Source organism: Aegilops tauschii, chromosome 3 (genome assembly GCF_002575655.3).
Source record: "Aegilops tauschii subsp. strangulata cultivar AL8/78 chromosome 3, Aet v6.0, whole genome shotgun sequence".
NCBI lineage: Eukaryota > Viridiplantae > Streptophyta > Magnoliopsida > Poales > Poaceae > Aegilops > Aegilops tauschii.
The window spans coordinates 573,904,518-573,976,606 of NC_053037.3; the positions used below are offsets into that span (position 1 = coordinate 573,904,518).

General features: G+C 46.7%; 1 protein-coding gene and 1 pseudogene across 1 annotated transcript; both read left to right on the plus strand.

Moving 5' to 3' along the window:
- Positions 1 to 27,304: 27,304 nt before the first annotated feature.
- LOC109763953 (uncharacterized) lies at positions 27,305 to 29,354 on the plus strand. The gene is made up of 2 exons (XM_073495639.1): positions 27,305 to 27,476; positions 28,047 to 29,354. The coding sequence occupies exons 1-2, from the start codon at positions 27,305 to 27,307 to the stop codon at positions 29,207 to 29,209; spliced, it is 1,335 nt and encodes a 444-aa protein (XP_073351740.1). The 3' UTR covers positions 29,210 to 29,354.
- Positions 29,355 to 43,944: 14,590 nt separating this feature from the next.
- LOC109763952 (uncharacterized) lies at positions 43,945 to 45,460 on the plus strand (annotated as a pseudogene).
- The last annotated feature ends 26,629 nt before the right edge of the window (positions 45,461 to 72,089 follow it).

Genomic DNA, 72,089 nt, shown 5'->3' on the forward strand with positions numbered 1-72,089 from the left:
AGAGTCCCGGCCGGCTCATAAGAGCATCCGGCTCGGACTCTAAGCAATACCTGCCTTACACTACAAGTCTACTATAACAATGATTGTAACTACAGGCTTTAAGCCATATCCGGGTCTCAGCCCATCTCTGGCCCATCATCTTGAAACTTGGCTCCGGGCTTCTGGCAATGATCATCCGAAGAGTAACCCGGCCCCTCCTGGCGGGTGACTCTAAGGTCTATATCCTCAACATTAGGCCCCAGATTGACTTGAGCCGGCTCAGGTCAATCTTCAACTCTGCCGACAGAGAAAAATCTCCGGCTCACCATTCATGTGAAGACCATAACCCGGAGTGACGTCATCCTCTGGACTCCGGATAATCCGCCGTGACGTCATCCTCCATTAAGTCCGTTTTTTACTCCGCCAGATCCGCAACGGATCTTTGCTTTTACTGTCCTCACAAAAATCGAGGCGTCGTAAGGGGGAGATAACCACGCCGTGGTCTCCTTGAATCTCGCACCCACTTATGACCCTGCCTTATAAATAGGCCGGCCCAACACTTCTCTTCTCACGCTCTCCTTCTTCCTCCTCGCGCCGTCGCTTCTCTGCCTGAGCTCCGCCGCCATCGCGCCCCTGGTCTTCATCAACCCGGCCGCTGCATCACCCTGATTCGGACCAGATTCACGGCAGCGACCTCCGCCCTTTCCAACTCCAGTGAGTCTCCTTTGCCCTGTCAGATAGATCTGCTGTAGGGTTCATCTTGTGTTCTTCGCGTTCATCACCATTGCCGCAAACCTCAGTAGCTCTTGTAGTCACCGTAGTTGGTTGATCTTTAACCTTGCGTAGAACCACTGCGGTAGATGTTTGAGACCCATTTCATCTGCAAGAAACCCTCTTTTTACTGCATAAGGACTGTGTTCAACCTCAAGAACTTCTCCTGCCTCTGTTTTTTAGGTCTAGAAAATTTTCTCTGCTCCGACCATTTTGATCCAAAAAAGTTACGGTAGTATGTGAAACCTGTTTTACCACACTTAGTAAAAACTGCAACCATTGAATCTCGGCGGCTTACATGTCCGGCTTAAAGAAAACACGCGCCGTAGAACTTTCCGGTTTAAGGAGAACCATGCTCTGTAGATTCTTCCGGCTTAACTGTAGTAAACCGTAGATGACCAACTTATTCTGAATGCTCCTACGGCTTAGATAACCCACCATATCTGAATACATATCATTAGTCCCCTTCATAAGCCGCCACCTTAGTTTGGAACAATAGATTTCCGGCTTATAATTGACCCGGATACTTTTCTCTTTATTATAGACCACCAACCTTCACCATGCCTCCCAAGGCTCCCATCACTTGCAACTGGATGAGATCCAACGTCACTGACGAGACCCTGGCCAACTTCGTTTAGTCCGGATATCTGCCCAAGAAGGAAGTGATGTCCTACCGTGCCCATGATCCGTCAGAAGAAAGACCACAGCCGAGGGACGGGGAGGTAGTGATCTTTGCGGACCATATGAGCCGGGGCTTCGCACCGCCCGGCTCAAAATTCTTCCGGGACGTGCTCAACTTCTTTGACCTTCGGCCTCAGGATATAGGACCCAACTCCATATCCAACATCTGCAACTTCCAAGTCTTTTGTGAAGTATATCTTGGAGAAGAGCCGAGTCTGCTGCTCTTCAGAGAGCTGTTTTATTTGGACCGCCAAAATGAGTGTGCCAACGGGCCAAGTCTAGAGTTAGGCGGCATCTCCATCCAGCGACGTAGGGACTGTTTGTTCCCTTACGCAGAGCCGCCGAGCCACCCTAAGGACTGGAATATGACTTGGTTCTACTGCCAAGACACGTCCCCGGCTGACGAGAATCCACTGCCCGGCTTTCGCCCAACACGCCTGGAACCGACTCACCCGTTATCCGACAAACTTACTGCCGCGGAACGCCAGCCTCTACTTCCAACGATCAACAAGATCAAGGCCCTGCTAGGCAACGGTCTGAACGGAATTGATCTGGTCCGGGTCTGGATCTCATGGCGGGTGATCCCATTGAGCCGCCGCCCCGGCTTAATGTGTGAGTACACCGGGCGAAAGGATGACCCGCAGAGGCACAGTCGCAATGATCTTCCAGAAGACGTTGCTGAAGAAGAGACCAAGGCTCTGTTAAACAAGAGCCTGGCAGACTGTGGAAGGACCGGGCTAGCCCCGTTCTGCAAGACCAATCCAGCCCCAGCGGTAAGCCGCTGACTTTAATCTTTCAACTTCTTTTGCATGTCACCTTGATCTTGACCGTTTTAAAAATTCATTACTGTACTTCTCAGGTTGATGACAAATTCTGGCGGGTCAAATATGACCATGAGGCGGCCAAGAAGGCCAGGAAGGCGAAGAAAGCCGCCCCTCGCAAAAAGGGAAGCAGACCCACTGCTTCGGAGCTGCTGCAATTAAGCGACAGCTCCGAGTCAGAGGTAACCCTTAAACCTTTAAACTCTTGCCATATTTATTGTTTGCTGTTGTCCGCCTTATCAACATTTTGCTTATTGACAGGATGACACCGGCGCCAGTAACCCGGTGATTGAAGAGGTAACATCACTTTCCTCCGACTCGGAGCCTTTGCCACAGCTGAAAGTCCGAAGAGTAACCCGGAAAGTAAGCTTTTCTCATCCGTTAGCTCATCAAGACCCTCAATTTCTTTTGAAGCAGCAGGTTCACGAAAGCCGGCGTCACACCCGGGCCCGCAAGGACACCGACCTCTCCGCCGGGTTACCCGACGCAACAAGGAAACGTCGTACTGAGGTTTTTTCTCACCTGTACCCTTTTCATCCGTTGGCGGGTGTCATCCGTCAGCCACTCAACTCTTCTGATTCCAATTACCAGGAGACCTCCCCCTCTTCGGGTGACTCCATGCAGTCAAGTCTGCCGGCCTTCAAAACTGCACCCGGGTAATAACAATCTCCTTACATTATCTGTCTGTACTTACTCTTTGTATGCCTAACACTTCTGTCTTTTCAGTGCCCAGGCAAAGCTCACCAAAAGAACAAAGAAGACCAGGTCAGCCGGAGTGCCAGACTTGCCTGAGCCGGAGACGACGGCTCAAGAGCCGCCAGCTGCCGCCGCCCCCGAAGCCACCATTCCTATGGACACGGCACCTGAAGCCCCTGCCCCAACTACCAAGACAACAACCGAAGCGTCGGTTAACCCGGAGGCCTCCGGCTCCGCCCCATCAACTGACGACCCGGACGTGGTAATTACCCGGACGGAGTATGTTGAGCCGGGGAGACCGATCGTGCTGGCCAAATGCTCCACGAAGGGGGAGTTGCTGCAGCCCCACCGGGTGAATCTGGACCTCTCCAGCTACACCGATTTGAGCATTGGAGAGCTCGTCTCTGGCTACATCAGCCAAGTTCACAAGAGCCGGGACGCCGAAATCGCCATGGTCAACCAGATCCAACAAAAATCTGAGGTAACCTTCTGCTGTCTTCTTATTTTCTGCATAGTGATCCTTGTCATGCTAGCCCCCAAGTCTATAACTTATACTTGAATATGTTGTAGACTTAGATTCCGGCTTACTTAAATGAACCGGTAGTACGTAGATAGATACGTTCAATATGCATTAGCCCCCAAGTGCCAAGTGTCTTTGCTTGGAAAGTGCTTGGGACTTATATAATGACTGTTAACAACCCGGAAATATATGCAGGCTGTTGGCAAAAAATTAGAGTCAGACCTTGCAGATCTTAAGAGCCGGCTAAAGACACAAGAGATGGAGACCCGGAAGGCAAACGCCAAGTTTGTCTCCAGCATCGCCGCTCAAGAGAAGCTGAAGACTGAATTCGATGCTGAGCGGAAGGCCTGGGCTGAGGAGAAAACCGCACTGGTGACCCGGGCCGAACAGGCGGAGAAGGCCCTCACCGAGAAGACCGCTGAGCTCTCCGGCCTAAAGCGCCAGGTTTCCCAAATGGTGGCTGCTATCTTCGGTAAGTCGCCTCGCCGGCTTTCATCAAGTCTGTATATGTTATGATTCATCCTTGTCACCGGCTTATCTGATCTTTATTAAACAGGTCCTAGGAGTGCCAACCTCAACCAGAGCGTGGTCACCAAGCTAAAGGCCGTGTACACCCTGGTGGAACATCTCTACACCGGGTCACAGCGTGCCTTAGCTGTGGTGGCCCTATCCAACGAGGTGCCAACTCATCTGGCCGAAGTCCTGCGCCGGCTCGCTGTTCTGCCACAACGGATCCAGGAGCTACAACGGGCCTCCGCGAGAGCCGGAGCAATCGCCGCGCTGAGCCGGGCCAAAGCATTCCTGCTGGAGCTAGACCCGGCAGACATCGCCCTGGGTTACCCAAGCCTGAAGGAAGACGGCTCAGCCTTCGACCAAAAGGACTTCGCGACATGTGTGAAGGCTGTACGCCCGGTGGCTACCCTCATCGGGAACGACACCGACTTGACCAAGTACCAGCCGGGTTTTGACGCGGAGAATTGGAGGATTCCAACCCCACGCTATGAAGCCCTCAACCTGATCCCTCCGGCTCGTCAGCACACCTTCGCCCCGGAGATTGACCCGGCCGGGTTAATCGACGAAGAAGCCCAGTTCGAAGCTCTCAGCGGCATCGACTGGAAAACGTCAACCTTCGAGGTCTTGGGATCAGCCGGAGCAGAAGACGAGCCGGGGACTTCAACTCAGCAGGCGTCATAAAGCGGCCGGCGGTTCTCCGAGCAACGCTCCACCCTTGAGACTTTGAAGGATTTTTGTAATAGAATAAGTGCAACAATTTATCTCTGCCGTGCCATCGTGCACGTAATGAATGCTGAAACCCCTTGAAGTTATTCTTTTGGTGTTCCTCCGGGTCATAATTATCCCTTTGTCCTTCTCAACCTTAAAAAGTACCTTCAAGTATCTGCATAGAAAGGCAAATCACAAGTCTCAAGGCGGCTTACCGCCCTGAGAATCAGGTGTTTAAAATGGATAACCCGGCATACGAACCAAAAAAGACTGGTTGTTAACTATACTCTGAACATAGCCGTGATAACACACTTAACGGCCTGTAAGCATACTTCCGGTTTAAATAACCCGGGTAGCTTGGTTGGTACCTTAACTCGAATTTACCTGTCTTGATGACATCCCTGATGTTCAACTAACAAGATAAACCAAAATTAAGCCGGCAAGTGAGACCCGGCAGTACATACTTTGACATGATCAGAGTAGACTTGTGATAAAATATAAAAACTTAGGGGCTTCCGGTTCGAATACGACCAGAAACCCGGTCCAAAGGGGTTAAGCTAAGATTCGGATGCGATCATATAGCCCCCAGTGGGTGTGGCGATGCCAATCAAGAGGGTATCGACAGCTATGTTCTCTTTGGTTCGAATACGACCTATGTTTGAACAGGAAGCCCCCAAGTGATTCTGAAAATTGTTTAACGACGCCGATTCGAATACGATCCACGTCGGCTCTCAGAGGGGTTAAACTATGATTCAAATATGACCAAAGGAAACCTCCCAATGAGCTCGGCACTTTGCCAATCAAATGGGTATCGACAGCTATGCTCTCTTTGGTTCGAATACGACCCATGTTTGAACAGGAAGCCCCCAAGTGACCTTACTGCTTACGGCTAGACTCGAATACGATCATAAGCCGGATCCTCCTTTCAAATTAGCATGTAAAAAATGACACACACATAATTGGAGGAGAAAAAGGACAGAGGTCCTGCTTTATTGCTTATCATAATATATACATGTCTGAGATAAATATGTACACCACGAGAGCCGGCAGCTCAAGTGTAGTAAGGCCGAAGCTGAGCTATATTCCATGGCCGACGGGTCTCCTCCTCAGATTTACGCGAATCCTTATGTTCCCGAATATCAATGAGATAATATGACCCGTTGTGCAAGTTCTTACTGACCACAAAGGGCCCTTCCCAAGGTGGGGATAACTTGTGTGCATCAGTTTGATCCTGGATGAGCTGGAGCACAAGGTCGCCTTCCTGGAAGACCCGGGATTTGACCCGGCGGCTATGATAACGGCGCAGGTCTTGTTGGTAAATCGCTGAACGGGCTGCCGCCACATCACGTTGTTCGTCCAACAAGTCCAGAGCATCTTGGCGCGCCTGTTCATTATCCGTCTCAACATAAGCCGCCACACGAGGCGAATCGTGACGGATGTCGCTGGGGAGGACTGCTTCTGCTCCATAAACCATGAAGAAAGGCGTGAAGCCAGTAGACCTGTTAGGAGTAGTGTTGATGCTCCATAAGACGGAGGGCAGCTCCTCCACCCAACAACCCGGCGTCCGTTGCAAAGGGACCAAAAGCCGGGGTTTGATGCCCTTCAGAATCTCCTGGTTAGCTCTCTCAGCTTGACCATTGGATTGGGGATGAGCCACTGAGGAAACATCAAGTCGGATATGCTCCCGTTGACAAAATTCTTCCATAGCACCCTTGGATAAATTGGTGCCATTGTCAGTTATGATGCTGTGCGGAAAGCCGAAGCGGAAAATCACCTTTTTCATAAATTGAACCGCCGTGGCTGCATCGCACTTGCTAACTGGCTCAACCTCCACCCACTTCGTGAATTTGTCAACGGCCACCAAGAGGTGGGTCTTCTTATCCTTGGATCGTTTAAAAGGCCCAACCATATCAAGCCCCCAGACCGCAAAGGGCCAAGTGATTGGGATCATCCTCAACTCCTGAGCCGGCACATGAGCCCGTCGTGAGAACCTTTGGCAACCATCACATTTACTGACCAAGTCCTCTGCATCAGCGTGAGCCGTCAGCCAATAAAAACCATGACGGAAAGCCTTGGCCACAAGAGATTTTGAACCGGCATGATGGCCACAATCCCCTTCATGGATCTCGCGCAAGATCTATTGACCTTCCTCAGGGGAGATACAACGCTGAAACGCCCCTGAAACACTACGATGATGCAACTCGCCGTTGATAACAATCATTGACTTGGCCCGCCGGGTTATTTGCCTGGCCAAAGTTTCATCCTCAGGCAACTCTCCCCGGGTTATATAAGCCAGATATGGCATTGTCCAGTCTGGTATGACATGAAGAGCCGCCACTAGTCGTGCCTCCGGGTCAGGGATAGCCAAGTCCTCCTCTGTAGGCAACTTAACCGAAGGGTTATACAGGACATCCTGGAAAGTGTTAGGCGGCACCGGCTTTCGCCGAGAGCCTAGCCGGCTTAAAGCATCAGTCGCCTCGTTCTTCCTGCGATCAATGTGCTCCACTTGATATCCCTGAAAGTGCCCAGCAATGGCATCAACCTCGCGGCGATAAGCCGCCATGAGAGAATCCTTAGAATCCCAGGTGCCTGATACTTGTTGAGCCACCAAATCTGAGTCCCCGAAGCACCTTACCCGGCTTAAGCTCATCTCCTTAGCCACCCGAAGACCGTGGAGTAAAGCCTCGTATTCAGCCGCATTGTTAGTGCAAGGAAACATCAATTGTAGCACATACTGGAACTTGTCACCCCTAGGGGAAGCCAATACAACGCCAGCCCCCGAGCCCTCCAGCTGCCTGGACCCATCAAAGTGAATAGTCCAATAAGTGTTATCCGGCTTTTGCTCAGGCACTTGTGACTCTGTCCAATCATTGATAAAATCCACCAAAGCCTGAGATTTAACAGCAGTGCGTGGCACATATTTGAGGCCATGAGGTCCAAGTTCTATAGCCCACTTAGCAATTCTCCCTGTAGCCTCTCTGTTCTGGATAATATCCCCAAGAGGGGCAGAACTGACCACAGTGATGGGATGACCCTGAAAATAATGCTTGAGTTTTCGGCTCGCCATGAACACACCATATACGAGCTTCTGCCAATGCGGGTACCGCTGCTTGGACTCAATAAGCACCTCACTGACATAATAAACCGGCCGCTGAACCGGATGCTCCCTACCCGTCTCCTTACGCTCCACCACAATAGCCACACTGACGGCTCGTGTGTTTGCTGCCACATACAGTAGCAAGGGCTCCTTATCAACCGGAGCAGCAAGGACGGGGGGCTCTGCCAGTTGCTTTTTCAAATCCTCAAAAGCGGTATTAGCTGCATCATTTCAGACAAAGTTATCAGTTTTCTTCATCAACTGATATAAGGGCATAGCCTTCTCACCCAAGCGGCTTATGAACCGGCTTAAAGCAGCGATGCGACCCGCCAAACGCTGAACATCATTTATACATGCCGGTTTAGCTAGGGAGGTGATAGCCTTGATCTTCTCCGGGTTAGCCTCAATGCCTCTGTCAGAAACCAAGAAGCCCAATAGCTTGCCTGCAGGAACGCCAAAAACACATTTGGCCGGGTTAAGCATCATCTTGTAGACCCGGAGATTATCGAAGGTTTCCCTTAAGTCATCTATCAGGGTTTCCTCCTTGATGGATTTAACCACAATATCATCCACATAAGCGTGAACATTGCGCCCGATCTGTTTATGGAGACAATTCTGCACACAACGCTGGTAAGTCGCCTGCGCACACTTGAGCCCAAAGGGCATAGACACATAGCAGAAGGCTCCAAAGGGAGTGATGAACGCCGTCTTCTCCTGGTCCTTAACTGCCATCTTCATCTGATGATACCCGGAATAAGCATCCAAGAAACTTAAGCGTGCACAACCTGCCGTAGCATCAATGATTTGATCAATACGGGGGAGAGCAAAAGAATCAGCCGGACACGCCTTGTTCAAGTCCGTGTAGTCCACACACATTCGCCAGGTGCCGTTCTTCTTGAGTACGAGCACCGGGTTAGCCAACCACTCTGGGTGAAAAACCTCAACAATGAACCCGGCCGCCAAGAGCCGGGCCACTTCTTCACCGATAGCTTTCCGCCTCTCTTCGTTAAACCGTCGAAGGAACTGTCGGACCGGCTTAAATTTTGGATCAACATTGAGAGTGTGCTCAGCGAGTTCTCTAGGTACACCTGGCATGTCAGAAGGTTTCCACGCGAAGATGTCCCTATTCTCACGGATGAACTCGATGAGCGCGCTTTCCTATTTCGGGTCCAGATTTGCACTGATGCTAAACTGCTGAGACGAGTCACCTGGAACAAAATCAACAAGTTTAGTCTCATCAGCTGACTTAAACTTCATTGCTGGTTCATTCTCCGTGGTTGGCTTTTTCAAAGAGGTCATATCTGTTGGGTCAACATTGTCTTTATAAAATTTCAACTCCTCTATGGCGCAAACAGACTCTGCATAGGCTGCATCACCTTCCTCACACTCCAGAGCCACTTTCCGGCTGCCGTGAACCGTAATGGTCCCATTGTGACCCGGCATTTTGAGCTGTAAGTATACATAACACGGCCGTGCCATGAACTTGGCGTAAGCCGGCCGTCCAAATATAGCGTGGTATGGACTTCTTATCTTGACCACCTCAAAGGTCAACTTCTCCACCCTGTAGTTGTTCTCATCGCCAAAAGCCACTTCCAGTTCGATCTTGCCGACTGGATAAGCCGACTTACCGGGTACTACGCCATGGAAGATCGTGTTTGACTGGCTGAGGTTCTTATCGACTAGCCCCATACGACAGAAAGTCTCATAATAGAGGATATTGATGCTGCTGCCTCCATCCATGAGCACCTTTGTGAACTTATAGCCTCCCACCTGAGGAGCCACCACTAAGGCCAAGTGGCCCGGGTTATCCACCCGGGGAGGGTGATCCTCCCTGCTCCACACTATAGGCTGCTCAGACCACCGCAAGTAGCGTGGAACCGCCGGCTCAACAGCATTAACAGCCCTCTTTTGAATCTTCTCTTCTCGTTTACACAAACTAGTGGTGAACACGTGATACTGTCCACCGCTAAGCTGCTTCGGGTTGGTCTGATAACCCCCCTGCTGCTGTTGATGACCCTGACCAGACTGTTGATTAAAGCCTCCTTGACCGTTCTGAGGACCGGAATTTGAGCCGCCGCTCGGGCCATGAAAGCCGCCGGCGCCTGAGCCGCCGGCACCTGAGCCGCCACCCGGACCATTGTAGTTTTTAAAGGCCTTCATGATAGCACAATCCTTCCACAAATGAGTTGCTGGCTTCTCTCTAGAGCCGTACCTCGGACAAGGTTCATTCAACAGCTGCTCCAGAGAAGGTCCTGACCCGCCGCCTCGGGGAGGGGGCCTCCCCTTGCGTCGCTGGTTATTACCTTGAGAGTTGGTGTTGGCTACAAACTCTAGGCTGCCATCGGCCTTACGCTTGCCTCCTCCTTGGTTCCCCGGGTTAAACTGAGGACCCTTGCCGTTGCCATTCTTCTTTCCCTTCCCTGCCCTTTCATCGTCTGAAGGGGGATCCTTGATACCATCGGAATCAGCGTACTTGACAAGAGCCGCCATTAGGGTACCCATATCGGTGCAGTCGCGCTTGAGCCGCCCAAGCTTCATCTTAAGGGGCACAAAGCGACAGTTCTGTTCCAACATTAAGACTGCAGAGCCGGCATCCATCTTATCTGATGAATGTATGATTTCCTTGACCCGGCGAACCCAATGGGTCGTGGACTCACCCTCCTGCTGCTTACAGTTAGTCAAATCCACAATTGACATAGACTGCCTGCAGGTATCCTTGAAGTTTTGAATGAACCGGGCTTTCAGCTCCGCCCAAGACCCAATGGAGTTCGGCGGTAACCCTTTCAACCACGTGCGGGCAGTTCCATCTAACATCATGGTGAAATATTTGGCCATGGATGCCTCACTGACCTCCAGCAATTCCATAGCCATCTCATAACTCTCAATCCAGGCTGCAGGCTGTAAGTCCGCTGTGTAGTTAGGCACCTTCCTAGGGCCCTTGAAGTCCTTAGGTAGACGTTCATTGCGGATGGCTGGTACCAAACAAGGGACTCCCCCGGTCCTGGTAGAAATTCCCACATCAACGGACGTCGTCGGATAAGCCAGGGGGGTCTGATAAGCCGTCAATTGAGGCGCCTGCTCCGCCTCTTGCCGCGCTTGGTCTGTTGCGTAGAAGGCTCCATTATGAGCCGGGCCATGGCCAGGGGGCGGGTCATGGCGTCGCACATTACTTGAACCGGTTGCTGAGACCATGTGCCGGCTGTAACTCGGGCTCTGGCCTGGACGAGGGGTCGAGTGGATCCTGTCACGGCTATAGGAGTACGCCTCTTGCTGTGCTAGTGCCGTCTGCAGGAGTTCCCTGACCCGGCGGGTTTCGATGGCCGCCGGAGAATCGCCGTCAACGGGGAGAGCCGCCAGCCGTGCTGCCGCAGCCACCATGTTCTCTAGCGGGTTATCATAATGACCCGGGGGTATTGGCACATACTGAGGCGGGGCAGGGGGCACCTGGGGAGGCCCCATCACTCGTGGCTGAATAAGGGGTCTAGACCCGGGCGCAATGACCCCTGGCGGGTTACTAGACCCTGCACCCGGCGTGTTGAAGAGATTGCGTGGATCGTAAACCGGCGGGAGTCGAGACTGGGCCTTCTGATGCCTCCTCCTCATGACCTCGTTGGCCGCGTTCCGATCCATCGTGAGCTGGAAGGACTGCGCCTAAATTAGCTGAGTCTGGGAATCGAGAGCCGCCCGCTCCGCAGCCAGCCTGATCCCTTCCGCTGCAAGATCCTCTTTAGCCTTTATCAGATCTAATTTTAACTGCGCCACCTCCGCATCATGCTGGGCTTGATCCGCCGGGTCGACCGTGGCGGTTAGTAGGGCCGTCATCTTGTCCGTGAGATCCATCAGCACCTGAGCCGGAGAAGGCACCGGGTTTCCCGCTCCAGCAGCGGGGTTTTGAACAGGCTGCGCACCGGCCATAAAAACTCTGACCTGACTTGGCGGCTCAAAAAGGTCCGGAATACTGTCGCCATCGGAACAACCCATGAGCCTACCATCTTGAAGTTGGTACAACGAGTTTGACTCATCGGTGGCCGACTCGCCGTCAGAGCCGGCGGCCGCCTCATCACCGGACCCCGATGGATCAGAGGGCCCTCCATGGATGCATCCCACAAAAACGCGCTTTAAGGCAGGCCGGGCCCGGGCAGGTCGTGCGCGCTGAGCCATTTCGAAGAGATCGGCGCGGAGATCCGGCTCGGGGCCCGGCTCACCGATCTTGCCGATGAAGACATGAATTCCGCCAAAGGGGACCCGGTACCCGTACTCAATTGAGCCGGCGTCGGGGCCCCAGTCCGCATCGTCGATGTAGAGCTTGCCGCGACGACTCTTGGTCATCCGGCCCACAGCGTATCCCTTGAGCCCTTCGAAGCTGCCCTTCAAGAACTCAAATCCACCGTGCGCCAGCCCCACGGTGGGCGCCAACTGTCGTGGAATTGTCACGGCAGATGTCCTCGAGCTAGGACTTAGTCGTGGAACCATCGCAGCTAGGAAGCTTGAAGGGGTTATGTGGGACAAGGAACACGAGGATTTATACTGGTTCGGCCCCTTACGGTGAAGGTAAAAGCCTACGTCCAGTTTGAGGTGTTATTGATTAGGGTTACGATCGCCATGGAGCTAAACAGCTATGCCCGGCTCTCGATCAGATTGTTGTCGCCCTTAAACCGCTGCCGGGTCCTCCCTTTATGTAGGGAGGTTGACGCCCAGCAGCCCTTAGAGTCCCGGCCGGCTCATAAGAGCATCCGGCTCGGACTCTAAGCAATACCTGCCTTACACTACAAGTCTACTATAACAATGATTGTAACTACAGGCTTTAAGCCATATCCGGGTCTCAGCCCATCTCTGGCCCATCATCTTGAAACTTGGCTCCGGGCTTCTGGCAATGATCATCCGAAGAGTAACCCGGCCCCTCCTGGCGGGTGACTCTAAGGTCTATATCCTCAACAAATACCTTATGTGCAGTTCTGTCTCCAGCGTGGTGTCCTCCATAAGCCTCGGAATGACACATGCGTAGGATCTATTCCTGTTCATGCTCAGGTACACAAAGTCTAATAACACCATCTACTCCTTCTTTATAAAGATGTGGGTCATCCCAAAAGTAATGTCTCAAATCGTAGAAAAACTTTTTCTTTTGTTGGTATGTGAAACTAGGTGGTATAAATTTAGCAACAACGTAACTGGCATAATCAGCATACCATGGAGCAGTACGAGAAGTATTTACAACATTTAATTGCTCATCAGGGAAGCTATCATCAATAGGTAGTGGGTCATCAAGAACATTTTCTAACCTAGACAAGTTGTCTGCAACAGGGTTCTCAGCTCCCTTTCAATCAATAATATGCAAATCAAATTCTTGTAGAAAGAGAACCCATCTAATAAGTCTAGGTTTAGCATCTTTATTTTCCATAAGATATTTAATAGCAGCATCATCAGTGTGAATAGTTACTTTAGAATCAACAATATAAGGTCCGAACTTATCACAAGCAAATACAACTGCTAAGAATTCTTTTTCAATAGTAGCATAATTTCTCTGAGCATTGTCTAGAGTTTTACTAGCATATTGAATAACATTTAATTTCTTATCAACTCTTTGCCCTAGAACAGCACCTACAGCATAATCACTAGCATCACACATAATTTCAAAGGGTAAATTCCAATCAGGTGGCTGAACAATAGGTGCAGAGATCAATGCTTTCTTAAGTATTTCAAATGCTTCTACACAATCATCATCAAAGACAAACGGTATATCTTTTTGCAATAAATTAGTCAGAGGCCGAGAAATTTTTGAGAAGTCCTTAATGAACCTCCTATAAAAACCGGCGTGACCAAGGAAACTTCTTATACCTTTGATGTCCTTGGGACATGGCATCTTTTCAATAGCGTCAACCTTGGCTTTATCAACTTCAATACCTCTTTCAGAAACTTTATGTCCCAAGACAATACCTTCATTAACCATAAAGTGGCACTTTCCCAATTCAAGACGAGATTAGTTTCTTCACATCTCTGCAAAACTCGATCAAGGTTGCTCAAGCAATCATCAAAAGAGGATCCATAAACGGAGAAATCGTCCATGAAAACCTCACAAATCTTTTCACAAAAGTCAGAGAATATAGCCATCATGCATCTTTGAAAGGTAGAAGGTGCATTACATAAACCAAAAGGCATACGTCTATAAGAAAAAGTACCGAAAGGACAAGTAAAAGTGGTCTTTGATTGATCATCGGCTGACACAGGTATTTGAGAGAAACCAGAATAACCATCTAGAAAGCAAAAATGTGTATGTTTGGATAATCTTTCTAGCATTTTATCAATAAAAGGTAAGGGGTAATGATCTTTTTAGTAGCCTTATTTAATTTGCGGAAATCAATTACCATTCTATAACATGTAATAATTCTTTGTGGAATCAATTCATCTTTATCATTAGGAACAACAGTAATACCTCCCTTCTTAGGGACACAATGGACATGACTTACCCACTGACTATCAGCAACGGGATAAATTATACCTGCCTCAAGGAGCTTTAGAATTTCCTTTCTTACCACTTCTTTCATCTTAGGATTCAGCCGTCGTTGGTGATCACGAACTGGTTTGGCATCTTTCTCCAAATTTATTTTATGTTGACATAGAGTGAGACTAATGCCCTTAAGATCATCAAGAGTATATCCAATAGCAGCACGGTGCTTCTTCAGAGTTTTCAATAATCTCTCTTCTTCATGCTCTGAAAGGTTAGCACTAATAATAACAGGATATATCTTCTTTTCATCAAGATAAGCATATTTAAGAGTATCAAGTAACGGTTTAAGCTCAAACACGGGATCACCCTTGGGTGGAGGAGGATCCCCTAGGATTTCAACAGGCAAATTGTGCTTCGGGATAGGTTCCTGTTTAAAGAATACTTCATCTATTTCCCTTCTTTCATTCATAAACATATCATTTTCATGGTCTAGCAAATATTGTTCTAAAGGATCACTAGGAGGTACGGAAATAGAAGCAAGACCAATAATTTCATCCTTACTAGGCAATTCCTCTTCACGGTGTTGTCTACTAAATTTAGAGAAATTAAACTCATGAGACATATCACCCAAACCAATAGTAACAACATCCTTTTCGCAGTCTATCTTAGCATTAACAGTGTTCAAGAAGGGTCTACCAAATATAATCAACAGGATATTTAGTTTTCCCACACAAGACTTCAACATCTCTAACAATTCCAATTGGCGATATAGTATCTCTATTGGCAAGTTTAATTGTGACATCAATTTCTTCTAACTCAGTAGGTGCAATATCATGCATAATTTCTTTGTATAAGTCATGAGGTATAGCACTAGCACTGGCACCCATGTCACATAAGCCATGATAACAATGATCTCCTATTTTAACAGAAATAACAGGCATGCCTACCACAGGTCTATGTTTATCTTTAGCACAAGGTTTGGCAATTCTAGCAGTTTCATCACGGAAATGAATAACATGCCCATCGATATTATCAGACAAGAGATCTTTAACAATAGCAATATTAGGTTCAACTTTAACTTGCTCAGGAGGTGTATAAGTTCTAATATTGCTTTTACAAACCACAGTTGAAGCTTTAGCGTGATCCTTTATCCTAACAGGGAAAGGTGGTTTTTCAACATAAGCAGTAGGAACAATAGGATCATTATAAGTGATAGTCTTTTCTTCAACTTTAATAGGTGCAGCTACTTTTACTTCTATGGGAGGATGATATTTAAATCACTTCTCCTAGGGAGATCAACATAAGCAGCAAAAGATTCACAGAAAGAAGCTACTATCTCAGAGTCAAGTCCATATTTAGTGCTAAATTTGCGAAAAACATCGGTATCCATAAAAGATTTAACACAATCAAACTTAGGTGTCATACCTGACTCCTTACCTTCGTCGAGATCCCAATCTTCAGAGTTGCATTTAATTCTTTCCAATAAGTTCCATTTGAATTCAATAGTCTTCATCATAAAAGAGCCAGCACAAGAAGTATCGAGCATGGTGCGATTGTTATCAGAAAGCCGAGCATAAAAACTTTGAATAATTATTTCTCTTGGGAGCTCATGATTGGGGCATGAATATAACATTGATTTAAGCCTCCCCCAAGCTTGAGCGATGCTTTCTCCTTCGCGAGGCCAAAAATTATATATATAATTGCGATCACGATGAACAAGATGCATAGGATAAAACTTCTGATGAAATTCCAATTTTAATCGTTTGTATTCCATGACCCCGTATCATCACATAGCCTATACCATGTCAATGCATCTCCCTTCAAAGATAAAGGGAAGACCTTCTTCTTAATAACATCATCGGGTATACCTGCAAGCTTAAATAATCCACAAACTTCATCCACATAGATTAGGTGCTCATCAGGATGCATTGTTCCATCTCCTGCAAAAGGATTAGCTAGCAGTTTTTCCAACATACCCGAAGGAATTTCAAAGTAGACCTTTTCATTTTCAGTAGGTTCAGTAGGTTGAGGAGCAACTCTTTGCTCTACTGGTCGGGGTGAAGATACCCCGAACAAGCCCCTCAGAGGATTACTATCCATAGTAACCAGTGACAGTAAATTTCAGCACACTATATAAATTTTTCCTTACCAAAGGCGCTTCACTCCCCGGCAACGGCGCCAGAAAAGAGTCTTGATGACCCACAAGTATAGGGGATCTATCGTAGTCCTTTAGATAAGTAAGAGTGTCGAACCCAACGAGGAGCAGAAGGAAATGAGAAGCGGTTTTCAGCAAGGTATTCTCTGCAAGCACTGAAATTATAGGTAACAAATAGTTTTGTGATAAGATAATTGGTAACGAGCAACAAGTAACAAAAGTAAATAAAGTGCAGCAAGGTGGCCCAATCCTTTTTGTAGCAAAGGATAAGCCTGGACAAACTCTTATATAGAGAAAAGCGCTCCCGAGGACACATGGGAATTATCGTCAAGCTAGTTTTTATCACGTTCAAATGATTCGCGTTCGGTACTTTGATAATTTGATATGTGGGTGGACCGGTGCTTGGGTGCTGCCCTTACTTGGACAAGCATCCACTTATGATTAACCTCTATTGCAAGCATCCGCAACTACAACAAAAGTATTAAGGTAAACCTAACCATAGCATGAAACATATGGATCCAAATCAGCCCCTTACGAAGCAACGCATATACTAGGGTTTAACCTTCTATCACTCTAGCAACCCATCATCTACTTATTACTTCCCAATGCCTTCCTCTAGGCCCAAGTAATGGTGAAGTGTTATGTAGTCGACGTTCACATAACACCACTAGAGGATAGACAACATAAATCTCATCAAAATATCGAACGAATACCAAATTCACATGACTACTAATATCAAGACTTCTCCCATGTCCTCAGGAACAAACGTAACTACTCACAAAGCATATTCATGTTCATAATCAGAGGGGTATTAATATGCATAAAGGATCTGAACATATGATCTTCCACCAAATAAACCAACTAGCATCAACTACAAGGAGTAATCAACACTACTAGCAACCTACAGGTACCAATCCCAGACTTAGAGACAAGAGTTGGATACAAGAGATGAACTAGGATTTGAGAGGAGATGGTGCTGGTCAAGATGTTGATGGAGATTTCCCTCTCCCGATGAGAGGAGCGTTGGTGATGACTATGGTGATGATTTCCCCCTCCCGGAGGGAAGTGTCCCTGACAGAGCAGCTCTGCCGGAGCCCTAGATTGGTTCCGCCAAGGTTCCGCCTCGTGGCGGCGGAGTCTCGTCCCGAAAGCTTGCTTATGATTTTTCTTCGGACGAAAGACTTCATATACCAGAAGATGGGCATCGGAGAGCCAACAAGGGGGCCCACGAGGCAGGGGGCGCGCCCAGGGGGGTAGGGCGCGCCCCCCACCCTCGTGGACAGGTGGAGGCCCCCCATGACGTAGATTCTTCTTCCAGTATTTTTTATTATTTCCAAAAATAACTTTCGTGGAGTTTCAGGACTTTTGGAGTTGTGCAGAATAGGTCTCTAATATTTGCTCCTTTTCCAGCCCAGAATTCCAGCTGCCGGCATTCTCCCTCCTTATGTAAACCTTGTAAAATAAGAGAGAATAGGCATAAGTATTGTGACATAATATGTAATAACAGCCCATAATGCAATAAACATCGATATAAAAGCATGATGCAAAATGGACGTATCAACCGCCAGCCCAGGCCCATTACGTACTCTAACACTACACCCCACCTGGACATGCAGCTTGTCCTCGAGCTGCAGCCTAACCAACTTATAACCATGACTCGACGCAACACAAACCTAACACCTAAAAACAAGTCTTTTACATCTCGGCTTGTTTTATTACTCTCAACCTGAAATGGACTGGGACGCTTTATTTTGGACCCCTTAACAAAAAGTGGACACCATCCGCACATCGGACGTGCACGTGTACAGCCACCTGGATCCCATGGACACCAGCCACTGCAGCAGTTGGGACGCGGTGCGTTCCTGTCGGTAACACCCTGCCTTCTCCCCGCCGGACGGCTGTTGGTCTGCACCGCACAGAGAAGAGTGGAGGGCTTGCGATGGAGAATGATAAGGAGGGGTGCGCCCCCCAACCGCCGATGTCGCAGACTTTGAGGTCACTGTCCATGGGGACGAGATCGAGGTCCTTTGCGCAGCGAAGGACAACTGGGAGGAGCGGCAGCTGTAGACCATTGATATGTCTCCAACGTATCTATAATTTTTTATTGTTCCATGCTATTATATTATCTGTTTTGGATGTTTATGGGCTGTATTAAACACTTTTATATTATTTTTGGGACTAACCTATTGACCCAGAGCCCAGTGCCAGTTCCAGTTTTTTCCCTTGTTTCAGTGTTTCGAAGAAAAGGAATATCAACCGGAGTCGAAACGGAATGAAACCTTCTGGAGAAGTTATTTTTGGAAGGAAAGCAACCCGGGAGACTTGGAGTCCACGTCAAGAAAGCAACGAGGGAGGCACGAGGCAGGGGGGCGCGCCTACCCCCCTAGGGCGCGCCCTCCACCCTCGTGGCTCCCCTGACGTACTTCTTCCTCCTATATATATCCATATACCCTAAAAACTTCGGGGAACAGAATAGATCGGGAGTTTCGCCGCCGCAAGCCTCTGTAGCCACCAAAAACCAATCGGGACCCTGTTCCGGCACCCTGCCGGAGGGGGGAACCCTCACCGGTGGCCATCTTCATCATCCCGGCGCTCTCCATGACGAGGAGGGAGTAGTTCACCCTCGGGGCAGAGGGTATGTACCAGTAGCTATGTGTTTGATCTCTCTCTCTCTCTCTCTCGTGTTCTTGATTTGGCACGATCTTGATGTATCGCGAGCTTTGCTAGTTGGATCTTATGTTGCTTCTCCCCCTCTACTCTCTTGTAATGGATTGAGTTTTCCCTTTGAAGTAATCTTATCGGATTGAGTCTTTAATGATTTGAGAACACTTGATGTATGTCTTGCCGTGCATATCTGTGGTGACAATGGGATATCACGTGATTCACTTGATGTATGTTTTGGTGATCAACTTGCGGGTTCCGCCCATGAACCTATGCATAGGGGTTGGCACACGTTTTCGTCTTGATTCTCCGGTAGAAACTTTGGGGCACTCTTTGAGGTTCTATGTGTTGGTTGAATAGATGAATCTGAGATTGTGTGATGTATATCGTATAATCATACCCACGGATACTTGAGGTGACATTGGAGTATCTAGGTGACATTAGGGTTTTGGTTGATATGTTTCTTAAGGTGTTATTCTAGTACGAACTCTTGAATAGATCGATCCGGAAGAATAACTTTGAGGTGGTTTCGTACCCTACCATAATCTCTTCGTTTGTTCTCCGCTATTAGTGACTTTGGAGTGACTCTTTGTTGCATGTTGAGGGATAGTTATATGATCCAATTATGTTATTATTGTTGAGAGAACTTGCACTAGTGAAAGTATGAACCCTAGGCCTTGTTTCCTATCATTGCAATACCGTTTGTGCTCACTTTTATCATTAGTTACCTTGCTGTTTTTATATTTTCAGAATACAAAAACCTATATCTACCATCCATATTGCACTTGTATCACCATCTCTTCGCCAAACTAGTGCACCTATACAATTTACCATTGTATTGGGTGTGTTGGGGACACAAGAGACTCTTTGTTATTTGGTTGCAGGGTTGTTTGAGAGAGACCATCTTCATCCTACGTCTCCCACGGATTGATAAACCTTAGGTCATCCACTTGAGGGAAATTTGCTACTGTCCTACAAACCTCTGCACTTGGAGGCCCAACAACGTCTACAAGAAGAAGGTTGCGTAGTAGACATCAAGCAACTTCTGGCGCCGTTGCCGGGGAGGTGAGTGCTTGAAGGTATATCTTTAGATCTTGCAATCGAATCTTTTTGTTTCTTGTTTTAGCACTAGTTTAGTTTATAAAAGAAAACTACCAAAAAAATGGAATTGAGTTTGTCTCATACGCTTAATCTTTTTAATATCTTTCGTAAGTATGATGGAAAGGAAAACTGTGCTCAAGTACTAGAAGAAGAATTACATAGAATGCTTGGCATAAAATATGTGAATGATGATCATGATTGCAATGTTATTAGTATGAATTCTTTGAATACCCATGATGCTAATGATATGCAAAGCCACAAGCTTGGGGATGCTATGTTTTATGAAGATGATATGTTTAGTCCCCCAAGTTTTGATGTGCAAATTTATTATGATGAAAGCATGCCTCCTATCTATGATGATTATTGTGATGACACGTATGCTATAAAGAATAATGATAACCATGAAACTTGCCATCTTGATCTTAATTTTCAATCACATGATAGTTGTTTTGTTGAGTTTACTCCCACTGTTCCGAATGAGAAGAATTTTGCTTATGTGGAGAGTAGTAAATTTTCTATGCAAGTAGATCATGAAAAGAATGCTTTAGGTGCTGGTTATATTGTTGAATTCATTCATGATGCTACTGAAAATTATTATGAGGGAGGAATATATGCTTGTAGGAATTGCAATAATATCAAGTTTCCTCTCTATGTGCTTAAAGTTTTGAAGTTATGCTTGTTTTGCCTTCCTATGCTAGTTGATTATTGTTCCCATAAGTTGTTTGCTCACAAAATCCCTATGCATAGTAAGTGGGTTAGACTTAAATGTGCTAGTCATATTCTTCATGATGCTCCCTTTATGTTTCAATTCTTATCTATTATGTGAGCATCATTGAAATCATCATGCCTAGCTAGGGGCGTTAAACGTTAGCGCTTGTTGGGAGGCAACCCAATTTTATTTTAGTTTCTTGCTTTTTGGTTCTGTTTAGGAATAAATAATACATCTAGCTTCTGGTTAGATGTGTTTTGATCTTTTAATTAGTGTTTGTGCCAAGTAGAACCTTTGGGAAGACTTGGGTGAAGTCTTTATGATCATGCTGTAAAAAACAGAAACTTTAGCGCTCACGAGATTAGCTACAACTTTTTACTGGAGAGTGCTATTTAGTTGATTCTTTTTGCAGATGATTACTAGACAAATTCCTCAGGTCCACCAATTTATTTTAGAATTTTTGGAGTTCCATAAGTATACGTATGATACAGATTACTACAGACTGTTCTGCTTTTGACAGATTCTGTTTTCATTGTGTTGCTTGCTTATTTTGATGAATCTATGGCTAGTAAAATAGTTTATAAACCATAGAGAAGTTGGAATACAGTAGGTTTAACACCGATATAAATAAATAATGAGTTCATTACAGTACCATGAAGTGGTGTTTTGTTTTCTTTCGCTAACGGAGATTACGAGTTTTCTGTTAAGTTTTGTGTTGTGAAGTTTTCAAGTTTTGGGTAAAGATTCGATGGACTATGGAATAAGGAGTGGAAAGAGCCTAAGCTTGGGGATGCCCAAGGCACCCCAAGGTAATATTAAAGGATAACCAAGAGCCTAAGCTTGGGGATGCCCCGGAAGGCATCCCCTCTTTCGTCTTCATCCATCGGTAACTTTACTTGGAGCTATATTTTTATTCACCACATGATATGTGTTTTGCTTGGAGCGTCATGTCATTTTATTTTGTTTTGCTTGATGTTTGAATAAAATAGCAAGATCTGAAATTATTAAATGGGAGAGTCTTCACATAGTTGCATAAGTATTCGGCTACTCATTGATCTTCACTTATATCTTTCGGAGTAGTTTGTCATTTGCTCTAGTGCTTCACTTATATCCTTTTAGAGCATGGCGGTGGTTTTATTTTAAAGAAATAGATGAACTCTCATGCTTCACTTATATTATTTTGAGAGTCGTAAACAGCATGGTAATTTGCTTAATCCTAATATGCTAGGTATTCAAGACTAGTAAAAACTTTCATATAAAGTGCATTGAACACTATGAGAAGTTTGATTCTTTATGATTGTTTTGAGATATGAAGATGGTGATATTAGAGTCATGATAGTTGAGTAGTTGTGAATTTGAGAGATACTTGTGTTAAAGTTTGTGATTCCCGTAGCATGCACGTATGGTGAACCGTTATGTGATGAAGTCGGAGCATGATTTATTTATTGATTGTCTTCCTTATGAGTGGCGGTCGGGGACGAGCGATGGTCTTCTCCTACCAATCTATCCCCCTAGGAGCATGCGCGTAGTACTTCGTTTCGATAACTAATAGATCTTTGCAATAAGTATATGAGTTCTTTATGACTAATGTTGAGTCCATGGATTATACGCACTCTCATCCTTCCACCATTGCTAGCCTCTCTAATACCGCGCACCTTTCGCCGGTATCATACACCCACCATATGCCTTCCTCAAAACAACCACCATACCTACCTATTATGGCATTTCCATAGCCATTCCGAGATATATTGCCATGCAATTTACCACCGTTCCATTTATTATGACACGCTCCATCATTGTCATATTGCTTTGCATGATCATGTAGTTGACATTGTATTTATGGCAAAGCCACCATTCATAATTCTTTCATACATGTCACTCATGAGTCATTGCACATCCCGGTACACCGCCGGAGGCATTCATATAGAGTCATATTTTGTTCTAAGTATCGAGTTGTAATTCTTGAGTTGTAAGTACATAAAAGTGTGATGATCATCATTATTAGAGCATTGTCCCAGTGAGGAAAGGATGATGGAGACTATGATTCCCCCACAAGTCGGGATGAGACTCCGGACGAAAATAAATAAATAAAAGAGGCCAAAGAAGCCCAAATAAAAAAAGGGAAGAGAAAAGAGGCCATAAAAAAAGAGAAGGCCCAAAAAATGAGAGAAAAAGAGAGAAGGGACAATGTTACTATCCTTTTACCACACTTGTGCTTCAAAGTAGCACCATGATCTTCATGATAGAGAGTCTCCTATGATATCACTTTCATATACTAGTGGGAATTTTTCATTATAGAACTTGGCTTGTATATTCCAATGATGGGCTTCCTCAAAATGCCCTAGGTCTTCGTGAGCAAGCGAGTTGGATGAACACCCACTTAGTTTCTTTTTGAGCTTTCATACACTTATAGCTCTAGTGCATCCGTTGCATGGCAATCCCTACTCACTCACATTGATATCTATTGATGGGCATCTCCATAGCCCATTGATACGCCTAGTTGATGTGAGACTATCTTCTCCCTTTTTGTCTTCTCCACAACCACCATTCTATTCCACATATAGTGCTATGTCCATGGCTCACACTCATGTATTGCGTGAAGGTTGAAGAAGTTTGAGAATGTCAACAGTATGAAACAATTGCTTGGCTTGTCATCGGGGTTGTGCATGATTTAAATACTTTGTGTGGTGAAGATAGAGCATAGCCAGACTATATGATTTTGTAGGTATAACTTTCTTTGGCCATGTTATTTTGAGAAGACATAATTGCTTTGTTAGTATGCTTGAAGTATTATTATTTTTATGTCAATATTAAACTTTTGTCTTGAATCTTTCGGATCTGAATATTCATACCACAATTAAGAAGAATTACATTGAAATTATGCCAAGTAGCATTCCACATCAAAAATTCTGTTTTTATCATTTACCTACTCGAGGACGAGCAGGAATTAAGCTTGGGGATGCTGATACGTCTCCAACGTATCTATAATTTTTGATTTTTTTCCATGCTATTATATTATCTGTTTTGGATGTTTATGGGCTGTATTAAACACTTTTATATTATTTTTGGGACTAACCTATTGACCCAGAGCCCAGCGCCAGTTCCTGTTTTTTCCCTTGTTTCAGTGTTTCAAAGAAAAGGAATATCAAACGGAGTCGAAACGGAATGAAACCTTCTGGAGAAGTTATTTTTGGAAGGAAAGCAACCCAGGAGACTTGGAGTCCACGTCAAGAAAGCAACGAGGGAGGCACGAGGCAGGGGGCGCGCCTACCCCCATAGGGCGCGCCCTCCACCCTCGTGGGCCCCTCGTGGCTCCCCTGACGTACTTCTTCCTCCTATATATATCCATATACCCTAAAAACTTCGGGGAACAGAATAGATCGGGAGTTTCGCCGCCGCAAGCCTCTGTAGCCACCAAAAACCAATCGGGACCCTGTTCCGGCACCCTGTCGGAGGGGGGAACCCTCATCGGTGGCCATCTTCATCATCCTGGCGCTCTCCATGACGAGGACGGAGTAGTTCACCCTCGGGGCTGAGGGTATGTACCAGTAGCTATGTGTTTGATCTCTCTCTCTCTCTCGTGTTCTTGATTTGGCACGATCTTGATGTATCGCGAGCTTTGCTATTATAGTTGGATCTTATGTTGCTTCTCCCCCTCTACTCTCTTGTAATGGATTGAGTTTTCCCTTTGAAGTAATCTTATTGGATTGAGTCTTTAATGATTTGAGAACACTTGATGTATGTCTTGCCGTGCGTATCTGTGGTGACAATGGGATATCACGTGATTCACTTGATGTATGTTTTGGTGATCAACTTGCGGGTTCCGCCCATGAACCTATGCATAGGGGTTGGCACACGTTTTCGTCTTGATTCTCCGGTAGAAACTTTGGGGCACTCTTTGAGGTTCTATGTGTTGGTTGAATAGATGAATCTGAGATTGTGTGATGTATATCGTATAATCATACCCACGGATACTTGAGGTGACATTGGAGTATCTAGGTGACATTAGGGTTTTGGTTGATATGTTTCTTAAGGTGTTATTCTAGTACGAACTCTTGAATAGATCGATCCGAAAGAATAACTTTGAGGTGGTTTCGTACCCTACCATAATCTCTTCGTTTGTTCTCCGCTATTAGTGACTTTGGAGTGACTCTTTGTTGCATGTTGAGGGATAGTTATATGATCCAATTATGTTATTATTGTTGAGAGAACTTGCACTAGTGAAAGTATGAACCCTAGGCCTTGTTTCCTATCATTGCAATACAGTTGTGCTCACTTTTATCATTAGTTACCTTGCTGTTTTTATATTTTCAGATTACAAAAACCTATATCTACCATCCATATTGCACTTGTATCACCATCTCTTCGCCGAACTAGTGCACCTATACAATTTACCATTGTATTCGGTGTGTTGGGGACACAAGAGACTCTTTGTTATTTGGTTGCAGGATTGTTTGAGAGAGACCATCTTCATCCTACGCCTCCCACGGATTGATAAACCTTAGGTCATCCACTTGAGGGAAATTTGCTACTGTCCTACAAACCTCTGCACTTGGAGGCCCAACAACGTCTACAAGAAGAAGGTTGCGTAGTAGACATCAACCATGCATCTCCCGCACACGCCGACGCGCTAGGAAGCTGCGCGCAGCAGCCTGCAGCCTCACCGCCGCCGACACGTGGCGGGTAGTGATCCAAGCCGGAAGCGGTGACGGCGACGGCGGGAACTTGATCTGCTGGATGGGGACACCCTGGGAAAGCGGTGATGGCGATGGCAGGAACTTGATCTGGTGGATCGGGACTCCCGCCGGCGCATTCGATGCGGGACCGGAGCTGACCGGCGGGGGCCGCTGCAGCTGCAGCGGCTGCTGCGGCGGAGCGCCGGGCGCGGCGGAGGCCACCAGGAGCAGCGGCTGCCACTGCAGCCAAGGCGGGGCGGTGGATGGCAGCTGCAGCGGCTGCTGCAGCGGCCGGCAAGCGCGGCAGAGGCCGCCAGGAGCGGCGGCTGCCATTGCAGCCAGGGCGGGGCAGTGGATGGCAGCTGTAGCGGCTGCTGCAGCGGCCCGGCGAGCGCGGCCGAGGCCGCCGGGAGCGGCGGCTGCCACTACAGCCAGGGCGGGGCGGTGGATGGCAGCTGCAGTGGCCCGGCGAGCGCGGCGGGGGCCGCCTGGTGCGGCGGCTGCCACGGCAGCCACGGCGGCACCGTGGTGGCGATGGGCGGCACAGCCTGGTGCGGCCCGTAGGACCCGGCCAAGAACAGGCGGATCTCCTGGACCGCCTGGGTTAGGTCCCGCAGCGCCCCGGACACCTCCTCCGGGGTGAGGACGGCGGGGGCGGGCGCGACGGAGGACAGCGGGAGAAAAGGGTTGGGCGGCGGTGAAGACATGATCGAACCGAAGCTAGCTGATACCAAATTGTTATGGCGCTGCTAGAAGGAGGGCGCGAGAGGGCCGGCCGGGGGCCTTTTTGCCCACGGCCGCGCAAGAGGGAAGGGATTTCCTTCTTAATTCTTGCTTGATTAGATTGATACATCTCCTCTCTTTATATAGAGAGGTTTACTTGACTCCCAAGCAAGCAATCCTTATCTCTAATTAACCCTAAGACTAATGGGCTATACCGCCAGCCCAGGCCCATTACGTACTCTAACACCGAACAGCGCCGGCGAGTCGGAAGAGTGGGAGGAGGAGCGGGAGGACGACTGAGAGGAGGAAGACGAGGAGGAGCCGAACCTCCTGGGCACCCATGGCCCGGTGCTCCGGCGCGCAGGGGGGGGACGGCCACCGCGGCAGGGTATGCCAGCGGCAGGTCATTGCCGCCTCGAGATATGCCAGCACCTCGTGGAGTGTGCGGCCCAGGACGCCCAACCAGACGCGGCGCCCGTCGCTGTTCTTGACGCCGCCCACCACCGGCGCCCCATTCGTGGACGCCAGCCGCTGCGCCTGCCGGTGCTGGAAGTACTCCGCCCACGCCGCGCGGTTGTCGGCGGCGTACTGGTGGAGGGCGCGCTGCTCGTCCGTCAGGGACGAACGCACGCGGTCGAACTCGGCGGCGAAGATGCCGGGGCGCGCTTCGACGTCGGGCACCGGGGGAATGGGGACACCCCCGTTGCTGAGCCTCCATCCCGTCGGCCCGGCGCACGTGTCCGGCGGCACCGGGATATTGGCCTCGAACAGGAGGTACACCTCCCACTCCTAGAGAGAGCGGCGGCCGAAGCCGTTGGCCGCCGCAGCGTCGCCGGGGAAGCGTTCGGTCATCGATGAGGGAAGGGAAGGGGAGGAAAAGGAGATAGGCAGAGCTTGGCGGCGGACGGGAGAGAGGCAGAGCTCGGCGGCTGGTTTTGGGCTCGGGCTGGTGTGGCCAGAGGTGAGGGGAAGCCGCTGGTATTATAGCCCGCGCCGTGTGTACGCGTGGCGGGAGGGGAGGCATCGCCGCGCCGCGCGTGAGGAATCAATGGCAAGGCTGATCGGCGGCAGCCGTGCCTTTGATTCCCCGCGGAAAACCGAGGCGTTCTGGGGGAAGACGAGGCATCGTGTCGCTGACGCGGCTGGCCCGCGGCTCTTTCGTGCCAAAACCGCTCGCCCCGGCGCCCCCGGGCGCCCCCAGCGCGCCGGGTTCGGCCTGGGTCCGCCGGCGCCAGTTTCGGTCCAAACCGGGGAAAAACGGGCTTCTGGGGACGCGACTGGGCCGATTTTTGGACGCCGGCGCGGAAAAAACGCATGAGGAGAGCCTGTCGGGGGCGCGGCTGGAGATGCTGTAAAGACACACGTTTGATCCAAAGCTTCTATTCCGTTGTTTATCTTCAAAATAATCCAGAGGAGAGTGGGGGTAAAAATGGACACGTGCGCGCTTTTCTTCTTCTCCCCGGAACCATTCCCCCCATTTCCACCCGGAATCCCTAGCCGCCGCCGCCGCCGCCGCCATCCGATTTTACCCCACCTGCTTCTGATCGGTGCTGCTCCTCGCTAGATCTATCTGGTAACTAAATCCTCTTCTGCTTCTTTACGGCGGAGATTGTCTCCTTTCAAGTTTCCGTCGCCGCTCGCTTGCTAAAAAGTTGCGTCTTTTGTACGGGGGCAATGGGGGTTTGCAGCCAGCTGAGGCAATGGCGGCCGCACCAACCGGCGTTGAGGTTCCGACGCCCTTGAGCGCCCCTGTTCTTCCGTCAATGGCGGCCGCGCCGACCCGCGTTGAGGTTCCGACGCCCTTGGCCGCCCCTGTTCCTCCGTCCATGGCGGCCGCCGTCTGGTCCTCACTCCCGACCGACCTCGTCCTCTGCATCGCCACTGCCTCCTCGACACCAACGACGTCGACAGCTATGTAGACCTCCGCGCCGTCTGCCACAACTGGCGGTGCGCCACCGAAGACCCTAGGAGCGACGCGTCCGACCCCCGCTTCCACCCGCGCTTCTGGACAGTCCTCGACGTCGACGGGGCCTTCCAGAGCGACGGCTGCCGGGTCTTGGTGAACACCGCCACCGGCCGCTTCCTTCGCAAGCAGCTCCCGCTGCTCCGCCACTACTACGTGGTCACCACCACTGCCAACGGCTTCTTCGTCCTGGCTGACAGGAGTCCACCTCACGCCGCTCGGGTCCTCAACCCTCTCACAGGCGCCGTGGTCGTTTTCAAGGCGCCTGTGCCCCGGGACGCGTCCGTTGCCGTTTTCTTCTCCTCTGGCGGCACTCCGCGCAATCTCATCGTGCTCTGCGACTCAACTCCCAAGTATTACAGGGCTTTTCGGGACAGTGAAAGTTTCATCGCCGGGAACATCAACCATGTTTTTTACAGTTATATGAGGAAGGCGGTGGTCGGCAGCGTCTACTCCAATGGTGCTGGCTGGGTATCGGTGGCGCAGTCTAAAGTTATCATGGAGTATTTGTTTGATTTTTCAAAGCAGCTTCAGGTTGATTTCGTCAAGTTTTTCTCTGCTGACCCTCTTGGACATCGCAGCGACGTCAGGTGTTTCCTACTGGATTTTGTTGGGGAAGTCTTTTTCATCACAAAGGGATGGGAACGTGTTGCGGTTCTCGGCATTGAGCCAACGAAGAAACAGGCGTTCATGCCCGTGAAGACTTTCGGCAGGTACACCATCTTCATCGGCCATCAAAGGTGCCTGGTTGTTGATGCCGCCAAGTTCCCATCCGTCGAGGCAGACTGTGTCTACTACACCCAAGACGTTGGTAAATTTGCTTTCATCTGGAAGCACAACATCAGAGATGGGAAAGACGAGAGGGTATATGATGTCGTCAATTTCATCAAGGAGGACAAGCAGTTTGTCTCCTCCGGCCCCCGTCCTTTCACCATCATTCATCTTCTCTCGAGCTACACGATCAACCTCAGCAATTCTGAATTGGTCTGATAGCAAATCTCCGGAAGGCGCCGACAACTCTACTTTATCTAGTTTAACTCGCTCCGCCTTGACTTATTCCAGGCAGGAAACAAGTTGACTCTAGGAGTGTAGTTTGGATCACCTGTGTTGGAATGAACTACTGTAAGCTGCTTAATTAGGACATGGTATCGACCTAATGCTACATCCATTGTGATTGATGCTATCTATTGTCTCTGTGTGCTCTTGCCTCTTCCCTTGCATTAGTACTTCTTAGCAATGCAATCTGGTTTTTTTCTTCACTCGCAAAAAAAAAAAAGCAATTTGGTTTGTTTGCTGCTGAAATTTTCGCTCAATTTTAGCCCGTTTTCTGAGTTCTCGCTCTGTTGTTCTCTGGTGGCCTTATTAATTCCTCAATGTCTTGTTCCAGTGAAGAAACATGTTTTAGAATTGCTCACCGGTCGTCTGTGGAACATAGCATGAATGCCATGTCCATATGTAAAGTTTCATCTACTTCTGTGTATGCTTCACCCCCTTATAGTAGCAACCTGCTTTTGTGACACAATGGCTTTTAAGAATTTAAGATATTGCTTTGCAACTCACCGTTGCTACTAAGAGCATCAGACTCAAGACGCGCTTTGGATATGAGAAAGAAAAAACCTGACACAGTATTGAGTTGCTGTTTCAAAGACGGGGTTTGTAGATTCAGATGTTTCACTTTTGTGTATACCGCATTCCTGTTCTGAAGTTATCAGGTGTTTTGCCTTGACTTGTTCTGGGCAAGAAGCAGGTTGACTCTTGAAGTCTAGTTTATATCACCGGTGGTGAAACTACTGTAAGCTTTCTTAATTTAGTACGTACATGCATGGTATCAATCTAATGCTACACCTATTATGTTTGATGCTATCTTCCGTCTGTGTACTGTGTTTGCACTTGTTCTTCCCTCTTGCATGACTTCTTAGCAACGCAATCTGGTGCTTTTTATTTGCTGTTGAAATTTTGGCTCAATTTTTGCCATTTCTGAATTTTCCTCCTTCAATTGAACAATAAACAGTGTGCCTGGAATGTCTTATTCTAGGGAAGAAACATGTTTTAGATTTGCGGCCAGGAAGGGCTTAGAACACAGTATGAATGTAATGTTTCATCTACTTTCTGTATATACTATCAGCCCCTTGCACTACTCGCTTCTGTAACTTGTTCCATGTTTGGGATTTCTGGGTGTTACTGTCACATGCTCGAACACAACACAATGTGACGCAATGGCTGGGTGTAAAGAACTTAAAAGAAGTGCTTTGCAACTGATCGAGCTGCTGCAAAGACTTAAGATTTAGATGTGCTTTGGATATGAGAAAAATCTGACACAGTATTTAGTTTTTTTTTCTAAGGTAGGGCTTGTAGATTCAGTTGTTCCACATATTTTTGCTGGCAGGTGGTTTACTTTCGTGCATATGGTGTCCTGAGTTATCAGGTGTTGATCAGAATGAACATGAACTGATCAGCAAACTGCAGACTGGAGTAAAAAGAAAGTCAAGAATGCAAGTAGCCAGAGAACATTAGTTGGAACCTAGACCAGTGGGTGGCGAGCCACTGAACAACTGGTCCAAACACAACTGGCACAGGCACGGCAGGACATTGAAGGCCTATATGTTCTTCATCTCAAGAACTAGTATGCATCAAGTCATTGAAGAAGGAGATTAATTGTACGGCTCAAACTGAGTGGAGAGCTGCACTGAGACACGTGGTTGTCTATCAAGGCGACCGATCACTAGAGTCATATCAGCCCGGTTGGGGCTAGAGCGTTTACCAATTTTTTTCCCAAATGATAAAGCTCACACGTGTGGCACTTATCAACACGCCCACACGCACTCGATGCCGTTCGATCCATTTACACGAATTTTAAAGCAGTTGTTGTCATCTGGGTGGAGAGCCACGTAAGCACCCAGTGTCGTGTGGGCTTGGTTTGGCAGTATAGTTTTGGAAGAACCAAAGTATTATAAAACCACAGTATTCTGATGTGCGGGCAACAAATACTCTGGTTTCTAAAAAATGTAGTTTTTCTCAGTTTTGTCAAGTCCACTGCAGTGTTTGGCTGGTATTGTTTTGCTGCAGTTTTTACTGATAACTACTACATGGCCAAATCAATCAGCATGTGCTAACTCAGCTACACCTAAAGAGCAACACGACCGGATTAATCAGCGTGTGCTAACAGATGCCGGCTGCATGCAGCCCTGCCATGCACGAGGTCAGTCTCATGTGTATGAGTGTGATCTCCAATGACCAACAATCTACTCCACAGGCTAGCTCGGTTCGAGACGTGCAGCATTGCCAGAAGCCCAGGACCCAGAAAGTAACCGGCAACCAGCGAATCGTTTAAAATACTAGATCATAAAGGCGCGTATTGCCGCGCTCGTCCATCTTAACAAAAAAGATATAAATACTTAGGAATACGTTCAATGTAATGTTGTTTAAAGTGAATACATGAATACATAGTGTTAAATTTAAATGGTCCAATAGAGAGCATGATATGGGCTATATGTAAGCATATATAGACAGATGAACAAACTCACCAAGTGCAACGAAGCAAAGTATGACAAGGCATTGAAGAAATCCAAAATGTTTGGTATACGACATCAAATATCAACCTGTCTAACACAATGGTGAGGAAGGTGTTAGTGTATTATTAAAAAAAATTAAAAGTACAACAACATAAATGATTAATTGTATTGCTTCTTTTATTTATATGGATATATTATGCATAATCGATGAAATATTTTGAGATTATTTTGGATAAACCTGCGTGCTCTGTATATGTGCACGTTGCAGTAAGCTCTAACCATTGCTAAATATATTTGGTTCTTGTATCATTATTGAGGATATAACATCTTAAGATTAATATTAACATGAGCAAGCCAAACGTAGTTAAATATTATATTAGTCACATATGCATCACATTCCAGTATTTTTAAAGTACAGATGGAAACGAGATGATGCCAATTTATTTGTGCTAGAGGTCTACATTTGGATCAGCGGGTTAATCATTCCACTATACCTTTTATTTGGATCAACTCTAGTCGTTGGAGGCTCGATCCAGTAGCTGGAACCTGAAGTTATTTAGTCATTGATGTTCAACTTGTTCAGCCGGATACTACAACATAGCTCGTTGTTAATTAAATAAGGATCATGTGACGGAGTGTACTGCTCCTCATTCATTGACACAAGCACATGTTGTGCACCAAATAACAAGAATAAACGATTGGGACATTCGTAGCTGCGGAACAAGAAGAAAGCAAGGAAATTGCTGAACATCGAAACAGTTGCACGAAAATAGAAGCTCAAATAATATCTGGTTGATTCACGATGGGACGGACTGCCCTGACCAGCGCCGCGGCAGTGGAAGTTGACCGTGCTACTATTGGATATATGTTGTCATTCGCCACAACATGACGGAGGGGGGATCTGGGATGGCAGGGTTCATGCAACATCACTGAATCAAACTGTTTTGGCACGCCGAAGAGAAGCAGATCATCAATTTATACTTGGTCTGTTGCTTGGCCAATTTGACGGGGGGCGTTGTGCACCTTGGGTTAGAATTTACTGATGTGGACCGTCGGCGCCGGCATCTTCTAGATCCCGCTGTCGATCCGATGACCCAACGCTGCAGGACAGATTTGCGCCGAGCCGCTCTTGTAGGCGCCTGACCGCCAAGAGTGGATGCGCTGACGCCTTTCCCCTGCCAGAGTTTACATGCGAGAGATTGCCCCTGCGGCGGCGGCGGCAGTGCTGCTTCCATCGCTACAAGAAAAGAGTGGGCAGCCGAACGAGGAATAATCCTCTCATAGCCCGGAGAGGTTGGTGCCTACCAGCAGCCCATCCGCCCCGGCATGCATTTCTAGCCCAATCAACCATAACGGACCTAGGTAAGTCTGGGGAGCAACGCTGGGGGTGAGTAATTGTTGTTGGTTCGGCGTGTGGCATGAAGTAGCTGCGCTCGGACGTGTCAGCGGTTCTAATATTTGCCCACACAGGGTCGTGTGGGCTGCTTGCTTGGCATGCCACCAGAGTCGTGTGATCGGATGTCCATTATGTCACACGTGTGGCAGTTATCAACATTTTTTTCCCTTTTCAGGGACCAAATATATTATTTCTCTTTTCTCTCACATAATTTGAGGGGTAAAAAGTACTAGAAGAGAGAAGGTTGACATATGGACTACACCCTAAAGCTCATAAAGGTACTAAGCATTGGAGGAATCTATTAAGATACTAAACTTCCTAGATTTGTAGCCGGCGGGGGCTTGTGAGGTTCACTGTGAGCTCCGCGTGTAAGGGTGTGTGTTGTTGGTTGAGAGTAATTACCAACTGGCACAAGACACAAATATTTTCATCAACAGTTGGTATTAGTTCTCGCATTTAACCAAAATAAAATAAAATCCGTCACACATGGAAAAAATGTTCATCCGTGGAATATAACCTTACACATTAGTGAATTAATTTAACTCAATAAAAAACTTATGTACATGGTTTCTATATTTTTTTAGTCTATATATAAATGCGTATATATCTTCGGAAAGAGGCCCACCTAACTCTTGATAATTGTTCCATAATATTGTAAATGATGAACTTTTTTTCCAGTCGTTTCACAATAAAGTTATCATTAGAATAAATCATATTTGGTGGTGACAAGTTGGGTGAATTTTTTGTACAATAAATATCATCTGCTAAAAATATATTTATTACATAAAACTACAATAATAAGAAAAATTATTGATAATATGAAAGCTATAAAAAAAGGTGAAGATTATAACAAGCAATAGACTACAAACAAAACCAAATTGCACTGGTGCTTGCATTTTTCTGAATTTATTTCAGACTTTCCGACGATGTACGTTCAGAGGGAGGAAATTTTCTCATCGACTAGGAAGGCGTCTGTGGCGACTTCTTCAATCTCAAGATGATGTGCCAGCTTAGTCTCTCGAATATGGTCATAAGGGTAGGGGCGTGCGTGCGTGCGTTCATATGAGTGAGTGTATGTGCGCATGTATGAGTCTATGTTTGCACTATGTAAAAACAAACAAATTGCACCACAATGTCCGCAACATCATTGATAGGCATGCTCTTTGAGGTGGTGGAGTGTGTGCGCACTTCACTACAATTTCTTATAACATGTAGGAAATAGCTAATAGGAAAAACCATATGTTAGTTGTATTGGTCTTCAACTAGAAGGATTGGGAGGGCGCCCTTTGTTGTGCCGTTGGTGTTGTTTGGATTTCATAATTGTTTTTTGCTTTGGCGTGTGCCGAGCCGATGAAGTGTGTTTTCTTATCAGGTGATAATGACCAGTCAAAATCGTGAACCTAATTTAAAATTTAACACCTCAGTACAATGGGAGAGCTCCTTGATTTTTTTTTTTTTTGACTAGGTCAAAATTAGAAACTCAATCCAAAATCATATTGGTGCTATAGTGTTGCATGTTGGAACTTTTTTTTTTGTCAGGTGATGAGAGCGTGCGGGAGACTATTATATTTTGACAAGCTGGTTTTTGCCGATTTGAGAAATCATTGGTCAGTCAAAATCTTAAATAAATTATAAATTGAGCACCTCACTTGAACAGGAGAGCTCCTTAAAAAATTGTTTACCAAGTCAAAATTAGGATCCCAATCCAAAATCAATCTCCTCAACTGAATTAGAGGCCTTCACCCCTAGGAGCTTAGTGGTATAGTAGATAGACTAGCAGCTTTAACGGCCAGCCTTGCCCAAAAGAAGAAGAAAATTGTAACAATAAATAAATTACTAAGCTAGAAAGTGTTTATTTAGCGATTCTTAGGAATGTAGGATTGAATAATATGGATATGTAAAATGTAGTTCGAGCTTGATGCTTCTAGATTAACATTTTTTTAAAGACCAGGTAACTGTTTGGGCAACAAATATGCTCTTGTGTTCTATCTACGTGCAAAAGTTTGTTAATAAATAAAAAAGATGTCATTCATTGTGCTATTAAGAAACAAACAAATTTGATGCTCTGAAGAAGTCCAGAAAATAAGCATTTCAGAGTATCAATTTGTTTTTTTTTTTTGCCCATAGCACCATGAGTATCATGTCTTTATGAAAATTTGCACGTCGTTAAAACCTAGAAGACACAAACATGAATGTCGTGAATAAAAAAAAACTATCATTTGTTTTTAATTTCTAAATTGTATTGACTTATACTAGTTTCTCGAGCTTCATAAAAAGTTATCACTTGGGGATGGTACCAAACATATTACTTTAATTACTTCCAATACAATATTTTCAGAAACTTCGACATAATTGTGTACTAGTTCTTTCCAAGACAAATCCACACATTTCAAACATCCAGCTTTTAGTTTTCAGATGTTCAAACATCCAACTTAGAATGAGAGAGCAGCTTAGCGATTCTGAGTTTGCGGTCGTTGTTCCAGCCTTCATATTTTTCTTTATTATTGTCGCCGTAAAACTTGTGCTGATCTAAATTTTGCCGACTCTGCTAGAGGTGCTTTTATACTGGTTCCTCGAGTTTCATCAAAAAACATCGCTTTGGCATAGTACCCAACATACTTTTTTTTTTTGGAAAAGGGGTGATACCCCGGCCTCTGCATCAGGAGGATGCATACAGCCACTTTGATAAATAAAATAGGTTCCACAAAGTCAAGAAAGTTGTAAAAGAAAACTATGTCGAGCTCTCATAGACCTCGTCAGGAAGATACACAATAAAAAGGCCATAAAGCCACAACCGGCTGGCAGAAAATTAGGAATGGAAACTAATTGCCAATCCTATTACATGACCGCCATCCAAACCGGTTGAATATATCCCGCGCTACCATCTCCCACCGGACAGATCCAGTAACCAAACGCTCCCTGGCCTCCGTCGGAGTGAGTAGGGACCACATACGGATCAACGCCGTAGCTCGGAATACAACCTGCAAAAAATGAATAGTAGTTATTCTGTTAAAAGCCAGATCATTTTTGCAGTTCCAAATTGCCCATAACAACGCACAAACTCCTACACGAATATGTCTAGCTGTACCGGACTCTATCCCATCCAGCCACGTTCCAAATAACGACCCGACCGAACTCGGAGGAGTAATGTTAAAAGCAATTTGCACGGAGCGCCACAAATTTTTTGCCAACGGGCACTCAAAGAATAGATGCTTAATGGTTTCATCCCGATCACAGAAACTACACCTAGTAGATCCTGTCCAATTGCGCTTAACCAAGTTATCCTTTGTTAAAATGATCTGTTTATGTACAAACCACATAAACACTTTGATTTTCAAAGAAACTTTAACTTTCCAAACATGTTTGGAGTTAGGAATGACACTCGAGTTAATAACATCGATGTACATCGATTTAACGGTAAAATGTCCAGACCTAGTAAGCTTCCAACACAACTGATCGGGCTGATTTTGTAGCTGAACCTCCATCAGTCTACGCACCAGATGAAGCCAAGCTTCCCATCTATTACCAACAAGCACCCTTCTAAACTGAATATTAAGGGGTGTGGCTTGCATACTCGTTGCCACAAGCGCATCACGGCGATGCACAATACGATATAGAGTTGGGTACTGTAACGCCAACGGAGTCTCACCAAGCTAGGTGTCCTCCCAGAAGCGAGTATCATTACCATCGCCGACTATAAACTTTGTTCTATTAAAGAAGGTTGTCTTAACTCTCATAAGCCCCTTCCAAAATGGCGAATCAGTTGGTCGCATTGTCACCTGTGACAACGTTTTGGATTGCAAATACTTGTTACGAAGTATCTGTGCCCAAGTCGCATCAGTCCCATCTGATAACTTATATAGCCACTTACTAAGCAGGCATCTGTTCTTTACCTCAAGATTCTCAATACCCAACCCCCCCTGATCCTTGGGACGACAAATAATATCCCACTTGGCGAGTCTATACTTTCTTTTTAGATCATCACTCTGCCAAAAAAATCGTGACCGATAAAAGTCCAGTCGTTTCCTAACCCCAACTGGAACCTCAAAGAAAGATAGTAGGAACATCGGCAAACTTGTGAGCACCGAATTAATAAGAATCAACCGGCCTCCATAAGACAGAAGTTTGCCCTTCCAACAACTAAGTTTCTTTTCGAAACGATCTTCGATACATTTCCATTCTCTGTTCGTGAGCTTACGATGATGAATGGGTATACCTAGGTAAGTAAAAGGTAAAGCCCCTAATTCACACCCGAACAATTGCCTATAAGCCTCTTGTTCCTCCTTGGCTCGACCAAAGCAAAACAACTCGCTTTTATGAAAGTTAATCTTTAAACCGGACAACTGTTCAAATAAACACAACACGAGCTTCATGTTTCTTGCTTTTGCCAAGTCATGCTCCATGAAGATGATTGTATCATCAGCGTATTGCAAAATGGAGACACCCCCATCAACTAGGTTAGGCACCAAGCCACCTACCTGACCGGCGTCCTTTGCCCTACCTATAAGAATGGCCAACATATCAACTACAATGTTGAACAATATAGGGGACATTGGATCTCCTTGTCTCAGGCCTTTGTGTGTCTGGAAATAGTGACCTATATCCTCATTGACTTTAATTCCAACACTGCCTTTTTGCGTAAAGGATTCTACCTGGCGTCGCCAGGCCTCATCAAAACCCTTCATGCGTAAAGCCTGTTGAAGGAAAGGCCATTTGACTTTGTCATACGCTTTTTCGAAATCCACTTTGAAAACAACCCCATCCAGCTTTTTCGTGTGGATTTCATGGAGTGTTTCATGTAGGACCACAACACCCTCAAGAATGTTCCTGTCCGGCATGAATGCCGTTTGAGTAGGCTGCACAACGGCATGCGCGATCTGTGAGAGCCTATTGGTCCCGACCTTGGTGAAAATTTTGAAGCTAACATTAAGAAGACAGATTGGCCTGAATTGCTCAATTCTCACTGCCTCTGCTTTCTTAGGAAGAAGGGTAATCGTTCCAAAATTTAGCTGAAAAAGATGAAGCTGCCCAGCAAACAGATCATGGAACAAAGGCAACAAATCTCCTTTAATAATAAACCAGCATTTCTTATAAAACTCCGCTGGAAATCCATCTGGGCCAGGCGCTTTGTTAGTTTCCATTTGGGAGACGGCATCAAATACCTCTTTCTCGGTAAAAGGAGCCGTCAAAACATCATTCTCCACAACTGTGAGCTGAGGAACATCCTCAACCCTGGACTCATCCAGAGACACACAGTTATTGTCTGGAGAACCAAACAACTGCTTATAGAATTCAGTAATGTACAATTTTAGGTTCTCCTGACCTACAATTGTACCCTCATCTTGCTCAAGCTGAAAGATCCTCTTCTTTCGATGCTTACCATTAGCAATCATATGAAAAAATTCAGTATTCGCATCCCCCTGGACTACTCTCCGGACCTTGGCCCGCAACGCCCACTTCAACTCTTCTTCCCTAAGAAGTTCCTTCAGCCTCAATTCCGCATCCCTCTTGGCTTGAAGCTCCGCTACTGGCAGCAGCGTGGTTTCTGCTTTTACATCTAGGGACTGAATAAGGGAAAGGAGCCTTTCCTTTTCAACCTTATAAATCCCGCTAAGATGCTTAGCCCATCCACGCAGGACACTCCGCAAGTGCCTAATCTTATTCTGCCATCGCTGGAGCGCAGTCTTGCCTCCTGAATCCTTAGCCCACTCTCTAGCCACAAGATCAAAGAAACCTTCACGCTCAAACCAAGCCATCTCAAAGGAGAATACATTCTTATTCCCCAAGTGGGAGGGCTGACCAGAATCCACAAAAAGCGGCGTGTGGTCGGAAATACCACGGGATAAGGCCTGGACTGTTACTAGAGGGAACTTCTGTTCCCAATCGACACTAGCCAACACACGGTCCAACTTTTCATACGTCGGATTTGGCAGCGCATTCGCCCAGGTAAATTTTCTGCCCGAGAGCTCAATTTCTCTCAGGTTCAAACTCTCAATGATAGTATTAAACATGAACGACCATCTGCCGTCAAAGTTATCATTGTTCTTATCCTCCCGCCTCCTAATAATATTGAAGTCACCCCCTACCAGGTACGGCAGCTGCTCGGAGCCACACATCCGAACTAGATCAGCCAGGAAATCGGGCTTGAGCTCGGGTTGCGCAGCCCCATAAACCGCAACCAGAGCCCAGTTAAACCCATCTTCCTTCGACCGCACCCGGAACTTGACTGCAAAGTCTCCCATAACCACAGTGCAAACCTCAAGCGTCTCGCATCTAACGCCGAGTAAGATTCCACCTGATCGCCCTCGCGGCGGCAAGCAGTGCCAATCAAAAGCAATACCTCCCGACAAAGAATTTAGAAACTGAGGTGCAAAATTATCTCTCCCCGTCTCCAAAAGAGCGATAAAATCTAAGCGATGTTCGACAGACGCCTCAGCAAGAAACCTTCTTTTAGCCAAGTCTCTCAGACCTCTGCTATTCCAAAAGATTCCTTTCATAATTCATCGTAGAATTTTTTTGCCGAACGCAACCTAGCACTCCTACGCACTGCGGACACCGGATATACCTTCCGTTTCCACTTGCTCTTTGGAATAACTTGACTCTGCAACTGGTCCTCATGCCCAGTGTCAGAGGGGCTTGCCAAGCCTATCTCAGTAGAGACATCCTCTACCCCCGCCTCGGAACTAGAAGGCAACAAATCCTCACAAAAATTACCAAGCACCCTAACCCCAAGCGCATCAACCTCCGAATCACACATGGGTTTAATAGAGGCAATATTGCGAATCATCTCTAAGGCCCGCTCAGCCTCTAGGTCAAGGAGATCATTAATAGAATTAGTAGTTTCATGTTCATTACTACCAAGAGAAACTCCTAATTGATTTGCATTATCAAGAATCTCATCATTTGAAAAATGCAATATGGAATTGGAAATATTGACCGACATACCAGTATTGACTTCAACATCACGAAGCTTGGCCGCCCTCATAGCGCACCGTTGCTGAATGTCGTCCACCTCCGGATGTGCCTGGAGGCGGGCACTCACCCGGAGCCCCTCAGACATGGGATCCTGGATCCCGCCAAACGCAATCACCTCCTCCCGAGAGATCACGGATGGGGTACGGCCTCCTGCCACACCCGAGCCCGCAGCCCGAGCGACCTGCCCGGGCCTCCCCACGGGCGCGCCAGTAGGAGTAAGGGACGCCTGGCACGGCCCACCAGACGAGGGCATCACCGATGGTGGTGGGGACATGGCCAGGACCTCCCGTCCTGACTCCCCAACCTGCACCGGGGAGGCCGCTACCATAGGAGCAAGCACCGAGGCCACCTGCCCCGAGCCCACTCCCGACGGCGAAGTCAACACCGGCCGAGACAAGATCACAACGGGAGAAGAAGTATCCAAGTCCTCCTGACCTAGACCTCCTCCCAGTGTAGAAGAGTACACGGGAGCCACCTGCCCCGCCTCCCCATCCTCAGCACAACAAGAACCTGAGACCGCCTGGTCTATGACTCCTCCCTGCACACGGGATCCGGTAGACTGCGGCATCTCCATAGGGGGAACCATGCGCTGACCAGAAGAGGGAGTGGCCACCGGCCGACTCACCTCCTCCCCCCCCCCCCCCTGACCAAAAGAGGTGAAGCCCCGAGAGCCCCAGATCCCGAGTCTAGAGCATCCATAAAATCCAACGCCGGCAAGGCGAGCTCAAAGGCCTCCTCAGACTCCACCTGGTCGCTCCACAACCGCGGCGGTGCAGAAAAAGGCTGAAAGGATCCAAATCTCAACGACTGCGAAGGCACCGAGGAGGGCTGGGTAGCTCCATCCCCGGTCATCGCGGTCTCAGACCCCGGCCCCATGGACAGCTGTCGTCCAGAGTCCTCAGCCGGCGGCTCCTGAACTCCCGCGTTACCGTCACCCTCATGCATATCAACGTCAGACGTGTGATCCGGTGCAGACAGCAGGCTCTCGTCCTCAAACTCAATAACCAGATTATAAATCCTGCCTCGGTAAGCCCACTTAACCACCTCCGGCACATACTCAACATTCAGTATACTGACCAACACCCGAGCAATTCCATGAGCCCTGGTGAAAGCCATGTCCACACGCTCAGGTTTCCCCAAAAGAATGCCCAAACTGGCCACAACCCGAGCATCCTGCAGCGGCGAGGAAGGTGCCCCGGAAAAGCGTAGCCACGCTTGCGTAAGCGGTACACCCTGAGGCTCAACAATCTTCCATTCCTGAAACTCAAGGATACCATCAGTACCCGGCACCTTACACATCCCAAAACTCAGCAATCGCTGCAAGTCCTCCACAGACGGGCACTCGACCCTGAACATCTTGTCAGCAAGCCCGACAAGGTCCCACTGGAACTCCCCAGGAGCCAACTCTCGAAGCCTCTGCACAATCTGCGCCTCAGACACCTCCCCTCTGGTGACCTTGACAATCCCCGTGGTCAGACTCGGAGACTCGGCGGGCACCTCAGGCTCCGTCGGAGACTCGAAAAACGTGAGCTCAGCACAGTAAACTCCATACATCTTGAGAGACGGTGCCTGATCGCGCAATAGCGGACACTCCCCCGATTCATGAGCCAGTTTACCACATGTATCACACAGCCGCGCCACACACTCGGCAATGAAGTGACCCTTATCACCGCAACGATAACAAAGCATCTTTTCTTTCCGACGCGCCCACTTGGACGCTCGATCGGAGTCAGCCCTGTCCATCATCTCCGCAGACACATCAGACATAACCTCAGGAACCGGAGCAGAAGCAAGAGCCGTCACTACCTCCATAGCATGATCAGACAACACAGGCTCCTCTGCCGCCCCGCTATCAGACATCTGCTCGATAACAACCGGTGGTGGCGGCTGTCGTGGACGGTATCGGCCTCCTCGCCCGCCCCGACCACCACGATGGCCACGGTAACCTCCTCGCTGCCGATGACCCGGATCCGAAGACCCCTCAACGAAGCCCCCGGCAGGCCCCAAAAATGGCCTCTCAATCGAGCCATCACTTTGCCATGCATAGCCACGGCCACCTCCCGAGGATGAAGACCCACGGTGCTGGCCAACGCCGTAGGCATCATACCCGTCGTCCCCCCACTGACCCCGGGGCGCAGTAACAGTACCGTTGGTCTGTGACGACTGAGACGGACGAGCAACGACGTGGGGAGGAGGAGCCGGTCTAGGTGTCGAACCCGACGGCGGGGGAGCCCTCGGCGCGGCCCCCCTGCCCGTAGCTACGACCGCAGGAACAGCAGGAGCCACTGGCCTAGGGCCGGCTGCCGGTCCACCACGTCCTCCCGACGGCACCGCCGCAGCCGGCGGCCTCCCCACCGGCGTCCCGATAACAACTCGCGCCACATCCGGCCTTCCCGACCCGCGACCCAGTGCGGACTTGTGAAGCGGCACACCACCACGGCCAGTAGCCAACTCCGGAGGCGGCAGCGCGCCCCGACCATTGCCTTGGCCCGGCGGCAGCGCTCCCCTGCCATTGCCGTGGCCCGGCGGCGCGACGCCGGAGGCCCGACCCGCCCCACTGGGCGCAGGCGGCCGCCTAGCCGGGGGCGCGCCTCCAGAGCCCCCCATTGCTCGGAGAGGGGGGATACGACGAGCCCTTCCAGGTCCGGCCTTGCGTAAGGACGGCGAGCGGCGATGTAGAACCCTAGGGCACGGCGCTGGAACGACCGAAGACGACAGCCTCGTGCATGCGCCCCGTTCCTCCGTATCGAGCGAACCCACGTCCAGCTGGGCCTCATACCCAACAGTCCGCGGCCCAAACGACCTCGCCGGCCCAAGTGATCGCAAGTCAGCTTGACCCACAGCCGCTTCGAACTGGGCCTCATACCCAGCCGAAGTCGGCCCAGAAGCCACAGGCGGCCCATCCGCGCCTAACAGGCGATTCAAACGCGCCTCCCGATCGGCGGCGATCCCGAATGACTTCGCCGGCGCCGCCAGCTTCCGGCCGGCCGCCGCCGCCGTCCGTTTCTTTTCCCGCCGGCGATTGGGCACCACCTTCCATTCTGAACCGAAGTAATCCCCAAACGTAAGGGCCGGAAGACATACCTTTGGAAGAGGACCACGCCATGGCCGGATCGCCGTTGCCGCCGTCCTCCGGTGCACGACGCGCCGAGCGATCTCGATCCTCTCCGTCTTCTCCAGTCCAATCCTCGCCGGATCATCCTGCGGGATCACCTCATCTACCAGCCGCGCAACCTCCTCCTCCGAATATCCACTCTGAAACGCCTCGCAAATATGATCTGAAGGCGTAGGGGACGCCGTCGCCGGCGAGCCGACGTCCAGATGCAGGCCATCGTCAGCATCCTCCTCCTCGTCACTCTCCATTAGCGCCCAGAAGCGTCCTCCGACACGCCGGCCGCCTCCGGCGCCGTGGTCGCGAGACCCGTCTCTAGTCGCCATGGTGGTCGCCATGGTGGTCTCCCCAACCGTGACTCTCCCCGTGCTCCGGGTAGGGAAAAAAAATTCAACAAAAAGTGTGTACACAATTCCCAGACAAATCCACACATTTCAAATATCCAGCCTATTAAAATCCAATTCAGAGGAGAGTTCAGCCCATTAGAAATGTACACAATTCAATGGACACGTGCTTTTCTTCTCTCCGAACCATCCCCCCTTTTCCCTGGAATCCCTAGCTGCCGCCGCCGCCGCCGCCGCCCGATTTACCAGCTGTGCTTCTCCGGTAACTAATCCTCTTCTCCTTCCTTACGGCGGCGATTGTCTACTTTTCAAGTTCCCATTGCGCCGCTCCCTTGCTAAAAAGTTGCGTCTTTTTGTACGGCGGCATTTGGGGGTTTGCAGCTAGCTGAGTCGATGGCGGCCGCGCCCGGCGACGAGGTTCCGACGCCTTTGGCGGCCCCTGTTCCTCCGGCCACGGCTGTTGCTGGCTGGTCCTCGCTACCGACCGACCTCGTGCGCCGCATCGCCGACTGCCTCCTCGACACCAACGACGTCGACTGCTATGTGGACCTCCGCGCCCTGCCACAACTGGCGCTCCGCCACCGAGGACCCGAGGAGCGACGTCTCCGACCCCCGCTTCCACCCGCGCTTCTGGATAGTCCTCGACGACGACGAGGCCTTCCAGAGCGACGGCTGCCGGGTCTTGGTGAACACCGCCACTGGCCGCTTCCTCCGCAAACAGCTCCCGCTGCCCCGCCACTACTACGTGGTCACCACCACTGTCAGCGGCTTCTTCGTCCTGGCCGACAGGAGCCCAACTCACGCCGCTCGCGTCCTCAACCCTCTCACAGGCGCCGTGGTCCGTTTCAAGGCCCCGGTGCCCCGGGACACAACGGTCGCCGTTTTCTTCTTCTCTGGCAGCACTCTGCACAATCTCACCGTGCTCTGTGACTCAACTGGCAAGTATTACACAGCAGTTCCTGAGAGCAAACGTTTCGCCCCCGAGACCACCAACGACGCTATTTACAATTACATGAGGAAGGCGGTGGTCGGCGGCGTGTATGCCAATGGCGGCGGCTGGGCATCGGTGGCGCAGTCTAATGTCATCATGGAGAAATTGTTCAATTTGTCAGAGCAGCTTAAGGTTCATTTCTTCAAGTTTTTCTCTGTCGACCCTCTTGGACATCGTGGCGACGTCAGGTGTTTCCTACTGGATTTTGGTGGAGAAGTCTTTTTCATCACAAAGGCATGGGGACGCATTATGGTTCTCGGCATCGAACCAACGGAGAAACAGACGCTTGCGCCTGTGGAGACCGTGGGCAGGTACGCCATCTTCATCGGTCATCAAAGGTGCCTGGTTGTTGATGCCGCCAAGTTCCCATCCGTTGAGGCAGACTGCGTCTACTACACTCTGGACGTTGGTAAATTTGCTTTCATCTGGAAGCACAGCCTCAGTGATTGGAAAGATGAGAGGGTGTTTGACGCCATCGATTTCGTCAAGGAGAACAAGCGGTTTGTCCCTGTCGGTGCCCGTCCTTTCACCATCATCCAGCTTCTCTCGAGCTACACCATCAACATCAGCGATTCTGAACTGGCCTCAAAACAAAGCTGGTAAGGTGCCAACAAATCTAGCTGTCTTTTGGGATAGTGATTCCAATGACCGACAATGATATGTCTTTTGTTTTGCCTTGACTTGTTCCGGGCAAAATCAGGTTGACTCTAGGAGACTAGTTTAGATCACCTGCGGTAGAATGAACTACTGTAAGCTGCTTAATTAGGAGGACATGTTATCAGCCCTTTGCTACATCTATTATGATCGATGCTATCTATTGTACTTCTTAGCCATGCAATCTTGTTTATTTTTGCTGCTGAAAAATTGGCTCAATTTTAGCCCATCTCTGAATTCTCGTTCCAGTGAAGAAACCTGTTTTAGAATTGCCCACTGGTAATTTGTGGAACTGCAGGGACGGCTTAGAACACTGTAATCTTTCATGATTAGTGTATGCTTCATCCCTTTATACTATTTGCTTTTGTGACACAATGGCTGTTAAGAATTTAAGATGTGCTTGGCAACTCACTATTGCTACTAAGAGCTTAAGATTTAAGACGTGCTTTGGATTTGTGAAAAGAAATCTGACACAATATTTAGTTGCTGTTTCTAAGATGGGGTTTGTAGATTCAGATGTCCTGTTCTTAAGTTATCAGGTGTTAATGAGAATACAACAGCAGGCACAGAACATTAGTTTGATACTCCCTCCGTCCCAAAATAAGTGTCTCAACTTTGTACTAGATCTAGTACAAATTTGTACTAAGCTCAAGACATTTATTTTGGGACAGAGGGAGTACTTTGGAACCTTGACAAGTGGGTTAAATTCTTCATCTCCAGAACTGAAATGCATCAGGTCTCTGAGAAAAAAAAGATTGTGTAGCTGTATTTTAGCTTGTTGGAATGGATCCGCATGGGCCTGAAGGTCCTGGAGGGTGGGGTCTGGGCGCACCTGGCGGGTCTTGATGAATTTAATCCCCAGGTAACTAATGGATCTTTTGAACTCCTGGATTTGCTAGTGAATTCCAAGCAGTGAAGCATATTCTAGTCATTTTAGTTTCCTACTACCTCAGAAGCTCTCTTCTGAGGCTGAAACTCTGAAATATGTTTCATCTTCAGCTTCTACCTCCTCTGCTGTTGCCTTCTCCAAGATCATTGTGGCCCGGAACTTATCATCACCAAACTTAGCACTACATATGTTCTTCTACAGCTTTCTCAATTGTGAACAATGAAACTTTCTGCTTCCCTACTTTATTCTCATTCCCACTCTTGTTAACATCATGGGAAACTTGCTATGTGTAGGTAACTTAGATTCTTAAGTCTCCATGGTAAGAACAAAATCTTTGTCGTGTTTTAGCAGAAACAAAACCTTTGTAGTTACCATTCACAAAACTGACAGTGTAATTCACTATGTATTTCGGTTCTTTAAAATAATAATTGAGCACACTCCTTTTTTTTTGTCTTGAATAGTTACTTTGTTAAGAAAGCGATGTTCATTATCCCTGTTGCTATTCCTTGTGCAATGGTGGAGGCCGCAACATTAGGAGCGACGCCTCTCCTCCCCGGCCTGACAGATGAGATCGCCATTCGGAGATCCTCGCCTGCCTGCGCCCTATAAATCACTAAATAGGTGCATAACATACCACATGAGTGACTGATTAACTATCAACATAATCTTTACAGGATAACGCTTCTGAAACATAAATGAGCATGCCAACAATATTAAGTTAGGTGACAATTTAGCTACAGTATAGACATTCTACTGCAAGTGTTATATAATAAACCAGAAATGTTGTATATATATTAATTCTCTGTGCACTACTATAAGTTGGGAATTTAAATCGGTGGTATTCAGCCTACTGGTCATACTAGAAGAAATAGAGTATGTGTCTGAGTTCTTAAGAATTAAGACCCGTGGACGAAAGAAAACGGCTGCAACATCAGTTGCTCTGATTTAACTACATACAGCTGGGAAATAAGTTAACTGTTATAATGGAAAATAAATAGTATTACTCACTCGTCAGCGAATTTGGTGCTCACTTCACTGTTGTAGTTATCATCCTTTCCCACCCAAGAGGGCTTGAGCAATGCCTGGCTTATCAATTGCAAGAGCTTTTCATTAACTTGAGATATATCACATGGATCATAGCATGTAACTTCAAGACTCCACCCATGGGCATGTTCACAAATAAAGTAAGTTTTCTAATTTTCTCATGATTTTTTTTCGTATTTAAATTTGGTAGGAATGAGCCTCCATTTTGGCAAATTACCACATTGCACAACATATGTGTCAATGGATTGACAAATATGTTGTGCAATGTGGTAAAATAGAGACTTACTCCAACCAAATTAAATATGAAGAAATTCCAGTGGAAATAGGAAAAGTTACTTTGTGAATATGTCTATGGTTGGTAGCCTAGAGTTACATGTGATGATTTGGCAGATATATCTCGAGGTGATGGCAAGTTCTGGGCCATTGATAAACCAGGCATTTCTCAGTCCCCTCTTTGGTGGAAAAGGAAGATAACTACAAGGAGTGAAGGGAGCACCAAATTCGCTGATGTGTGAATAATAGTTTTGTTTCCTAGTACTGCAGTTAACCTGTTTCCCAACTTTATGTAGTTGTTCCTAAGGGGAAGTGCATGGATGAACCCGGGTACATATGAACCCACTTTGAAAAACATGTTTCTAAATGCTAAAAATATATGAAAATGGTTGCACAGATACGTCTTCATGTTCCATGTGCGTGCATAAAGTTTCACGAAAAATAACATTTTTTGTGGCGTGTGCAAAAAAGACAAAAAAATATGACGTGAAATGTTATTTAGAAGCACCGAAAGTTTCTTTTTACAGAGACAAAACAAAAAGATATTTTTTCACAAAACTTTGTGCCGCACACACACATTTGCGAACATGCATGCATGAAATTTTCTTTTGAATTTTTTGACTTTTTAAAATGTGCTTGAAGTGCATTTTTTAAAAAGTGGGTGCATATGCCCATGGGTGCAGGAGGTGCCCTCTCTGTTCCTAAGCAACTAATTGTGCTATGTTTTGTTATAACCGTCAGTCATAACTCTTGATAACTCAGATGCATACTTGCTCTCTGTTTTTCTAATATGGGGAAGGTTGAATAACCATAATTCTTAAGTTCCTACACCTTATAGGTGTGCACATAACTTGCAATTTAGTACGAAACATTTGTCATTCATGATATATCGCTCGCTGTAGAAGATTTTCAGAATAGTTAATCCTCATCCAACTTAATATTGTTGACGCACTCGATTATGTTTTGGCGGCGAGATGCTATAAATCTAGTTGATGGTTAATCATTCAAACTTGTGGTTAGCTACACACCTATATAGAATATACTTGCTATTCCGTGTATATACTGCTTGGTAACATTCTATACACATGCTTCCAGGTACTTTATCTATTCTATGGGCAAAACATTAATATCAATAACCGAGATCGCAAAGGCCTACTTTGCTTTAGTCACCTTCTCTTTACTGTCTTGGAGAATATTCTCGGTGTTAGCTAGGTTTGGATCATGCTCAGCCCAATACGATCTTCCGTACAAAAATCCCATCGTGTCGCTTCACATGTCCATTCCTATCCACTCCAAGCATTCATAATGTTAGATAACATCTGCCTACTCGCCTACTTTTGAGTGAATAGCCATGCAGGTAGATGTTCTCTGATATTATATTTTGAGTGAATACAAATGGATATTAGACCATCCCGATGAGAGTTTTATTGGGAAGACCACGATGGGTTGAGCATGCTGGAAACCTAACTTTTGGATCCCCACAAGAAAGGTAGGTTCATGAGTAACTAGAAATTGACGCACGAAATTGGCGATGAAATTCAGTTGAAGTTACCTTGTATAACATGTGGAGTGCGCGCGCTTACTGAAAAGCATGTGATCCAATATGATTACAGGTGTTGAAAACATTAATGGTGTGCTTTCAATTCTAATGTTTTCAGATATTAACATATAGGATATTTGGGTCGTGAGGAGAAGATTAATGGGAAGATAAATACAATGACATGGATAGGATTATATGAAGGATCACACCACGAAATAAGCATCACAGTCCTTCGAAATGTGTAGCGCATATGAGTGGAAAAAATAGGGGATAGTGGGGGGTCTTACCTCCTTGGCCTAGCCGAGAGGGAATTGGAGCTAGGGTGCTGACGACAATGAGAAGGAAAATCATGATGCGGTCGGCATCTCCATGCAGCGGCAGGTCACCAAGGCCCATTGTGGCGGTGCCACCGCACAAGTTGTGCAAAGCTAGCAAAGCAAGTGTCACACAGGAAGGTGCCCTGCCGTCAAGGCCATGGGAACCCTAGGGCGCATCAGCAAGCAAATTTGGTACATTATATAGGTGGGAGACGATGGCCATGGGTTTTAGGATTTGCGACTGTGGCTGTCGTGTTGGACCTGGATGGAGAGGATCACGTGAGAAGGGAGTGAGTCGACACCATCGGACGAGAGTAGAGGGTTTGGGAGAGATAAATATATAAGGGGGTGCGGTACAGTTAGAATGGGCCAAGGCCCATGGTCGCTGGCTTGGTGTTTTTATTCCAGACTTCACTTGTTAAGCTAGCGGTTGAATAAGTCCGTAGTCATTTTTATTTGATTAATGACCATGTGTAATGCAGGTTAAAATTAGTATTTTTTGTGTGGGGAAAACCGACTCCATGGATCAACTCTAATGCTAAGATCACTACTAGCACAAATCTTTGAAGTTTATGGCATACCCTAGTGTGTCTGATTTGTAGGAGATTGTATAGTTTTAGTGCCAACGATATTCTAATATCTATATAATAATTGAAGATTTGATATAATTAGGCTATGATCTTTTCCGTGGTGTCATATCCCCTCCTCATTAGTCTTATGTTCTCGTATGTTTCATCTTTCTATCAAGCATTTTTCCGTGTGGCTACGTATTCGTTTTCATTTTTCTGTCCAATTGGAATTGCTGATAGGTGGCGGCGAAACTTTCACGTGTCAGTTGTCGTCCGCGTGGCTACATATTCGTTTTGCACCAGCAGGTAGCATTGCTGCAAATATGCAGCGTGGGGAATAATTTTGTGCTCCCCAAATAAATCTACATCTGTCATTTACAGATGCATCATCTATTGGAGCACCGTGTTAGACTAATTGTGTCCTAAACAATCATTTTTAGGCACACCGGTGTTTTTCTATCATTGTTGGAGATGTTTTGTACGTCCGGTGAACTTTTATAATAGATTTGATCTTTTTCGGAATGAACTTTTGAACTTGCATTATTCGGTTTCATTTTTTTCCTCTTTTTATGAGTTTTTTTTTCTCTTAAGAGGAATCCATTGTAAGGTTAGACCGCAGACGGGCCTGCGCTAAGCCCAGAGTCTCTTCGCCGCAAAATTGTCTAGGGTTGAGCCCATTCCCCAACTCGTCGTCTCATTCCTCCCAGCCGGAGCAGCTGGCGGCGACCATGGCGACGCCTCTCCTCCCCGGCCTCCCAGATGAGATCGTCACCTGGGAGATCCTCGTCCTCCTGCCCCCCAAATCCCTCCTCCGCTGCCGCGCCGTCCGCCGTGCCTGGCGCTCCGCCACCTCCACCCGCCGCTTCCTCCTCGCCCACCACGCGCCCGCCAGCCCAACCTCCCCGTTTTCACCAGCGACCACTGCCGTGATATCCTCGCCTTCGACCACCGCTCCGCCGCCGACGCCCAGCTCCATTCCGTCGCCCGGCTTGACGGGGACTTCTATCTGGAGGCCTCCTGCGACGGCCTCCTCCTCCTCTCCAAGGTTGACTTGGAGACGGGCTCTCGCACCTTCGTCTCCGTCTGCAATCCAGCCACGCGTGAGCATGCCATCCTTGGGCCACTGTCGAACTTCAGCATCTTGGGGATGTACCCACACAGACCTACAGGCGAGTACCGGCTGTTGCTGAAACGGTCTAGCTGCATTGACTTGCCTAAAGGTCACCAAGTTGGCTGCTTTGTCTTTCCGTTTGGCTCTGACCAGCCACCGAGGTACATCGGGTGGCCGGAGATGGAGACGACATGCTTCAGTGTCACCCCTGCTGTCCGGATTGGAGATAGCTTGCATTGGTATCCAGTGTATTATACGACAAACAACTCATTCCCAATTACAATTGAAAGCGAACTGGTAATAGTATTCGACACCATAGCAGAGTCGTTCCAGCACATGCGTGCTCCAATTGTTCCCAATCCCAATAGCTCTTTTTTGTTTGAGATGGATGATACGCTCGGCATGTATAGCCAGAACCACGCCAAAAAATTATTGATATATGTGTTGGGGATCGTAGCAGAAATTAAAAATTTTCTACGCATCACCAAGATCAATCTATGGAGTCATCTAGCAACGAGAGAGAGGAGTGCATCTACATACCCTTGTAGATCACGAGCGGAAGCGTTCAAGTGAACGGGGTTGATGCAGTCGTACTCGTCGTGATCCAAATCACCGATGACCGAGCGCCGAACGGACGGCACCTCCGCGTTCAACACACGTATGGTTGGGAAGACGTATCCTCCTTCTTGATCCAGCAAGGGAGAAGGAGAGGTTGATGGAGATCCAGCAGCACGACGACGTGGTGGTGAAAGTAGCGGGGATCTCGGCAGGGCTTCGCCAAGCTCAGCGAGAGGGAGAGGTGTCACGGGAGGGAGAGGGAGGCGCCAGGGGCTTGGGTGTGGCTGCCCTCCCTCCCCCCTCTTTATATAGGGCCCCTGGGGGGGGGCGCCGGCCCTAGGAGATCCCATCTCCAAGGGGGGGCGGCGGCCAAGGGGGTGGCTTGCCCCCCAAGCCAAGTGGGGCGCCCCCACCCCTAGGGTTTCCAACCCTAGGCGCAGGGGGAGGCCCAAGGGGGGCGCACCAGCCCATCAGGGGCTGGTTCCCCTCCCACTTCAGCCCATGGGGCCCTCCGGGATAAGTGGCCCCACCCGGTGGACCCCCGGGACCCTTCCGGTGGTCCCGGTACAATACCGGTGACCCCCGAAACTTTCTCGGTGGCCGAAACTGGACTTCCTATATACAATTCTTCACCTCCGGACCATTCCGGAACTCCTCGTGACGTCCGGGATCTCATCCGGGACTCCGAAAAACTTTCGGATTTTCGCATACTAATATCTCTACAACCCTAGCGTCACCGAACCTTAAGTGTGTAGACCCTACGGGTTCGGGAGCAGACATGACCGAGACGACTCTCCGGTCAATAACCAACAGCGGGATCTGGATACCCATGTTGGCTCCCACATGTTCCACGATGATCTCATCGGATGAACCACGATGTCGAGGATTCAATCAATCCCGTATACAATTCCCTTTGTCAATCTGTACGTTACTTGCCCGAGATTCGATCGTCGGTATCCCAATACCTTGTTCAATCTCGTTACCAGCAAGTCACTTTACTCGTACCGTAATGCATGATCCCGTGACCAAACACTTGGTCACATTGAGCTCATTATGATGATGCATTACCGAGTGGGCCCAGAGATACCTCTCCGTCATACGGAGTGACAAATCCCAGTCTCGATTCGTGCCAACCCAACAGACACTTTCGGAGATACCCGTAGTGCACCTTTATAGCCACCCAGTTACGTTGTGACGTTTGGCACACCCAAAGCACTCCTATGGGAGTTGCACAACCTCATGGTCTAAGGAAATGATACTTGACATTTGGAAAAGCTCTAGCAAACGAACTACACGATCTTGTGCTATGCTTAGGATTGGGTCTTGTCCATCACATCATTCTCCTATGATGTGATCCCGTTATCAATGACATCCAATGTCCATAGTCAGGAAACCATGACTATATGTTGACCAACGAGCTAGTCAACTAGAGGCTCACTAGGGACATGTTGTGTAGGGGAACGCAACAGAAAACAAAAATTTTCCGACCTACGCACCAGCCCAGGACCACTATGGAGACTGCATACATGGTTTGATCTTTTTCGTTACCGACTCGTAGTGCAGCGGGAAGTAGAGTCGATGATGATCGGCGGTGCAGATCCCCGCAGCTAGGATTTACAACCTCCCAACCGCGAGGATGTATACCCTCATCTTCTCCTCAGACAGCCCTCCGGGAGGTGGTCGAACAACCCCCCGGACGTTGTCGCGGACAGCCCTTCGGGAGGACCTTCGAAACTCGAACGGTCACTCGGACAGCCCTTCGGGAGGACCTTCAAAACTCGGACGGTCACAATTCCGGTTTTAGTGATTTTCATCTGCGAAACGCATCTGAGGTGGCTCCGGCAGCTCCGGAACATTTCCGGTTTTTATCTCAGAAAATTCCAAAAAGCTTCCAGAATGATTCTGGCATCCTCCAAGAATTATCAGGCATGTGCCGAAACCAATTTGACTTAATGGTGTATCCCGAAACAACTTTTTGGTATCATCGAAACTTATCCGATGACCTCTCTCTGCGGTACGATTCCGCTGTCCGAAACTTTTTCGATGATTTTCTCTCAGACTCCCTGTCTAGTATTCAGCAGATAGATGACCCTTAAGCGTGTGACCCTATAGGTTCGGTGAAGTATAGACATGACCCGGAACCCCTTCCGATCAATGATCAACATCGGAGCCGTGGACACCCATATTGACCCCTATACCCACACGAATAAATATTCGAGTGAACCTCCAGTTGCCGTGTGCTATTCCTGTTGCTTCGCGATATGTTACAAATACCCGAGGTGAGACATGTTGGCATTCCCGTGGATCAACAACTTGTCCACTATGCTAGTTACCTCGTTACCGGTATTGTTCTCTTTTCTCGTTATCGTGTTCCGGCATCCCCGTGATCAAATCACAAAGTGTCTGGCTAGACGATGATGGATACCGTAACACCGAGAGGGCCCAGAGATATCTCTCCATCGTCGGAGGAGCAAATCCCAATCTTGAGCTATCAAGTTACTTGACACACTTTTCCATGAACCCGTAAGCCGCCGTAATAGCCACCCATTTACGGATGACGTTTAACAAACCCCAAAGTTCATGAAGCAAGCATGAAGAAACTCGATACTCTCATGGTCTAAGGAATCATGCAAACGTTAACCATCTCTGTGTTATGTACCAATAAACTTGTGACGAATGAACCTCATAGCATAACATCAATCCGGGTCGATTCAACACAAATGTTCTCTTAACATTGTGCCCTCAAAGTTGCTGGCATAGACATGCCCATGACCAGGAAAACAGAATCATCATGCAACACTTGAGCTAGTCTTAGAGGCCAGACTAGGAATACTTCTTACCGTTTATTATTCCACACGTGCATATGAGTCTTCCTCCGAGCCTCGTGGATATTGCAGACTCGAGAATCATTGCAGTTATAGCATGGAACATAAACATAATTATGAACAGGGAGATAATCAATAACATTTATTATTGCCTCTAGGGCATATCTCCTACAGACTCCCACTTGCACTAGAGACAATAATCTAGCTTATGCTAATGCACTTCACACCTGTGGCACACCGGTGTAAATATGCTTCGCTTGTGGTATAGCCTGATGTCCAACGGATCTGACGACTTCAGTTCCGTGTGTATCTATGCATGTCCTCGCGTTTTCACGTTTTCACAAAATTCATATTTTGTGTGGACTTGGCTTTGTATGTATGTGAATCACAGGTCGAACCTGGATTCCTCAGACTGAGTTATGGAGCAAGATCTGACGACTTCAGTTCCGTGTGTATCTATGCATGTCCTCGCGTTTTCACGTTTTCACAAAATTCATATTTTGTGTGGACTTGGCTTTGTATGTATGTGAATCACAGGTCGAACCTGGATTCCTCAGACTGAGTTATGGAGCAACTACCTGCAGTAGTGTCCCGTTGTCAAAAGCCATCTTAGAACTATACTAAGTTCATGAATGAACTATATGATTCAACATCTTCTTTGTCGCTTCTAAAGCGTCAACATACTTAGCCCTTGTTATAGAATTCGCCACAGTAACTAGTTTGAACAAATTCCAACTAACTGTGCCACCACATTGTGTGTTACACAAAACCCTTAATTTAAATCGAAAATCGCATGGAGAAAAGATGAAGACTGTATCGATGTAACATTTTACAACGAACTCTTCATGATCTCTGCTTGCGAGAAAACCATGTCATCAGTACTTACTCTAGTACTCTGTGACATCTTTCACTGTTGTCCCATGATCAGTAATTTGATCACTTTGGTATCCATACTCGCAACACCTTGGGAGTATCGGACATATCTGGTTGTTTTACATACCATGGAATACATGATTAATCCAAACACAAAAGTGTGTGGAATCTGCATCATGTATTTTACTCATCAGTGTTTTGGGACACCGAGTCTTGCAAAAACTCTTTCCATGTGACTTTGGCAAGAATCACTCCTTGGCGTTTTAAATGCTAAAAGGTTTTAGCATCTTGTCAATATGTATTCATTGCTTAGCCCCATTAGGTAAATCTATCTCCATAGATCATCATGCCTAATATTGAGGCTATTTAGCCTAAGCACTTCATCGAAAAACTATTTTCAAATGAAGTCCTAATTTGTGTCAAGAAATTTATTTCCAATTACCAATGTGCCAAGCACATAAGGTTTTTAGAAATATTATTACGCTCCCACTTACTTTCTTGAATTACAAGCATCTTCGTTACCCATTGATGAAGTCAAAACCCCTTTGACCATTTCATCAAAACACGAAGATTCCAACTCCATTTTGCTCTCTTCTGTCCATTGCTGGAACTCTGAAGTTTGCATACCTACTAGCATCCTCTGGATCGACAAATTACTTTGGACTGTATCATATACAAGTCCTAGCTTTCATTTCCATCAGATGAAAATCCTTTTATCATCCATGTTTCATATCTCATGATTGAAATATGTATTAATTGCTAGTTCAACCCGAACCGACTTTAAGCATCGCTACGATGAAAACAACCTCATCGTAGTCAACTCTTGAACTTGTTATTTCAACAAGTCGAGCTTTATGGATAAAACATTTTATCCGTATCAGTTTTAAGTTCCATAAATATTCGTTAGACTCTAAGTCTTCCGAAAGGTGTATCAAGGTTTTAATCTTGAATCACTTATATGGAAACTAACTTGGGTTGTATTGGCATTTAGCCAATTCCGGAGTCAGGGCCCATCAACGCTTCCTTGTGTATCGTAGGTATAATGTTGTCTAACAACAATATCTCGTTTGCGCACCTGAGAGGTTTGCACGAGCCTTGCCTACGTGGTTCAGCTGCAAGTTCGACCGAAGTTCATACATTTTATTGTAGAGACTTCCGTATCAGTCGCAGTAGGAAACTCTGGAATTACTTCCAAGGTCTCTTTCCTTTGATCTGATGACGTAGATACTGTTTATCTCGTCGAGTTGCACTATTCTCCCACTCACCTTTTTGAAAGAACCATTCTCTTTAAAAGCACGCCGTTTCGCGGCAAAACTATTTGCCTCGGTATAGTGAGGGAGGAATACCCAACATTTTGGTATAACCTACAAAGTAGGACTTGTCTGATTTGGAATAGGTTTGTAACCTTTTACACAAGCCCCATATTCCAAATGTTAAGAAAAGATATAACATGGTTGGGCGTACCATACCATGGCTTCATTTCAACAGACCCGATGTAACTCTTTTCAGTGTAAAAGCCGCAGTCTCTAAAGCATCACTTTAAAAGGGATAATGACAAATTTATTTATGTCATCTTTGACCTTACCATGTCATAAATGGTTTGATTACATCTCCACGGACTTTCCACTTGCAGTGGTGTTCCGGGAGGTGCAAGTTATGAAACCCCTTTCACAACTCATCAGACATTCGCTAAACATGTAACTCAAATATTCCTTTGTGCAATCAAATTGCAGAAACATAATTTTCTTGTTACAATAACTTCTACTTCATTTTTGGAGAACCTTTCGAATGATTTCAAAAGATCCAGACTTACGTCTCATCAAGTAAATATCCATATATCTACTTGAGTCATTTCTGAAGATAAATAAATCCACCACTAACAACACTTATCGGACTACACACATCAAATGTATGATCACTAATAAGTTTGTTGTTCGTTCCTTATGGCCTGTGAACGGTATTTTAGTCACTTCACTTTTCGGAGGAAAGTTGCAAGTGTCAGATGATTCAAAATCAAAAAGACTTCAAAATCCATCATAATGGAATTTTCCATGCGGGTTTCTCCCATGTGACCAAATGTAGTGCCACACTTGTGTGGTATTCTTTTAGTCTTGCGACATTTAGCGTCAGTGTTATGGATGTATCATATTACCTTCAATATTCATAACATACGTCCCATCGATGATGGAAGTATGGCCCTTATGTTATTCATAATACTTAACAACAATTGTTGTTTTTATGAACAACTCTTTTGCAACAAACATTGTGCAATGGGCTAGAGTGTATGAAACTCTAAAATGAATTATGAAAAGTAAACCCAGAGGTATTGTATTATTATCAATATTCATAACATACATCTCATTCATAATGAAAGTATGGCCCTTGTGTTATTCATAACATCGAACATAAAAGTTCTCTTATGAACAACCTTCTTGCAAGATGCCTTATGCAATGGGATAGAGTTTGTAAAACTCTAAATGAATTATGAAAATAAATACAGACGGCAATACACCGATGGAAGGTATAGTAACATTTACTATGTTCCATGTGTATACCTTAACCTCAGTTCTAGCTAGTCTTTCATGCCATAGTAGTTCTTACATCGAGTTGCAACAGAATGCAATCGAGCGGGCATTTTTGTGATGAACTCACAATACCCAAGAATTAGTGATTAACATGTTTAACCATAATTCGCAAGAACTATATCTTTGACCAGCCTTCTATACATCAAAAACTTGTATGACATTCATACATGAGCTGGATATTCCAGTCTTCTTTCCTTTTGCCTTTATACTTCTAGCAGTTTAACTTTTAGTATTTCTCCTACTCTCAGAAGAAGCACCCAACTTAAGAGTGGCATTAGCCCCGGACTTCCTAGGCGTGTAAGTCATACTAACACCCTTTGGACACTTCCTTTCTCTTTAAGTTGTTGTTTTATTCACCTTCCATTATATGACAGGCGTTCTTCTGGATCCCTTTCCCAACAGTCAAATGCATAGTAAACACTTTTACTAATACTTGCAAACAAACATTGCTTTGTTTGTATCTGAAAATAATTTTCAGTTCCATGAATATCATATAACTATCCCAACTTTCGAAGTTTGGGTTTCATGGAAGCAAACATATTCCACTTGACCGTAACAGAATTCTAGCTTTTGGATCAAAGGACGAGAGTCACATGATCCATAGCATTAGCGGGAGGATACGGAAAGCATGCGATAGGACAAAGTCCTTCTCGGCACTTTTGAGGACAATCCTCATATTACGTTACCAATCGTAAAGTTTTAACCAGATATTTAACAACTATTCAATTTTAATAGGGAAGGTGGAAATGCGAGCCATTATTCTACAACTATTATGCAAGAAACACTTAGACAGTGTTCATAATTAATTGCACTGAGAATTAAACATGTTAATTCAACAGTGCGCTCCCACTCAAATCAATATCTCTCACAATTAATTTTGAGTGATACAAGATCCAGACTTCAATTCATCGCCATAGAATCATCATCTCATAACGGGAATTTCAATCGGTAGGCCAACTTGCCGATCACATCTCTATGTGACTCTTGCTCATCTTTCGATGCGTGTGTTCCGAGCTCAGGACGATCCTGCCATGAACGTCAAGACAACCAAGTGATCTTGCTGCGAGGTCTGACCTCACCCGCCTCACACTTCTCTAGTCGTTCGTACCCATGCATCCATGGCGCACCCCGAAAAGATAGGTGCCGTGACGGTGCTACACTTGGGAGAACACTAACTACTTGATATTTTAAGTGAGAGATCACCCTAATAAAAGCGACTACCGCGCAATCAAGAAGGGTGCATCATAAGGGATAAACATCTCAGGCAATTCATAATAGCATGATATGGTATAGCCCTTTCTGACGGAGAAGTATTTCATTTCTTCGTCTTCGGCATTCGCGTCGGTGTTCACCTTCGCGAAGATTGCCACCACCTTGTTGATGCACCAGATAATATTGCTATCTCTATAGCTAACAAAATAATGCATTACAACAAAGTTGACACACAGGTCATTAAAGTGCAATCATATGGCTCCAGCCATCATGCCGAATCATGACACGCAGGTCATGTTAATCAAATTACATCATATAGTCATCTCATACATAATCGAATTAGTATGAGCACTGCTATACCACATCACATGCACATCCTGCAAAACCAAGTTAGACGCCTCTAATAGGTTTATGCAAAATTTTATTTTACGTGGCTTCTAAGGTTTTGACTTAAACCGCAGCTACCAACGTTTTATCATCAAGTATGATTATTCAAGTTGCTACATTAACATCTCGGGGTGTATGAAACACGAGATAATTAGATCTCGAGCCCCATACTAAACTTCGTCATACGCATGACCCCCATGCAGATAATATCTGCAATGCCCTTTCATCTGCGAATTTCATCTTTCTTTTGACTACGGCAGAACCCAAAGAACTGATAGCACTTCCATGATCAATCAGGATCACGGATTGCCAGAACTTTGTCAAATTCCACCATGCTGTCTCGAGATTGAGCAAACGCAAATTCTAGGGAAGCAACAAGAACCTCGGGTAACAGATTTCATCTGTCACCCGCATAAATAATTTTCAGCAATAGATCTCATCTACTACCTAATTATATTATGCAATACCCATACATCTCCATGTATTCTAGATCGAAACCTGCATCTACGCATAGCACGGCTCTTGATGCCACTGTAGGGGAACGCAGCAGAAAACAAAAATTTTCCGACCTACGCACCAGCCCAGGACCACTAAGGAGACTGCATACATGGTTTGATCTTTTTCGTTACCGACTCGTAGTGCAGCGGGAAGTAGAGTCGATGACGATCGGCGGTGCAGATCCCCGCAGCTAGGATTTACAACCTCCCAACCGCGAGGATGTAGACCCTCATCTTCTCCTCAGACAGCCCTCCGGGAGGCGGTCGAACAACCCCCCGAACGGTGTCGCGGACAGCCCTTCGGGAGGACCTTCGAAACTCGAACGGTCACTCGGACAGCCCTTCGGGAGGACCTTCAAAACTCGGACGGTCACATGGACAGCCCTTCGGGAGGCACTCACGAACTAAGACCGAAACTACGATCTCTCTACAGAGTTGCACACATACGGTGTCATCTATCCGGCAGGGCTTCGCCGTCCAGAACTAGTTCCTGCCGGAACCCAGACAGCCTTACGGCTCTACGAAACTCTTTTCGTGGGAGGGAGAGAAGAAGCCAGATAATGCATGGCATGTGTATGAGAGCAAGGGATGAGTGTGGGGGGCTGCCCCTCCACCTCTATTTATAGGAAATCCCAAGGGGGTAGGGTAGTTTCACAAAAAACCCAAAATGCACATGAATGAAGTCCTTCCACAAGGACCTAGGAGTGAAACCAAGGAACAAGAGGGTCCCCAAGGGGGGATACCCCATGTGGCCGGCCACACCCCCATGAGGGGCCCAAAAAATGGCTCCTATCCATCCATGTCATCCCCAAGATCTTTTGGAGCAAAGCCCAAAAGGTGGCTTTCCATAAAGTAACCATAAAGCTGATTTTCACTATTCACGACGACATTTTTCAGCGTCTGATCGAACTGAAAATATTTATGTGGGCTAAGAACATTTCCAATACCCACTAAAATGATTTTCAACGCGTTCCGAAACAATTACGGTTTTAGTGATTTTCATCTGCGAAACGCATCTGAAGTGGCTCCGACAGCTCCGGAGCATTTCCGGTTTTTATCTCAGAAAATTCCAAAAAGCTTCATGGTATATCCCGAAACAACTTTTTGGTATCATCGAAACTTATCCGATGACCTCTCTCTGCGGTACGATTCCGCTGTCCGAAACTTTTTCGATGATTTTCTCTCAGACTCCCTGTCTAGTATTCAGCAGATAGATGACCCTTAAGCGTGTGACCCTATAGGTTCGGTGAAGTATAGACATGACCCGGAACCCCTTCCGATCAATGATCAACATCGGAGCTGTGGACACCCATATTGACCCCTATACCCACACGAATAAATATTCGAGTGAACCTCCAGTTGCCGTGTGCTATTCCTGTTGCTTCGCGATATGTTACAAATACCCGAGGTGAGACATGTTGGCATTCCCGTGGATCAACAACTTGTCCACTATGCTAGTTACCTCGTTACCGGTATTGTTCTCTTTTCTCGTTATCGTGTTCCGGCATCCCCGTGATCAAATCACAAAGTGTCTGGCTAGACGATGATGGATACCGTAACACCGAGAGGGCCCAGAGATATCTCTCCATCGTCGGAGGAGCAAATCCCAATCTTGAGCTATCAAGTTACTTGACACACTTTTCCATGAACCCGTAAGCCGCCGTAATAGCCACCCATTTACGGATGACGTTTAACAAACCCCAAAGTTCATGAAGCAAGCATGAAGAAACTCGATACTCTCATGGTCTAAGGAATCATGCAAACGTTAACCATCTCTGTGTTATGTACCAATAAACTTGTGACGAATGAATCTCATAGCATAACATCAATCCGGGTCGATTCAACACAAATGTGCTCTTAACATTGTGCCCTCAAAGTTGCTGGCATAGACATGCCCATGACCAGGAAAACAGAATCATCATGCAACACTTGAGCTAGTCTTAGAGGCCAGACTAGGAATACTTCTTACCGTTTATTATTCCACATGTGCATATGAGTCTTCCTCCGAGCCTCGTGGATATTGCAGACTCGAGAATCATTGCAGTTATAGCATGGAACATAAACATAATTATGAACAGGGAGATAATCAATAACATTTATTATTGACTCTAGGGCATATCTCCTACATGTTGTGGTCTATGTATTCACACATGTATTACGATTTCCGGATAACACAATTATAGCATGAACAATAGACAATTATCATGAACAAGGAAATATAATAATAACCATTTTATTATTGCCTCTAGGGCATATTTCCAACAGTCTCCCACTTGCACTAGAGTCAATAATCTAGTTACATTGTGATGAATCGAACACCCATAGAGTTCTAGTGTTGATCATGTTTTGCTCTAGGGAGAGGTTTAGTCAACGGATCTGCTACATTCAGGTCCGTATGTACTTTACAAATATATATGTCTCCATTTTGAACATTTTCACGAATGGAGTTGAAGCGACGCTTGATATGCCTGGTCTTCCTGTGAAACCTGGGCTCCTTGGCAAGGGCAATAGCTCCAGTGTTGTCACAGAAGAGAGTCATCGGGCCCGACGCATTGGGAATAACTCCTAGGTCGGTAATGAACTCCTTCACCCAGATTGCTTCTTGTGCTGCCTCCGAGGCTGCCATGTACTCCGCTTCACATGTAGATCCCGCCACGACGCTTTGCTTGCAACTGCACCAGCTTACTGTCCCACCATTCAAAATATACACGTATCCGGTTTGTGACTTAGAGTCATCAAGATCTGTGTCGAAGCTAGCATCGACGTAACCCTTTACGACGAGCTCTTCGTCACCTCCATAAATGAGAAACATATCCTTAGTCCTCTTCAGGTACTTCAGGATATTCTTGACCGCTGTCCAGTGTTCCATGCCGGGATTACTTTGGTACCTTCCTACCAAACTTACGGCAAGGTTTACATCAGGTCTGGTACACAGCATGGCATACATAATAGACCCTATGGCCGAGGCATAGGGGACGACACTCATCTTTTCTCTATCTTCTGCCGTGGTTGGGCATTGAGCCGTGCTCAATTGCACACCTTGCAATACAGGCAAGAACCCCTTCTTGGACTGATCCATATTGAACTTCTTCAATATCTTGTCAAGGTACGTACTTTGTGAAAGACCAATGAGGCGTCTTGATCTATCTCTATAGATCTTGATGCCTAATATATAAGCAACTTCTCCAAGGTCCTTCATTGAAAAACACTTGTTTAAGTAGGCCTTTATGCTTCCCAAGAATTCTATATCATTTCCCATCAACAGTATGTCATCCACATATAATATGAGAAATGCTACAGAGCTCCCACTCACTTTCTTGTAAACACAGACTTCTCCATAAGTCTGTGTAAACCCATACGCTTTGATCATCTCATCAAATCGAATGTTCTAACTCCGAGATGCTTGCACCAGCCCATAGATGGAGCGCTGGAGCTTGCATACCTTGTTAGCATTCTTAGGATCGACAAAACCTTCCGGCTGCATCATATACAATTCTTCCTTAAGAAAGCCGTTAAGGAATGCCGTTTTGACGTCCATTTGCCATATCTCATAATCATAGAATGCGGCAATTGCTAACATGATTCGGACGGACTTCAGCTTCGCTACGGGTGAGAAAGTCTCATCGTAGTCAACCCCTTGAACTTGTCGATAACCCTTAGCGACAAGTCGAGCCTTATAGTTGGTCACATTACCATCCGCGCCTGTCTTCTTCTTAAAGATCCATTTATTTTCTATGGCTCGCCGATCATCGGGCAAGTCAGTCAAAGTCCATACTTCGTTTTCATACATGGATCCTATCTCGGATTTCATGGCTTCTAGCCATTTGTCGGAATCTGGGCCCGCCGTTGCTTCTTCATAGTTCGAAGGTTCACCGTTGTCTAACAACATGATTTCCAAGACAGGGTTGCCGTACCACTCTGGCACGGAACGTGTCCTTGTGGACCTACGAAGTTCAGTAGGAGCTTGATCCGAAGTACCTTGATCATCATCATTAACTTCCTCTCTAGTCGGTGCATGCACCACAGGAACATTTTCCTGAGTTGCGCTACTTTCCGCTTCAAGAGGCAGTACTTCATCAAGCTCTACCTTACTCCCACTTACTTCTTTCGAGAGAAACTCTTTCTCCAGAAAGGATCCGTTCTTAGCAACAAAGATCTTGCCTTCGGATCTGAGGTAGAAGCTATACCCAATGGTTTCCTTAGGGTATCCTATGAAGACGCATTTCTCCGACTTGGGTTCGAGCTATTCAGGTTGAAGTTTCTTGACATGAGCATCGCATCCCCAAACTTTTAGAAACGACAGCTTAGGTTCTTTCCAAACCATAATTCATACGGTGTCGTCTCAACGGATTTCGACGGAGCCCTATTTAAAGTGAATGCGGCAGTCTCTAAAGCATAGCCCCAAAATGAGAGCGGTAGATCGGTAAGAGACATCATAGATCGCACCATATCCAATAGAGTGCGATTACGACGTTCGGACACACCATTTCGCTGAGGTGTTCCAGGCGGCGTGAGTTGTGAAACTATTCCACATTTTCTTAAGTGTGTGCCAAATTCGTGACTCAAATATTCCCCTCCACGATCTGATCGTAAGAACTTTATTTTTCTGTCACGTTGATTCTCAACCTCACTCTGAAATTCCTTGAACTTTTCAAAGGTCTCAGACTTGTGTTTCATTAGGTAGACATACCCATATCTACTCAAGTCATCAGTGAGAGTGAGAACATAACGATAGCCACCGCGAGCCTCAACACTCATTGGACCGCACACATTAGTATGTATGATTTCCAATAAGTTGGTTGCTCGCTCCATTGTTCCGAAGAACGGAGTCTTGGTCATCTTACCCATGAGGCATGGTTCGCACGTGTCAAATGATTCGTAATCAAGAGACTCCAAAAGTCCATCTGCATGGAGCTTCTTCATGCGTTTGACACCAATGTGTCCAAGACGGCAGTGCCACAAGTATGTGGGACTATCATTATCAACCTTACATCTTTTGGTATTCACACTATGAATATGTGTAACACTACGTTCGAGATTCATTAAGAATAAACCATTAAACAGCGGGGCATGACCATAAAACATATCTCTCATATAAATAGAACAACCATTATTCTCGGATTTAAATGAGTAGCCATCTCGAATTAAACGAGATCCTGATACAATGTTCATGCTCAAAGCTGGCACTAAATAACAATTATTGAGGTTTAAAACTAATCCCGTAGGTAAATGTAGAGGTAGCGTGCCGACGGCGATCACATCGACCTTGGAACCATTCCCGACGCGCATCGTCACCTCGTCCTTTGCCAGTCTCCGTTTATTCCGCAGCTCCTGCTTTGAGTTACAAATATGAGCAACCACACCGGTATCAAATACCCAGGAGCTACTACGAGTGCTGGTAAGGTACACATCAATAACATGTATATCACATATACCTTTGGTGTTGCCGGCCTTCTTGTCCGCCAAGTACTTGGGGCAGTTCCGCTTCCAGTGACCACTTCCCTTGCAATAAAAGCACTTAGTCTCAGGCTTGGGTCCATTCTTTGGCTTCTTCCCGGCAACTGGCTTACCGGGCGCGGCAACTCCCTTGCCGTCCTTCTTGAAGTTCTTCTTACCCTTGCCTTTCTTGAACTTAGTGGTTTTATTCACCATCAACACTTGATGTTCCTTTTTGATCTCCACCTCCGCTGATTTCAGCATTGAATATACCTCAGGAATGGTCTTTTCCATCCCCTGCATATTGAATTTCATCACAAAGCTCTTGTAGCTCGGTGGAAGCGACTGAAGGATTCTGGCAATGACCGCGTCATCCGGGAGATTAACTCCCAGCTGAGTCAAGCGGTTGTGTAACCCAGACATTCTGAGTATGTGCTCACTGACAGAACTATTTTCCTCCATCTTACAACTGAAGAACTTGTCGGAGACTTCATATCTCTCGACCCAGGGATGAGCTTGGAAAACCATTTTCAGCTCTTCGAACATCTCATATGCTCCGTGTTGCTCAAAACGCTTTTGGAGCCTCGGTTCTAAGCTGTAAAGCATGCCGCACTGAACGAGGGAGTAATCATCAGCACGCTGCTGCCAAGCGTTCATAACGTCTTGGTTCTCTGGGATGGGTGCGTCACCTAGCGGTGCTTCTAGGACATAATCTTTCTTGGCAGCTATGAGGATGATCCTCAGGTTCCGGACCCAGTCCGTATAGTTCCTGCCATCATCTTTTAGTTTGGTTTTCTCTAGGAACGCGTTGAAGTTGAGGGCAACATTAGCGTGGGCCATTTGATCTACAAGACATATTGTAAATATTTTAGACTAAGTTCATGATAATTAAGTTCATCTAATCAAATTATTCAATGAACTCCCACCCAGATAGACATCCCTCTAGTCATCTAAGTGAAACATGATCCGAGTCAACTAGGCCGTGTCCGATCATCACGTGAGACGGACTAGTCAACATCGGTGAACATCTTCATGTTGATCGTATCTTCTATACGACTCATGCTCGACCTTTCGGTCTTCCGTGTTCCGAGGCCATGTCTGTACATGCTAGGCTCGTCAAGTCAACCTAAGTGTATTGCGTGTGTAAATCTGGCTTACACCCGTTGTATTCGAACGTTAGAATCTATCACACCCGATCATCACGTGGTGCTTCGAAACAACGAACCTTCGCAACGGTGCACAGTTAGGGGGAACACTTTCTTGAAATTATTGCGAGGGATCATCTTATTTAAGCTACCGTCGTTCTAAGCAAATAAGATGTAAAACATGATAAACATCACATGCAATAAAATAGTGACATGATATGGCCAATATCATTTTGCTCCTTTTGATCTCCATCTTCGGGGCGCCATGATCATCTTCGTCACCGGCATGGCACCATGATCTCCATCATCGTGTCTTCATGAAGTTGTCACGCCAACGATTACTTCTACTTCTATGGCTAACGTGTTTAGCAATAAAGTAAAGTAATTTACATGGCATTATTCAATGACACACAGGTCATACAAAAATAAAGACAACTCCTATGGCTCCTGCCGGTTGTCATACTCATCGACATGCAAGTCGTGATTCCTATTACAAGAACATGATCAATCTCATACATCACATATATTTCATTCATCACATCCTTTTGGCCATATCACATCACAAGGCATCTGCTGCAAAAACAAGTTAGACGTCCTCTAATTGTTGTTGCATGTTTTTACGTGGCTTCTATAGGTTTCTAGAAAGAACGTTTCTTACCTACGTAAAACCACAACGTGATATGCCAATTTCTATTTACCCTTCATAAGGACCCTTTTCATCGAATCCGATCCGACTAAAGTGGGAGAGACAGACACCCGCTAGCCACCTTATGCAACTAGTGCATGTCAGTCGGTGGAACCTGTCTCACGTAAGCGTACGTGTAAGGTCGTTCCGGGCTGCTTCATCCCACGATGCCGCCGAAACAAGATAAGACTAGTAGTGGCAAGAAAATTGACAACATCTACGCCCACAACAAGTTTGTGTTCTACTCGTGCATAGAAACTACGCATAGACCTAGCTCATGATGCCACTGTTGGGGATCGTAGCAGAAATTAAAAAAATTCTACGCATCACCAAGATCAATCTATGGAGTCATCTAGCAACGAGAGAGAGGAGTGCATCTACATACCCTTGTAGATCACGAGTGGAAGCATTCAAGTGAACGGGGTTGATGGAGTCGTACTCGTCGTGATCCAAATCACCGATGACCGAGCGCCGAACGGACGGCACCTCCGCGTTCAACACACGTATGGTTGGGAAGACGTATCCTCCTTCTTGATCCAGCAAGGGGGAAGGAGAGGTTGATGGAGATCCAGCAGCACGACGACGTGGTGGTGAAAGTAGCGGGGATCTCGGCAGGGCTTCGCCAAGCTCAGCGAGAGGGAGAGGTGTCACGGGAGGGAGAGGGAGGCGCCAGGGGCTTGGGTGCGGCTGCCCTCCCTCCCCCCTCTTTATATAGGGCCCCTGGGGGGGGGGGGGGGCGCCGGCCCTAGGAGATCCCATCTCCAAGGGGGGGCGGCGGCCAAGGGGGTGGCTTGCCCCCCAAGCCAAGTGGGGCGCCCCCAACCCTAGGGTTTCCAACCCTAGGCGCAGGGGGAGGCCCAAGGGGGGCGCACCAGCCCATCAGGGGCTGGTTCGCCTCCCACTTCAGCCCATGGGGCCCTCCGGGATAGGTGGCCCCACCCGGTGGACCCCCGGGACCCTTCCGGTGGTCCCGGTACAATACCGGTGACCCCCGAAACTTTCCCGGTGGCCAAAACTGGACTTCCTATATACAATTCTTCACCTCCGGACCATTCCGGAACTCCTCGTGACGTCCGGGATCTCATCCGGGACTCCCAAAAACTTTCGGATTTTCGCATACTAATATCTCTACAACCCTAGCGTCACCGAACCTTAAGTGTGTAGACCCTACGGGTTCGGGAGACATGCAGACATGACCGAGACGACTCTCCGGTCAATAACCAACAGCGGGATCTGGATACCCATGTTGGCTCCCACATGTTCCACGATGATCTCATCGGATGAACCACGATGTCGAGGATTCAATCAATCCCGTATAGAATTCCCTTTGTCAATCGGTACGTTACTTGCCCGAGATTCGATCGTCGGTATCCCAATACCTTGTTCAATCTCGTTACCGGCAAGTCACTTTACTCGTACCGTAATGCATGATCCCGTGACCAAACACTTGGTCACATTGAGCTCATTATGATGATGCATTACTGAGTGGGCCCAGAGATACCTCTCCGTCATACGAAGTGACAAATCCCAGTCTCGATTCGTGCCAACCCAACAGACACTTTCGGAGATACCCGTAGTGCACCTTTATAGCCACCCAGTTACGTTGTGACGTTTGGCACACCCAAAGCACTCCTATGGTATCCGGGAGTTGCACAACCTCATGGTCTAAGGAAATGATACTTGACATTTGGAAAAGCTCTAGCAAACGAACTACACGATCTTGTGCTATGCTTAGGATTGGGTTTTGTCCGTCACATCATTCTCCTATGATGTGATCCCGTTATCAATGACATCCAATGTCCATAGTCAGGAAACCATGACTATATGTTGATCAACGAGCTAGTCAACTAGAGGCTCACTAGGGACATGTTGTGGTCTATGTATTCACACATGTATTACGATTTCCGGATAACACAATTATAGCATGAACAATAGACAATTATCATGAACAAGGAAATATAATAATAACCATTTTATTATTGCCTCTAGGGCATATTTCCAACAATATGGGTGTTGCAGAACTACGTGACCCAGGTTTGGGACTACAAATGCCGAGTCGAATTACCAGTTGCAGAAATCAGGGGGATGCTTGAAATTGGTGATGGCCTTTGGGGAATGGAGTTTGTTTCGGTGGATTGGTCACTGGCTGCTTCAGGTTGACAGTGATGGCAAATTGATTGCCAGTTTTGATCATGGTCGCCGAAGCCTCATTGAGACCGGACATCGGCTCAAACAAAGTCTTGTCGAGCATACCTTCTTTCCAGCTCTACAAAGTTATGCTGTGAACGCTTCACCTTTCATCTGATGGCTGTTGAGGGAGGTGGTGCTTCTTTCTACCTAGCTGCCGTATCCTCGTGAGCTTCAATACCTATAAATTGGATCAAGTATGAGCCTGCTAGCTTCTTCCTTTTGTTTTGATGTATGTAAAGTTGTGATCCGAGGCTCTGACTGTCATGCTTTTGCATGAAATCTAAGCTTGTGTTAGCACCCTTTCGGGCTGAAGTGACTATGGTGTGTATCGATGCTAAAACTAACTAATCTGCTTCATGTCTCTGTTTTATTGGGTGAGAGGACTTTGCTTTGTTTTATTTATCTAGTGGCCTTCTTAGTATTCAACTGTTAGCAATTTATATGGCTCATGTCCCTCTTCTATGAACTAAATAATTGACTTTACCTTCATATCTGGTGGTCTTCTTAATAGTCAATATTTGGGGTGTTTTCTGTTTCTACCCTTTTGTTCTATCTGAAGATGAAAAGAGGCAGATATCCTCTTTTTTAACTTGCAAGCTGCATGTGATTTTTAGAGTACCATTGCATCATAGACATTTTCTCAATGAAATGTTCTGCCTTTGGGATAGTGATTTTGATCACAGGCAATGCTACCTCTTTTGTTTTGCCTACTTGTTCGGGGCAAGGAACAGGTTGACTCTAGCAGTCTAGGTTAGATCACATGTGTGGTGGAACTACTGTAAAGATGTAGTTATTGGGCCATAGTCTCATGGTATCAATCTATGCTACATCTGTGATTGATGCTATCTTTTTTCTGTGTCCATCTGTGATATGGTGCTTAACTTATGCTGTTGTATTTTTGGGCTCAATTTGTAATACTCCTTCTGCAGTTGAATCTTTTAACATATACCATGCCTCTTTGTTCTCAATGGGTTTTATTAGTTCGGGAAGAAACATATTCTAGATTTGCCTACTAGTAGTGGTGGTCTATGGAACTGCTGTATGTTGCGGCCAGGGAGGTCTTAGATAGAACACACAACGAATGTAATGCTTCATCTACTTTTTTGTGTATGCTTCACCCCCGTTGTACTACTCACTTTTGTAACTTGTTCCTTGCTGAGATTTCTAGGTATCGCTGTAGAATGTTTGAACACAACACAATGTGCAGTAATTTGAAGGTCACTCTGATCATTTGCTTCAGAATAAAAAACAAGTTCATCATCCGGATTGATAATGCAGTATGTATGCTCAAAGTTATCCTTGTAAGGCAAGAGAATTCGGACGTTCAGAGTAGTAGTAGTTGGAACATAGACCAGTGGGGGAGAGTCACAGGGTGCATGCGGTGCACGCTGTTGGTCCTCACCATTCATCTACAATTCTTCACCTCCACCTGCTTTGTCTCTGAAGAAAGATTGTGTCCTGGTTGAGTTCCTGTGAAGCTATAGTTTCATTAGTTAGCGGTTTCTGTGTTGGCGGCATGGATCCACATGGGTTATGTACCACCCGGAGGGCCCTGGTTCTTGCTGGCATGTGTCTGGTGGCTTCTTCATGTCCCAGTACAGTTAGTAGGATCTTCAGCTACTAGTGGAAGTTTAAATTCTGCAAAGTTCATTCATTAGTTAATATCTGAGTAAATCAGATGTTAGCATCAAAGATTGGATGACAACTGGTTCTGGTGTCAACAACATCAAAGTGCAATACATAAGCGATGAAGCATAATTAGTCGTTTAGCTTTCTTCCCCCGATTCTCTGAAACTCTGATGGTTGGCTTGTTCTGCAGCTCTGTTTTCCTTTTTCTGAGGCAATTCTACATCCTCTGCTGCTGCCTGCTCCAAGATTGCTGTGGCCTGTTTTTTGGACACCCAGGCAGGGGCGGCCGACAGCTGCCCTTCTGACAGCACGACGAACACATGCACCCACCGCAAAAAATAATGCATGGCAGGGCAACTAATTCCTTGGCTAAATACGAGCTGAAGATAATATTGCATCTTGGGGGAGTCCTCATTGTATACTGTCTTTACCTAGTCACCTGGTACTAGAGTGCGGCGATAGAGCGGACGAGCTCGCCTGCTCCCGCTACAAGTTCCAGTGGGACAACGACACGTCGGTACGTTTGTTGAATGCGGTCGTAGAGAGCAAGGAACGATACCCCTCATGCAACAGGAGTATACGGTGACGGCACCGTGTAATATAACGACATGATGACGGTACAGCATGCATGTGTCCTTGACATGCAGTGAAATAGCGATTCAATGCAAAAGGGATACCTCGTGCCGTGATCAGCTCAGAGGGATGGGTTTCACTTTCATTGGCCAGTGGTGCGTCTCGGTCTTTAATTTCACGTTTCAAGTAATCTAGTTTAAAATTGGCCGTCGTTTATGTTGATATGTGAACTTTGGTGATCATTTGGAGACCCGTTGGTGATTTTTTGGTTGTGAGGGTGTGCATTTCTATGTCTGTTTGATACACTTTGGTTCTTGGTTTTAGATACACCCTATATGAGGATTTTTTTAATAATTAAACAAAAACTCAAAATAGGTAAGAACTATTTTTAGAATAGAGAGTGGTTTTTCTACACCCAGCTCGTGCATCCACGGTGCACCCACGCAAGAAAACATAGCAAAATAGTTCAAAAAATTCTGAAATTTTGTGTGAATGATTATCAACAAATGTTATGGGCGCTTGCAAAGTTTGGTGGTCAAAAAAAAAAA

What these genes read in the sequence shown, in the direction of transcription:
- LOC109763953 (XM_073495639.1), top strand. Translation starts at nt 27,305, where the DNA reads ATGGCAAGGCTGATCGGCGGCAGCCGTGCCTTTGATTCCCCGCGGAAA. An exon ending in GCGCGCCGGGTTCGGCCTGG is followed by an intron (nt 27,477 to 28,046) that starts GTCCGCCGGCGC and finishes ACCCGCGTTGAG; the next exon opens with GTTCCGACGCCCTTGGCCGC.